The sequence below is a fragment of the Anoplopoma fimbria genome, chromosome 17, assembly GCF_027596085.1.
Source record: "Anoplopoma fimbria isolate UVic2021 breed Golden Eagle Sablefish chromosome 17, Afim_UVic_2022, whole genome shotgun sequence".
Lineage (NCBI taxonomy): Eukaryota > Metazoa > Chordata > Actinopteri > Perciformes > Anoplopomatidae > Anoplopoma > Anoplopoma fimbria.
The window spans coordinates 14,941,499-15,013,587 of record NC_072465.1 but is presented as its reverse complement, the minus strand read 5'-3'; the positions used below and the strand labels follow the sequence as shown (position 1 = coordinate 15,013,587).

At 37.6% G+C, this 72,089-nt stretch overlaps 4 protein-coding genes across 5 annotated transcripts; 2 read left to right on the top strand and 2 right to left on the bottom strand.

Annotated features, from left to right (window-relative positions):
* The first annotated feature begins 3,936 nt into the window (after nucleotides 1-3,936).
* rad18 (RAD18 E3 ubiquitin protein ligase) lies at nucleotides 3,937-26,429 on the top strand. The gene is made up of 13 exons (XM_054616678.1): nucleotides 3,937-4,088; nucleotides 5,030-5,108; nucleotides 5,666-5,727; nucleotides 5,914-5,984; nucleotides 9,190-9,620; nucleotides 10,849-10,948; nucleotides 12,328-12,515; nucleotides 12,940-13,010; nucleotides 13,857-13,917; nucleotides 17,841-17,972; nucleotides 18,603-18,729; nucleotides 21,501-21,545; nucleotides 25,813-26,429. Exons 1-13 carry the CDS (start codon nucleotides 4,038-4,040, stop codon nucleotides 25,910-25,912), a joined length of 1,518 nt encoding a protein of 505 aa, XP_054472653.1. The 5' UTR covers nucleotides 3,937-4,037; the 3' UTR covers nucleotides 25,913-26,429.
* A 24,343-nt stretch (nucleotides 26,430-50,772) lies between these two features.
* Nucleotides 50,773-57,925, top strand: oxtra (oxytocin receptor a). Its single transcript, XM_054616669.1, has 2 exons — nucleotides 50,773-51,700; nucleotides 57,576-57,925. Exons 1-2 carry the CDS (start codon nucleotides 50,773-50,775, stop codon nucleotides 57,827-57,829), a joined length of 1,182 nt encoding a protein of 393 aa, XP_054472644.1. The 3' UTR covers nucleotides 57,830-57,925.
* Nucleotides 57,926-60,487: 2,562 nt separating this feature from the next.
* Nucleotides 60,488-64,846, bottom strand: cav3 (caveolin 3). Of its 2 annotated transcripts, XM_054617676.1 has the most exons (3): nucleotides 64,826-64,846; nucleotides 62,101-62,184; nucleotides 60,488-60,829 (listed from the first exon to the last, which is right to left on the bottom strand). In XM_054617676.1, exons 1-3 carry the CDS (start codon nucleotides 64,844-64,846, stop codon nucleotides 60,488-60,490), a joined length of 447 nt encoding a protein of 148 aa, XP_054473651.1. The 2 variants fall into 2 exon arrangements, with proteins under 2 accessions (XP_054473651.1, XP_054473650.1); XM_054617675.1 differs by lacking the exon at nucleotides 64,826-64,846 and having other exon boundaries at nucleotides 62,101-62,217.
* A 1,085-nt stretch (nucleotides 64,847-65,931) lies between these two features.
* Nucleotides 65,932-67,329, bottom strand: LOC129106355 (caveolin-2-like). Its single transcript, XM_054617744.1, is given in 4 exon segments — nucleotides 65,932-66,091; nucleotides 66,324-66,511; nucleotides 67,136-67,293; nucleotides 67,296-67,329. Coding segments are annotated over 4 exon segments (540 nt in total).
* Nucleotides 67,330-72,089: the final 4,760 nt, after the last annotated feature.

Below are 72,089 nucleotides of genomic sequence, written 5' to 3'. Positions count from 1 at the left end.
CATTGATGTGCAGGGATGCAGTGGGGTGGTGCATACAGAGCATACATACTAAACCAAGTCCAAAAACACATAGGTCGGAAGTCGGTTGTTTTCGTTGTATCTGCACACACTATCACAAATCAAGAATGCATGACATGCTGCACAGAAACACAAAAGATCAATACAGTCCTAATGATACAAGAGACACATGCACATATAATGGACATTGAAGCTCTGAGATCTTATTGTGGCTTATTTATATTCATGATGTTTTTGCTGTGGCATGCCTAATGTGGCTTTGCAGTTGTGATGGAACTTTGAAGTGAAGATTTTGAAGAAGAAAGATGCCAACGCTAAGGCGAAGCTGGTCCTGCATTATCAATCACCCTTTGATAGTATGTGTGTAGTTTTGAAGCAAGCGAATACGATGACCCCAATAATGTGATCAGTTATGGTAAGCTTGCATTTTATAGCTATTTATTGGGTTTCAGATTGTATTTGTTGTTAATGCACTTGTGATTTTAAGGCTTTCTGATTTTCTAGGTTAATGAAAAAACCTGTTAAATTATCTCGAACCAGTTATTCATGAGTTTACTAACCCAATGCAAGTAAATATTAGACAGTTGTTCTTTTGTGTTTTTGCTGGAGGCTATGTGGCTTTTGCATGCATACATTTAACTATAGTGTATAGATATTGAAATTTAGATTCATGTCTCTGATTCTTTCTGTCTCTACTCACTGTATATTTTCACAAAAAACCATAGCCTACACACTTGGATATATTATGAAAATAAAACGTTATCAAATATTGATTATATATGTATTTAACAAATTAAAGTAATGAATTAAAAACATTTATATTTAGTGCATTTTGAAGGACAAATACTATATATACTGTAGAACTATCAGCTCAATAATGGAACAGACCTCTGGGCAGACATTTATGTAAGATGTATGAATCATTATGTAAATATAGAATTTCTGATGAGAATATTTGCGCTTATCAAGCGTTTAATTTAATTCAACTGCAGATTGCTTTTCACATCACATGTAATGAGCAATGTGAGTAAAGTACTTCCGATAATTCCATAGAACAAATTAAAATATCTGGACCATAATGTAATGAACATTAATGAATTCAAAGTAAAATGCTAATATGATCATGGAAGGAAAAGACAAAAAGATTTGATCTCCTCCCAGGGTAGATCCAAAAGGCTGAAGGTGTTATTGCTGCCAATTACCTCGTGCTTAATTAAATTGAAGCAAAATGCTTTAAACAATGTACCAAAGAAGCAAAACACATAAAAATGAAAAAATGTATCAGGAATGAACCACTGAAACAGACCTCTGTCATTGGCATCTTATCTGCTTAAGGCCGTTGTTTAACACTAGAAACAATCTGTCTGCTCTCATTTCCCACAGCTCCAGCCATTGTTATGATCCCAGACAGGTCCGGCCCTGTGCTCTGGGTAACACAGGGCTGGATGAGTCACTTGCTAAGGGCCTCATTAGATAGAGCTATACATGTGAAGCATAGATAACAGTATTGCACTGATAAGGCAAAGCACAACACAGTTGTTTGACACCGTAGAGCAGATGTTTCAGACAAAGTCCCATTATGGATCACACAGTTAATGTATACATGTGAACCACAGATTTACCTCAGCCTGTTGACTGAATGTTAAGCCTTTTACTCTTATATGCCAGGATTTATGCTCACATGCAACTATTTTGCATTAGCAAAAAGCCTTTTAGTGTCAAACATAATGCTGCCTGGATTTCACGTGAATGTCCATATTTCCCATGGCATTAGAAAGTTAATGAATATGCTACAATGATCTTTGGTGTGTTCATTCGGACGTGCTTTAGGCACACATTTAAGTGAAAAAACTTGAAACTGATTTCTGACTGTCTGTAGCAGCATAGTCTGATCTTTTGAACCATATTTCCGCAGGAACAGGCCAGGACAAAGCTCCATATATTCATATAATTAAAACCTCAGATACAGTTTCCTTAATGTATTTCACATATGTGATGCTTGTTTTAATCCACATTAAATAGTCTGACTTGCTCTAATTGACCCCCTTTCAAGAAATGCCATTGAAAATGTTGAACTTAGAAAAAAGTAAAAAGTAAATTTTAATTATTGAGACGTTTTTCGTTATCTCTGTTCACTCACATCGACACGCTTAGGCTCCAGATACATCAGCTCTCTTTGTAAATAATTGTGGAAATTCATCCTTGAATATTTCCTTGATATTATCGGCATCATGATAATGTTTTCTCCATGTGAGAGTTAGAAAGAAGCCATAAGTAATGAAGAAATAAAAAAAAATCCTAGTCTAAAATAATATAATAAAATGTTTAATGTGCTGTTGACAGCAACATTAATACAACTATGCACTGAAAAGAGCACTTAAAAATCCAAAACTGAAATAGACCCTGTGTAAAATATCTGTTAATTGGCTTATTGTGTAATATAAAATCTGACACAGAAAATCTTGCAGGCATTCGGTACATCTTGTAATCTTGCTAAAAAAAAAAGCATATCATTACTATTTTGGCTACTGACTTGACTGACTGAAGAATACTTGACACTGATTAAATATTCTCATTTTCAAAACCCATCAGAATGTCTAAGCAGAGTGCTAGAAGAGGACAACAGTTAGTCAAACTCTAGCTGAAATAATTATACCTGATTCATCTGCGTGTGTGTGTCAGGGAGTATTATTTATATATTCTGCATTAGTATTTATTTTACAGTAGTTCACATTTTGTGGTGTTTTGAAACAGCTCAGTGTCTTTACTTATTCTGTCTACAGAATTCAATGCATGGGCCATGACTTTTGGGATTTCAATGAGTACGAATAAATGAAGAGATAGAATGTCAAACACCCATACACACTCAAAGAACCGAAGGAATTGTTTCAATACAAAGACTTCAGTCAGGAAAAGACAAAGTAGGATGCATATTATTATATTTGGCTAAATGAATTGAATTAATCACAGCTAACACAATGAATTGAAACAGAGAGTCCTCTCTCTCTCTCTGGCCATGACATTTACAGTTTCCTTGACCCCTGAAACGTTTTGACTTCCTTGCATTCTAGTCTAAGGTGTCGAACTGGTCACAAAATAAATAATAAATAGTGATAATGTGATTACGAAGGGGTGACACTTCCTGTGATGAATGCCAACAACTGTACAAATAAAAGTGGTCTTATCCTCTTCCGCAGGGGACCATGTGGAAAGTATTGTTAATGCTTTGGCAACAGTGTGAAATTATTTAACGCTTGAGGAGCTACATCCTCCAAACCACTGAGAAATATTTAATTACTGCACAAAAATGTCCCTGAATATTGATGTGACTGAATAATCACATTCAAGCACGCATCTAACATGTCCAACATAAATACGTTTGCATTATAATGTCTTTTCCTTGGTTTCAGGGTTTTAAATTAATGTACAGTACATCTTACATTTACATCACTGAATATCTGTGATTGGTTGATATACCTGTAATTAATATGTTCCAAATATCACTGATTTTCTAAACAAACAATGCAAATGCTGATATGCTTTAAAGGCCATATCAAAGAAAGTACAGTGTATCACATAGTGTTATTGATACCAAAAGCAAAATTGCAGAATTACTTTTGTTTTGCCATTTCGTAATAGGCTGAATAACTCCAAAGTTATTTGAGCAATTTAAAACAAATCAATTTAGATTACTTAAACTGAAATAGCAAGGATTTATATATATTTTTAAATATATAGGCTATTCTTTAGACATAGAAAATCTACAGATAGACTGAATCTGAACGATTCATCAAACAAGTTGTAAATCACTAGAGTACCAATGCTCTTATTTCTGGTTGTGTATCCAACGAAACGGATCTGGAATTGTTATTTGTTTGTTTATGAATCTGGACCTCAGCGGAAGTCGTCAAATGACGTAGGCGGCGTCGTGTTTCAGCATGAGCGGGACTTTGATTTCTGATCGCTGACACTAAAGTTTTGTGATTATCTCAAATAGCTGTTTTTTTTGTTTACCAGACATGGCTCTACAGATTGAAGCGGATTTACCACCTGACTTTGCATGTCTGAAAGTAAGTTGTGTATTTATTGTAAAACGTTTTGCTGACATGGCGGCTATTAACTCTGAGCTAAAACCCCACAGCTACGTTACTCCCATAGGATGCCCACTGACGGTAACTTCCTTACAATTTTAAAGAAATACAGTTGAATACAAACAACTTATTCATCCTGTTCTTGTATCTACAATTGACTGATGCACTTACTAAACAGATGCTAATGCCACTTGAGCTAACCGTATAGCTAACGTACAATGCAACAAACTCATTTCTGATTCAACGTGACGTAACGTGACGTCATACTAATGAAGTAACCTTAGTAACCACTATACTCTCGATCAGAAGCCCACTGTCAGCACGGAGCCCCGTCCATTCACAATACCTTACGCCAACGTCATTGAACGTTTAACTTACGTTATCGGTAAAACGAAACCACTTGAAACGCATTGGTGCTAACGTTTCCCTGCCAAAACATACGTAGCCAGGGGTCTTATGAGTTCATATAAGTTATCACTAACCTATTTCGCCTGTACAATATGGATTATGGCCATGAACTCAGTGTGAAATGATGTGAAACACTTGAGTAAAGATGTGGGTTGGCTGTTGTTCAACCTAATGGTAAAGATGCTTTTGAAGTGACACTATCCAGTTATGAGAACATTTGACTTATGCAACTTCCTGTAAGTTATGCTCTGGGGTGTGGATGTGTTTGAAACTTGTGTAAATAAAATCTTTGATTTAAAAACATAACTCTATTAGTTTAGTTTCACCAGCAAACTAATTGACAGTCTGTATTTTTTAAATTGTCACTCTTCCAGCCTGCTATGTTTTTCTATAGTTGTGAAATGTATTATTGACAGTTTTGTTTTGTTTTTTCAATCATTTTTCGTTATTGTAAAATAGCTAATAGTTGAGCTGTTTTATTAGTGTTCATTGTGTTTTTTTCTCATCTGCAGAATGTTGAAGCCCTGCTTCGGTGTCCCATTTGCTTCGACTTTCTCAATATTTCAATGATGACTAAATGCTCTCACAACTGTAAGTAACAACTAGAGCCCCTTTTTAAGATAGCTATGGTGCTAGTTATTTTAATTAGAAGCAAATCATTTAGTATAAGAAGGCAAGAGCATGGAGCGACTTGTTAAAACAAATAAAATGCTGCTGAGGTCTTTTTGAAAAATTGGTCCTTTTGAAATCAAATGAGTGGAATATTTTAGCGGTTTTTGTGTGTTAGCTACTTATATATTGTATGTACTCTTTGACAATGTTTTTTATGATGAACAAGAAAATAATTTAGTCATCTTGACTTTCTGTCCCCCTGGATTCTGCTGTTGTCTGTACAGTAATAAAAAGAGTGAGATAAAGAAAGTTTATTTTAGGTGAATCATTCCCTGTCTGCATTTATTTGATTCCAAAGACTTAGCATGCTTTTTTGCTTTAGAATTTTGTTTGCTATGTATTTGAGTGCACCATTTGGCTGGAGGTACTTAAATGAGCAGCCAATAGGGAGCCACACTAAACCATCCTCAAATGTGGATTGAATACCGTTGTGAACTACACAATAACATGCATTTTGTTTGCATTTCATTTTACAGTTTGCTCCTTGTGCATCAGAAAATTCTTTTGCTTTAAGTTGCAGTGTCCAGTTTGCAATACAGTAAGTTTAAACTTGACTTGAATGTACAATCATGCCCCCAAGTCATTTCCATCAGGGTCATGGCCTCAATATAGATGACACAATTACATGTCATCATCTCTCACAATTGCAGGTCATCATCTGTAATTAATTGTATTAATTTGATAAAGGAGACAGGATCCTTCATATCTCACCTCTTTATTTCAGCAAGCAACTGAACAAGATTTAAGAACCAACCGTTTATTGGACGACTTGGTCGTAAACTTTCAAGCTGCAAGGTAATCATACAACTTGTTATAAATGGATACCAGTAAACTGTCTCATGTCTGAAACGTGTCAGAACTTTGAATGTAAATGGACCTTACCTGCATCACCAGTAGTAGTTTTCAGTATTATCAGGGTGAAGGTTATAAAAAAATCTAAAAAAATCCAGGCAACTGCATTGAACAAAACCGGTATTGGTTTTGAGTTCAGGGTGCTGCTATCAGGGCAGGCAGTAATTTAAAAAAAGAATACTGCCCTTACCATATTTGTTTGCATTGACAACTCAGCAAACAGATACAGGATGATGGAGTCAGTGAGTTACTCGTTTGTTGGTCCTTAGTAAGCAATGCCACTTAATTATCATCTAAGTACTGTGAAATCCCAGTATTTTTCTGGCCTTCTGCAAACCAGCTAAGATGGAGAACAAAGATGTAAGCAATTTTTTTTTTTTAATACAGCCATCTACAGCGAACAATAGTTCTTACATTTAGTGGAATTATTTCGCCCACAGAGACAGAATAATTGAACCGCAGATCAGGAAATAAATCTTACTCCATAATCCATGTAAAACCTCTTTACCATGAACACAGGTGCATCGCCTGAGCATTTCTCCAGTTTTTATCAGCATGGTTCTAAGAAATGAAGAGAAAAAACTATTACTGGGGTGATTTAAAGAGATCCCATTGTTATTGACAGGATTACAATATGTCCACAAGGGAACAAATTTCAGTTTATTGCAATTTACCAGCATTAGGGAAACGATTGTAATTGCCTTCTAGTAATCTACTTCTGATTTAAGGATTTTCTGTAAATCAAATGGGGATTTTGTTTTCATCAGCTGAGGTCATAGAAGGTCCTCCTTGTATTGCACTCTTACGTGTGTTGTGTAGCTCTAGGGCTGATCTGTTTTCATTACAGCAGGATGTAGGCATAGGGAGCGGTGTTCAAAGCCGGTCTAAAGGAAATACCTTGGTGCTTTAAGTTTTTCTTCCATTGACACTTATGTCAGTGTAGGAAAACATTTCCTTTAACTTGACCACATGGTTGCAACTAGCCACATGCTTGCACTAAGTGGTTTGTCTCAGGCAGACTGATAAATGTTGATGAATGTGCAATATCAAGGTACAGAAGGTCACCCCTACCCTGGGATAATTTATCCCTGCTGGTCTAGGGACATACTCTCTTTCTCATCCTGTAATCCTCACTCTGTATCTATGATAGTCTTCTTTTTCAGTGAAAAGATCAAACAAAAGGAGAACAGAACAGACATATCCTTAAGGAAGTATCGTCTATGGATGGAGTTTTATGAGTGATCCATGTTTTTTAATGTGCCTCATAGCATCTGTTGAGGTAAATTTGCTGAAAATAAGCCTGCTTGTCTAAACGGCTTATTTTCTGTTCATCAGTGGACATTGTCCCTGGAAAAAAAGAATCAAACTAAAATCAACAGAATTGTTTCTTCAGTCAAATACAGGCTAATTTCTATATAATGTCTGAGTGCTGTTATCAGTCAGTAGATTCTTCCTTTTCATCAATCATCTCAATGTTATCAACTCTGGAAGGTCTGTCTTCGAACTGTAGACCTTCTGATTGTCATCACTTTATGAATGAGTGGCTTACGCAGCTGCTCTTTCCCCTGGGTTTTAATTTCCTGTTGTGTAGCTTTGAGTGTCTGAAAAATGGGATTCTTTGACTTTGTCTTAGAACATTGTTGCTATGTAGCAATATACCTGTCTCAAGCAATTAGGAAGTAGTTTGTTTGCTCTGAAATAAATATACTCACATATTTTGCCTTTGGGCCTGTGCAACATCTTTTGCACAGAATCATACAGGGAAGAATGTGTAGCGTTCTCTTGCATCTGTCAATGTAGTTGCTTTATTTTCTGCTTTAGAAGCGTTTTTGGATAGCTTCTTTCATTGAACCGCTCACATTTCTCATTGTGAAACTTAGTGGAAAACTGCATTGGGTGGCTTTTTTTGCCAATGACACTGATTCAGGGCAATTAAACTAGAGGCCTTTTTCTATAGCCGGCCACAACGATTATTGCAGTGCCACACCTCGTAGTCTCTCCTCACTCATTGAACTAATTTAATGAGGTAGAAGTGAAGATTGTATTTAATCACCAGAAGCACAATGGCCTCACAGTACATGCGGTTTCCTTGAACTTGGCAGATTTCCTTTGTAATGGGCCACTGGGTTCATACTTGTGAACAGGTGTAGTCAATGGCTCTTTTCTTTTGACTGCATTTATTACATTTATTGTCATTGAAATGCAGCATATTTACATTCCATTTTATAGTTATTATTTAATATATGATACTGAATCGCTAAAAATATAGTCTGAATAGCTCTTCTGGCAGGTCTCTATGGCAACAGCCTGTAAACTGCTGAGGTACAGTCGTATTTAGAACCATTTGACATACTAAGGTGATGGGAAAAAACAGTGTGCTCAAATGAGGCAGAAACAGTTAATGGCTATAATGTAAAGTGATGATAGTACATTTGTATTAACCAACTTGTGTTGAGTAACAGGTCAGCTCAGTTAAATAACAGCATTTATCATCAAAAATATATAAAACTGAACCTTTTCGCTTTACATAACTCATGGTGATTTAGGTTCTTTTTCATACACTTTTAGTTTTTCCTGCCTGTCTTCTCTAAATACATTCCCCAAAAAATTGCTACAGTACGAGTGACCAGTAAGAGTTATACCTGGCTGTAAGCAGTGTTACAAATGAATGGAGCCTATTTCTTCCAGATCTTTGCAGGGAGAAAGAGGAGGTGTTCCCATATGACATTTGTGCAAAGCAGCTTTGGCAAGTGTGTGTGCATGTGTGTGTACCTGGTCTAATGGGCACAGCAAGCACAAATTAGTTCTAGATATGGCGAGCGGAACATTACACACCTCATTGGTTCTGCTTTATTGCCAAGTAATGGCCCAGCCAAAATTTGTTTGCTTTCCACATTTCCAAGACTTTAGCCAAAGTGCCTACTTTTTCTCGCTCCGTAGAAAAAGAACGAGAGCAGGTGCAGTTTAATGTCAAAGTGCTCACTCTACAGTATTTATTGACTCTGCTCTCTCTAATCGGCTCAGCATGTTTGTTTTTTCAAGTCCTTTACACTATAAAATGTACTTTATCGAAGTATGCATTTTTCTGTTTTTGAAAATGCAACACACATTTTCATTCACATGCACTTTGCCTTTCTTGTTTTTCCAGACAGCAGTTGTCAAAGGCACATTTTGAATCTCCTCCGATATCGCCAAAGACCCCAGCATCAGCTGTCAAATGCAAAACTCCCAGAGAGAGGGGCCAGAAGTGTAACAGCTCTGTTTTGAGTCACTTTTTCCAAAAGAGGCCTAAAACATCTCCCACAAAGGAATCCCAGCGAGATGGTTCTGTTGCTCAGTGTGCTCAGCAGAGGAAAACACAGACTGCACACACCCACAATGCAAATGACGCTGACCTACATTCAGCAACTGCTCAGCTTCCAGTGGTTGTGAAGGAAGAGCCGATGGATGTGGAGGGGGCATCTATCCAGGGTTTGACGTCAGTCAAACAGGAAGCCGGAGTCTCACACAGTACCAGCACCGGGGTTGAGATGGCGCATTCCTCATCACCATCAAAAGACGTTAAGCCTGTAATCAAAGGTGAAGCATTTCTACCTGTAGGTTAAGAATGCTGAATCACCCAGTATGACTCACGAAATCGAACTAGATCGTGACCTCGCTCACAAACTCGCAAGCTCACTCATTTATGTTCACAAGGCTTCATAATCAGATGCAAATTTCCCCGCTGCGGGACTAATAAAGGATTATCTTATCTTATCTTATCTTAGATCATTGTCAGATCAGAGTTGTATTCTAGCGAGACTGCTCCTCCTCATCGGGTAACAGCAGTTAAGAACTGCCGATGTGGACCTGTTGATGATGCCATCTACAGGCACAGAAAGTAAAAGCTGTAATTTTAATGTGTCCCAACTACAGACAATGGGAGTCATACCAGTAGCGTTTTCCTTGTTAGCATTTAAAGGGGTTTATATTACATTACAATTATGGCAACTGTTACCCAATTACATAGCTGGATCACATTCATCTGTCACATGTTAGCTTTTGTAAATGTTGTACGTGAATCTCTTTCTATACATCTATGAAGAAGCTCAACGTTAAACTTTTTGGGCAGCTCAAAATAAGAGTAATGAGCCTATGTCTCAAAGATTATCAATTCCAAATTCAGAACATTAATATAGAAGCAAACATGAATTTGCTATGTAAAGATATAGCGAAGTAATGGTGTCCTGAGCAGAGAATGAAGTCTCTCTTCCTCTGTGTGTGTTGTAATCCAAGCACGGAATCTGGTTATGACCCTCTCTTGTGTCCTCAAACTTATCAGAAACACTACCCTGAAGAATACATAATGATACTTTAAACTGTTTAAAAATCAACTCGCTGATTCTATCATTTAGCTTTGTATGCGCAATCCATTACACTGAGCAATAATCATTTTTGTGTTGTAAAAATGAGCTGTTGGTACATTCTGATAAAACCAATTTAATGCATGATCTGATGCGAGATGAAACAATCTAAAAATGTACAGTATACTTTTCACTGTAGTCAGTGAACATATTATATTTAAGCAAAGGGTGGTTTTACTTGTTGCTGTTGTTCAGTAAGTGTTGCTGTTTTGAGATTATGAGTATCTTGTTTTGGAACAGCTTTTAATTTGTTTACTTTGTTTAATTTGAACTGTTTACTATTAAGTGCACTGAGGGAAATAGTATGGTTTGTCCCTGGAATGTAATGTGACATGGGACCCGAACTGGTTTAATATTTTCATTAAGCAGCAAATAATATCATGTGCTTGTTTGTTTTTTTGCAGTGGAGTGCCCAGTGTGTTCTGTCAGTGTACCACAGCAGTTTATCAACAAGCATCTGGACACATGTCTTACCAGAGGAGAGAAGAAGGAAAGCTTGAGAAGGTAAAATAACAACTTCACTAATCACTTAAATAAATGCTTTCTGCTGCTGTTTGCTCAACACGTAATGCTCTATATGGAAGCAGGATATAAATTAAAGAGTGTATCGGTTGCTTTGCTTGATTGAATGAGTTTAACTGACAGGGTTTTTCAAATATAATTAAAAAGATAAGACAAGTGCAGGATTCAGGAGCAGTTTTTTGTTAGAACAACATTTTGACTGCATGCAACATCTGAAATGCCTGCTGTCCACATACAGGGTAGCCAGATTAAGATTTTTGGAATAAAATCTATGAAAATGACCCAAAAACTTTTACAATTTGTTAATCTATGGATTATGTGACTGTTTGGACTGTATTGCAAGACAAACAATTTTTTTCATTGTTGATGGAGCTAGGCCAGCACTTTTTCCTTGCTTCTAGTATTTGTGAGAGGCAGGCTAGTATGAGCTGTAAATGTCCTGGACATTCAGTATGTATATTCCTCTGCTATATAGAAATGAAACTTGATATTTTGTACAAATGTGTGTATTCCAAAATGTTAACTGTAGCTTCAAGGAAACATATTATAGATATGTACACATTTTATTTAACTAAAAAGCTTTACAATTTACATTGTAGGCTGCACCATCATTTGACTTTGTATGCAGACCTTTCCTATTCTCTGTTCTCTCCACTGTCTGAGACGATTGTCTCCACACAAAGTGCCTGTGTATTATTTTAACTTTGAAACTTGAAGTCCTGTATACTAAACAGTTCACATTGTGTAAATGCGCTTTTGTTTTGCTTAAAATGGCAGAATGACTGTTAACTATACAATTGCAATTATTACTGTAATCGAAGTATTGGCATCAACCTGGCTACTCTTCTTGTCGAAGAATGTGTCTGTGACATAACTTGAGAGACGGATCCTCTCTTGCAATTATGATCTTGTGTTAAGGATTAGTCATTTTTGTAACAAAATACTTTTTTGAGCAAAATACTCAATCTGAAGTAGACCCTGACGTCATAATGATAAATTGCAGTGGTTTAAATATTCTGGCCTTATGTAGTCGGCCTGCATGGAGGGGATTCGTCTTGCTACCAACCTTAATAATTTACACTTAATGGCTTACATTCAAGACAAAGTATATAATATAATATAACACATTTGACGGCCTTGTATGAATTTAACAGGACTATAGTACATTAGAGAGTGTTCTTTGACAAATGGCAACTCCCATCCGTATATCATTCATCATATCATATATTTTTTCTCTGCTTATGATGTTCCAGACTCGCATGTAGAACAGTTTTAGAAGTTTATTACAGCTGAGCACAGAAATGCCCCCCAAGTTTTATCAGGCGATTACTGAAATAAACCATTGAAAATCTCTGTTGCAGCTCCCTTGGCAACGCTAGGCGTCCAATGACAAAGCTAGTGTACAACCTGCTTTCAATGCAGGAGCTGAAGAGGAGGCTGAAGGAGTGCCATCTCTCAATGCAGGGTTCTCGAGACCAGCTGATCAAAAGACACCAGGACTTTGTCCAAATATACAATGCCCAGTGTGATTCACTAAACCCCAAATCAGGTAAGGGTATTTGATCCATTACACCATAAGGGTGATACTGTAAAGTAAAATCTTAGACTTGTTTCTAAACACATTTTAGGTGTAAAATGTTTGCTGAAACCATATGAAAAGATTGTATAGTACTGAATGTATATGATGGGCTGTCGCATCTTTGGGCTGGTGGACTGTCCCTCCAGCCCTCTCTGCCTGCCCCTCAGGGTCCACATGAGAGTGTGCTGCATCTGTGTCCCAGTTGCGTGTGCGTACGTCATAGCAGCCTATTCTGTGCAACGATTACGGCTGTTAAATGGTGGATGCGTTTTTTTTTTTTTTTACATCAGCGACCCAATGGGTCAAAACCCGTTTTGTTCAGTAGCACAATTATTACAACGAGCCTTATTTGTGATCTCAAGACAAATAACAACTTTTTTCCCTCTGTCAACAGCTGAAGATATTGCCAAAGAGTTGGAGGCCAATGAGAAGATAAGGAATCAACTGCAGGGGAAAGCCAGACCTGTGTGTAACATCTTAATGGGATATATTGTTGGCTTGAATTGTATAGCCCCAAACGCACTGAAAGTGATTAATGTAGCGCCTTATTTCATGCACATAAATTGATGCTCCTGTGGTGCACTACAGGCATCAGATTTGAAATGCCAACTCTAAAGAATCCACTGTATTTTAGGAAAAGGTTGCTGTTTAGGTGCAGTTTTATATAGTACAGATACCCTATAATACATTATACATTGTATAATACATATACATTTTAAATCATTGCTATGATAATAATGAAAGTTTAACTAGAAAATGTGAAATTGGCATCACACGATCGTCTAGGTGGAAGACTTATCACGTTGGAGTTCTTGGGATTACCAAAGTCAACTCTGTTGTACATTAGTGTTACAGAGTGAAGCTTCTCTTACCTCATAAACAATCTTTGGCTGAGTACAGCAGTCCTGCAGAGAGCACACAAACCAGCGATCAGTTCACATCGGAATAAATGTTAAGGGTTAGCTGATGTGACCGACTGGCAGCGTGGTTTGCCATTTGAACCAGCGAAAGCAACAGTAGTAGTAGTAGTTGTATTATTATTAATTTATCTCGTCGTTTATTTTCACTAGTGGAACTGTAGAATATTTTTTTTGATGAGAGTTCCTCCCTTTGTTGACAAGGTGGGAGGTATACATTGCATGCACTGCATGTAGAAAAATGCATTAAATATGTTTATGGTTAGAAGTGTTCAAATGAAAATGTCATAACTTTGAGAACTTAAACAAAGCAATCGGGCAATTCCTTTACAAATATTGTCATGTGTTTTTCCATTGATGGTTTATGCTAATGTATGTTTTTGTCAATTCAAAGGTCATGGTTTTCGCAAAGAATCAGTCTGAGAAGGAGATTGATGAGATACATTCAAATTACAGTAAGTGTTTTTTTTTCACTATGGATCTGTTGACACCTTAGGGGTCTGACTCACCAAGCTGTCAGCTAAATATCTATCCTATATGAATTGTGTAAAAATATGCATTAACTGTCTGGGCCTGCATGTGAGGAATAGGCTTGTCAGAATACTGCATTTGTAGTACATTAGCTTTGCAAAAAGATAAGTAAATTAGCCGCACTTATTAAAAAAACCAATATCACTTCCCCTTTGCGAAGTGTACAAAAGCAAAAAAAAGTGCAAACAAAATTCAATATATCTAGAGTAAAAAAAATTAAATTAAAAAAAAGGCTGTCAGTGAAATTGCAGCATCATGTATAATTTCTCTCTTCTCTATGCATAGCCAGGGTACTCACTAATATCAAATATTACATATTGATTGTCTGAGGAAACATACATTTTAAAGCCAAGGTTCTTTTATAAGAGGAAAACACATTTTATGAGAAACAATTTAACTGATGTTACTCCGTTTTAACTGACAACATAAATTTCACAGCACTTAAAAAAACAAAGCTGGAGGTGTTGGTTGGTAATCTTCTTCAAAAACATTTTTTGTTATATTTGTTGAAATTCTCATTACATCCCGACAGCCCTCAATAAATAGAGTGCTCTGCAAAAAATTAGATCAATTACCGGTATCTGTTGCTGTCGCAGGACTGTAATAATCCTGCATTGAGAATGAATCATCTATTGCACTCCATCTACCTATTACAACTTCTTTGAAACTGCACTATAACTTTTTTACCTTTGCCTACTGGTAGTTGTTTTCCTTTTCTTTGCCTTTTTAGATTTATTTTATGTCCCATGCATTGCTCTGGGAACTGTGTTTTGTTTCAAAGGTGCTATACAAATAAACCTTTCCTTTCCCTCACACTCATGAGACCAGGACAAGAATTCAAGGCAGCACCTTAGATTTTATCAGGGTTTCCCTCAGGAGATTTCTTAACAAAGGTGTTAAGCATTGAAATACTTACTTTGTTCTACTGATCTGAAGGTTTAGGTTTTATTAGACAAAAGTGTATACATTTAGTTTTACCTTAGCAGAGGCGGCCTTTAATTCAGGTTGGGTACCCCACATTTGCTTAGAAATGCTGTCGGTAATCCTGTTTGCTCATTTTAATCTTCGGTAAGAATACCTCATACTATCAAATAGCAATACTGGAGCTGTACTGAGGAGTTCAAAGCTTCGTAGCTTCACTCATAACTTTGACGTTTGAGTTCCAAATCAACATTTAAATGCTGCACAACTTCTTTCTTCTTCTTTTTTTTTGCATGTCTTTTTGTTCTGGTTAAACCCAGCATTTCTTAACAGTTGCAGATAAAGATAAGGCTCCACTAATATCAATAGTATTTCCAACTTGTGGGATCCAAACATTTCCATTAACTCTAGAGGGTGGTAAAGTCCAATAGTCCAAATCTATAAAAAAAAAAGATGGATGTAATAATAAAAAATTAAAAAAAACATGTTTTTATCTAACCAAATGTTCTGCTTCAATTCATATTAGTTGGCATATTTTGGCCCTTGCCGCACTCAAAGGGAGACACACACCTATATTTAACAGGGTGGCCTGGCAGCAATCTAAGAGCACCATCAATTTCATTTATATAACCACAATAACAAAAATCCATTATTTTAGGATGAAAATGTTGTAATGCAACCCTACAATGCAGGACACAAACTTGATCTAGGAAGGTTTTCGAGGTCTCGTCTCAGAAATAGATGTCTCAGAAAAAAATAGCGAAACATCTAAATCTGCACAAAAAAAATGTTCTTCAAATTTTAGTTGTTGCGTAGTTAAGGAGTGGAGAGGTAGAGACGTAATATTACAAGATATTTACAAGATTGCATACTTTTTTGTCTCCAACGAAATCGTTACATTTTGCATATACAATGTGTCGCCCAGCGGTAATATCAAACTTACTTAATTCTGTCTAGAAGCCAGCAAAAACCAGCTTGCTATATAAACCTTTCACTACACATTACCAGCAACAGAAACAAGCAAAGTTACTATGTCTCCAGTGAGTAATTTAGCAGCGAGGAGTTGAATGGAAATATAAAAATCAATGAGATCTTTGCCTGAATGTATATAAGGCTGAATACTTTTTTTTTTATTAGGATATGTAGGGATACTTGGCTATTAAAGTGTCCATCTAAAATTGTGTTATTCCATTCGTTATGAGCTCATACTTTAGATAATCACTCAGTCATACAGACATACAAGTGCACATAATTCAACTGTAGATCAGGTCTGTGATTTAATCTTCAAGGGCAGAGGTCAAGCTAAAGCAGCAGCATTAGAGAACATTATCCAAAGTGGTGTTGTCATGGTTGAACGATATAAAAAGCTTGCTGGAAATAACTCTGCAACGCTACTTTAAATTGGTTGAAAAATGGTTGTGACTCACAGGAGGTAGGTTCTATAAATAGCTGCACTGCTGTGATAACCTCTTGATTTATCAGAGGATGTGGATGACTCACTCTGCCAGCATTGGGAATGGTGAATGAGCAGACAGGAAAATGAAAGGAGCACACACCCATTCCACCGCTGCTTGCAGCCTTCAATGTGACATATTCTTTTTAGCAATAATACACTATCTGGTCATTTAGAAAACATTCTCATAATCCAGAATAGCAGCAAGTCAAATCCTTGAAATCCTCTTTTCTGAGGCCAGCTCCAGAGAAGTTTGTTATTTATGCACTATCCGGCAATGTTAAAAATGCAATATTAAACCCTTGCATTTTGCAATGCCTGATGGAGTCTATTGTACAGCTGTGTGTACTAGTATTGCTGCATCCATTGTGTCAGTGAAATTAACCTGGGGCATGAAAAAATGCACAACTCTGTCTATTAACAAAACAAAATCTACATACGTACCGATGTAAATAGGTACATCGGTACATATGTAGATTTAGTTTGTTTGTTTGTTTCCAGGCTCATAAGGAATAGACAGAGTTGTGCATTTTTTCATGCACCAGGTTAATTTCACTGACACAATGGATGCAGCAATACTAGTACACACAGCTGTACAATAGACTCCATCAGGCATTGCAAAATGCAAGGGTTTAATATTGCATTTTTAACATTGCCGGATATTAACAGCCACACTCACAAGGTAAAGCTTTGCAAATTAATTGGCAAATTGTTTGGTGAGAATAAATGACTCTTTCTCCTGAAGATATCAGTGACAAGTCTGAGGTAGTAGTTGTTCCATGTGTAGATCACACTAGTGTTTATTGCAGTGTTTTGGAATAAAACTTTTTTTTCACTTTCTCAGTTCCGTCTCTGTTCTCCTCTCTTTGTTTATAAGAACATCACAGATTTGCAGTTGTTCTGTAGAAAGTGATTCAATTCTTCTTTTTGCCTGCGTCCGTTCACAGTCGGTTATAATGTCTTTTCAATGAGTTGTTTGACTTGTTCAATGATTGTTTTTCCTACACCAAGGTAGTAAAAGGATTTTGTTGCCACAGACGTCTTGGACCTGGCATCTATGGTGTTATGCAATAACAGAAGCATGTGAATAATAATTTGTATTCCCCAAATCTATTCATCCTTTCAAGGTTGGAACTTGTCAAAGTATGAGTCTTATCGGCCTGATGTGTTAAAGATATTTTTGTCTCACAGAGAAAAAATGAGTGCATTCAAGATACATTTTAAAACATGGTAAATTCCCAAACAATATTTTCTACAGTAGCCTATTTGTTTGTGGTTATTTCTTTATATTATTTTCTTTGCTCCACGACTAGGTGGTCTGTCAACTCAACATTTTTATTTAACTTTGTAACCCAGACCATAAATGATAAGATGTAGTGTTGCATTAAGATCATTGACTGTGGACTGCTGCATAATTAAAAATGATGTCCTTAATTAATAACTATTCCACTATATATCCTATTTTGCCTGCAGGGAAGCAGCACAGCAGTAACTTTTCCCGCCTGATTGCACAGGTCCGGTGTCGCCTAGAAACCACCAGGCAGACTTGTATCAAACAGGAAGTCATTATTGAAGGAGAAGATGTACAGAAAACACACTCTGAAGGTACTGCTGCAGTCATTACCTTTCTCAAGGAACACAATGTACTCTAGCCAAAGGACATGTTTTTCCATTACCCTTTAATATAAGTCACCGGATCCCCATGGTAATGGCATTGCTTAATTCATGGCCAATTTGTTAATTCTTACCAAAAATGCAAAATGAGTAATAGGATGCAGCTTAATGGGGTTTGTGTGCATCCCTACTGGTTATGTTACCAAGGAAGTGCAGAGAAGGAATGTCAGCTGGGATGGGTTATTTCATGTGTTGGTCATTTATAACAGAACTTTATACTCAATTTAAAAGGATATATGGCCACTTGTTTCCACTTTTCCCTACTGGCCAAAAAACAGTTGTTGGAGATTTTAAATGGGTATGTCTTGACCTAACTAAAACTAATTAATTCATGTTTTTAAATGTTGCCAATTCGTATGCTCTATAGAAATTAAAAAAGACACAAAGAATTGCATGACACAGTCCACTGTGTGAGAGACTACAGATATGTGAGAGTACCGACAAGGCCTTAAATCTGCTTTTCATTTCATGCACACCCCTTTTGACAGGTCGTTTCTCTACTGTTTAATTCTCCCTGGCAGTCTGACACAATGATAAACTATATATCTGTGCCTCCTCTAGATCAAGTTACAGAATCAAAAAGCTGCTCAGTGATGAAGGTGGAAGACATAGAATCTGACAAGGAGCCATCTACGAGAAGAATTGAATTGTCATCCAGCCCCACCTACAGTGACGTGTCCGTCAGCAGGTGAGCCCTAGATAACGGACACATCCTGATTCACTTACCGTAGGTGACAGCCTCGAAGCTTCTTGTAACAGTTTGGTCTTCTTCAGGCTACAGATGAGTGAGATCCTTATCTTTGACTACCTTTCTATAGTTTCAATATATCCAAGTCAAATTTCACAGTGAGGTTGATAAAATATTGTTTTTATTGGTTTATAAAAGCACCAAATAAACACCGTTGGGTAACCAACATCACATCTTCACACTGTGATTAGCGATTAACTTTCCTATTGTTAACTTTGCTGGCTATGCTGTTAGCTGGCTAACGTTACTACAGCTATTTGAGCTCGAGCTAGCTACGTTACAGAGCTTGCTTGACACATTTTAGCAACCTGATGTAATGTAATGGACCAAATAAAAAATTATCTGAGATGCTAACAGTTTAATAATCAGGCACAGTGCAACTGTGGCGGTGAAACTGTCTTTATTGTGACAACTGAATGTTACAACAAATGTAAGTTAAAATTAAGTTCCAGCAATCGAATAAGGACTTATTAAAGTTAAGTTTGAGTTTATAGCAGAAGGATGTTCAGAGATAATCTTAGTTTTAATGGCATTTTGAAATGCTCTGATTACTTCATTTGAGTGAATGTTTATTCCTCCTTACCGGCAACGCCCATGGCTGGAGGCTTTATTTTTTCGGCTTGTTCGTCCCTTAGACCATGGTCGTGAATGCAAAGCCTGTGGTGACATTTCGGACAGACATGGATGTTAACTGCAACATTACATTGCGGAGGCATACAGCCAAGATTGAATCTGTCCTTGTTCGTGTGAACTTTTCTGATAGTAAATAACTGGCTGTGTAACATTTACATTACATTACATTACAGTCATTTAGCAGACGCTTTTATCCAAAGCGACTTACAATAAGTGTATTCAACATAGGTATTCAAGAGAACTACTAGTCACCAGAAGTCATAAGTGCATAAACCAGAGCAAAAGTATAGTGCAGAAGCAAATTACTACGAAAACAATAAGTGCAACAAACTAATACAAATACAATAAGTGCAACGAACTGATACGAATACAATAAGTGCAACAAACTAATACGAATGCAAGAAGTGCTACGAGGAAGGCTCAGGGTAGTACTTCTTGAAGAGGTGAGTTTTCAGCCTGCGCTGAAAGATGGGCAGTGACTCTGTTGTTCTGACGTCAGTGGGAAGTTCATTCCACCACTGTGGGGCCAGGACAGAAAAAAGCTGTGACCAGGTCGATCGGCCGCAGGGACCTCTGAGCGACGGGGCAACCAATTGCCCCGAGGCAACATAACATGATAGGTCCTCTCTTCTGTCCAAACATTCTCTGTTCCGCAATTCATGAGAACAAACTCTGGTGGCTCAGGGTCAAACTTCAAATATGTCTTTTGAAACCATGGGGATGTCAACCTGCATGCTCTACATTAAATATCAAATTGAGTTTGATAGATGGTGGATCAAAGGTCATTTTAGATGCTTTTCATCACATATCTTCTTTATTAGTCAAGTCAGCCCATCTTATTTCTGACAAATTATTTGTCGGGCTTGGCACCATCACTGTTACGCATTTTATTTAATTACAAATACCATGCAAGGAAGAAGATGTTGCTATTGTTTTCTATTGTATAAACATATTTTGCAATTTGTATGGCAATCTGCTTTTAACTCTCTACTATTGTTTTGTATGATGCAACACCATGTTTTATTTGCTGGAGTTTAGGTGTTTTTATCTAGTGCAGTCAGTCTATTCCAGTCCCCATAACAATTCATTACTCATTCTTCAGGTGTCAAATTCTTGTCATGTTACCATTTGTAAAGTTGTGTGAGGAAATTGTGGCTTTACACATCATTTAAAAGCAGAATTACTTTCATTTCCTTTCATCATTCACTCAGAAAAGCACAGAAACTGTTATATATGCATTTTATTTGCATTTCTATCCTATGTTGACATGTGTTTTGATATTTAAAAAAATATTATTATTTAAGATATCTTTTTTTTTGTTTGTTTTATTTGCACAATGAGTTAAGTCAACTTAGCACATCTGACCAATTTTTCTTAAATATTTTAAGACATTGGACACTTAGTATTGTAACAGTAATAGTACAAACACTAGGAAGATGGGCTGTTACTTTTGTATGCAAATTCAGTTAAAAAGTTGACAAATCGAAAAAATGTATTTGATTGCAAGGTTGCTAGGCAACATTAGCCCATTAACCTTGGTATACAGAGGTTATTATAACAGAAGTACTCCAGCCAAAAAGTATTTGTTTTTGCCAGTAGAGTTTTAACAATCTGAACGGTCTATATGAGATTGTGTATAGAATAAAACAGCAGCTGCAGATCAACCTTTTCATGTTGAAGTAACAACAGAAGTCATGTTGTTACCTGTAGTGTGGAACACTTTTTATTTGGCGGTCAGAAGATTGACAGAAATGAGACCAGCTTTTCAGTAAATAGGCCAAATCATTTCAGCACAGCATCATGTTGTGTGTATGAGTATATTTGAGGCATAAGGAAAGAACTGGGCAACTCAGTACCTGTCCACCCATAGCAAACAGTTGCGTGTATGTATAAGTGTATCATGAGAAATGTCTGGATAAAATGATCAAACGCCATTGCAGATTTGAAATTGATGCTGTTACTTGGGACCAAACCAATGCAATATGATGTTTATTGAAACCGCAAACCCTATAACAATAAAACTTTGAGAATAATATTTTCCTACTTTTCTTCCATTCTCTCCCTTTTTTCCATTGCAGTTCTATTTCTGACATCTTTGGTCCAGAGCCTGCCAGTCACCCTGAGTAAGTGATTCTGCTGTCATTTTCTACTATCAAGAAAGGTTTTGTGATTTTAGATTTTACTGTGCCACCAATTAATGCAAGAAAATCTACATTAGTTTTACATTCAGAAAATTATGTGTGGAATTGCAAAAAGTATAGCCTTTTAAAAATTGTGAAATCAATGTTTTATTAGAGAGGAGAAGTATCTCCAGCATAGATGGGAAAATGTCTCCCTCTGTGTTCTAGCTGTGTGTTCTGTCTGCATTTATATCAGGTAAAAATAAGAGGTCGGATAATTAAATGAAAGTTAAATGGGTATTTTGTGTATTTTTTCGATGTTCCAAAGTCTGGATCTGGTTGAAATAATGCCTTGACATTCCTCCCTGTCATTACTTTTGACCAAGCCGACTACTAGTATGTTGACAGGCACCTAATTGTGTCCCACAAGCCACAATAAACAAGAAGAGCAGCTAAGCTGCAGTACTGCCTGCTTTCATGAGCTTCTCACTAAGCTTAAGGTTAAACAGGTTGTCCTACTCTCCTCTGTGAACATTTAATATGATGCTTTTGAGTTTGGGAACTTCTCTTGTTATCAGAGGCAGCAAGATAGCACTCTTGTCAACAAATTGTTGGCAAATAGTAGACATTTTTTTAGAAGTTAGTGTCCCTGAGCTACTGGTGATTGTTTTAGACAACTTAACATGTCAGGAAAGATGATTTATCCAAATATACCGTTTTTCAAAGTTATGTCAGCAACAGATCACATTTTCCTGGGTTAGTGGTGGTCATATTTCAAACCAATTATATCTGTGACAAGTAGGCTGAAGATTGAGATTTAGTATTTGGAAGACTGCTTCTGTATTCAGTTTATCCTCTTTCTTTTTCTCGATCATTTACTGCTGTCATCTCTGTCAAATTATTTTGAAAGTGCCATAAGACAACAAAACATATCTCTTCACCCCAGAGGACTGCACTGACCCGGTGCTCATTTACTTGCAAACTGTTCACAAAGACAGTGAATCTTTCCGGTGCCACAAACTAACCCTTGTCATTGGTGGGACAAGTACAAATAACAAACTGATGTAAATGAATCTAAATGCGTTTTAGTATTCCCAACCAGTTGACACTGTGAGTTTTTTACAATGCGGAACAATGCAGAAAAAAATATAAATAGACTTGTGCACGTAAAAGTTTTCATCTTATTACATGACACAATGCAGTCGATGTTCCTTTTTTCATGCGTTAATGAATGCCTAATGAATGCCTAAAATATCACATTGTTCTCTGGCACATTACAGTTTAAATTCAATGTTGTCATTGCAATGTGCCGTGTGATGATAAATTCACACTCGGGGATTAATCATTTTTAAACACATTTTACATATAAAAAGCTTTGCTGGCACACCACTGACAAAACAACAGAAGCACAAACATCTGAGTGAGATCTCACCTCTTGTTTCTTGCGGATAACCAAGACTCTGCTCTCTTCTATTCCTAAATTACCGTGAAGCATAGTCTCAACCTTCCAGTATTCTAAACATTTATAATTTATAATGTCATCCATCTATGCAGCAGTTTTTCTGTTTATACTCATAGCACCCAAGAAGTGTTGGGCCTTGGAATAACTCCTCAACTCAATGCTCAGAAGCCAAATCTGTGCTTGTAACAAGTGTGAATATAATTTTTTTTCAATAAGGTAAGGCTTTATCTACGTCCACCAGCCTTTTCTCAGACTCGGCCAATGATGACAATGTAGCTGTTGATTGTTTCAGTCCTGATCCACACTTTCCACAGATATAAATTGTCTGCTTATAAGTAATCCACTATACTTTGTTATCTCCTCATCCTCCCCACATGTGGACTTCTGACCCAAATTCCAGTGCTGGAATTTTGTTTTTCCAGTCAAGATAAAGAGGCAGAGGACCTTGTCACTGGCTGGAGGGTGATATACATCTGTAGAATAATCAGCTGAAGAGAGCCCTTCATGTGAAGTTTTAAGTGATTCCATATGGAAGATACTGTGGGTTTATGTTATCTGAACACTCCTTATGGAGGAGATCTCAGTGTCCACCAACACTACATGCTGAGCTGTGGAGCCCACCGAAACTCACACAGTAGCAAGAAATATTGATTTGGCAGTAGGTAATCCATAATGGGAAAATATCTTATCTACGGGCATAAAGCACTCAGTCCAGATGTGTTCCTCTGTGTTCCTTCCTCTTTTTTAATAAAAAACTGAGAATTGTTATAGTGTATTTTCTGAATGAAAAGCACAGATAAGATGGTCTCAGAAAAATGAATAAAATACTTTATGGGCCATCTTTCACCTGTAGTTTTAATGTAAAAGAAAACTTTGTTTACTTAAAGATGCTAAACGTGAAAATAGCTGTTTGTGGAGCTGTAGTAGTGCATATACTAAAGCGTGTATGTACTACCACTACTACTATTATATTGTTTGTTTCAAGGGCAGAATAAATAAATGTTTTCCCAAAAGCCCACCATACTGTACTATCTCTCATACTAAACCTACATGAGACTTTAATCCAAACAAACCCCAAAGACTTACTTATACCTGGGCAGTAATTTAAATTGAGGCACAAGCATAAACTGAAATGAGCTTGTTTAAATATTGTGGCAGTACATTTGTACTTTACATGTTGTGTCTTAGTGACCTTTGAAGGAAGAAACAAAGTGGTCTTGTTTGGCTGGAACACAGCAAAGCAGGAGCCGGTCCTATAAAGGCTGAAGTCTGTCACTGACTAACTGAGCTAGTTATGTAACTTCCCCATCAGTTAGCACGCTTTCTAAATGATTATGTATTAAAGTGTTTCTACCTGGAAAACTGGCAAGGTTACAATTTGAATCCTATTCCGATATGTTATTATAGTTTTGTATCACCAATTGTGTGGCCATCTTGTTCTATGACTACAACACCAGTGTGCGTCCATTTACACTGGTAAAATGTAAGCACATATAGTAGTAATAGTAGTAAATATTTTTTAATAGGCTTTAAACCCTACACCACTCACCTTTTTAAAAAAATAATAAAATTTAAAAAAAGTTTTCCCACAATTAAGTACATTTACCATGCATGGTCCAGGACAGTGGATATGTATGTGTGTGCATATGATCAACTCCAAGTAACAATACCAAGATAATCTAGTTTTTAGTCCATGTTCTATTTAACATAATTTATATATATAACTTATATTCTGTTTTTAGTGTGACTTTGTAACATCTGTCTAGGAACTACAGATGAAAAATAGCCTCTTGGCTAACTCTGGCGCATTTACAGAAATGTTTTATTAATGTGCATTGTCCCTACCAAATAAACCAATAACAAAAAAAAAATTCTGCCTCATATTGAGCATGGATAAACTCTGTCTGCCCATCTTAAGTTTATCTAATTAGACCTAACAATTGACTTTACACTCTACAAAGGAGAATAAGTACCCAAATGAAAAAGGGTTTGTCACTGTTCTGGGTGGACTGGTCCTAAGAGCTTTGTGTTGAGTTTTCGTTTTTAATTAGACACACAATGTTTTATCTAAGTGATTTTTACTGGTGTGAGCTACCACTTAGTCAATTGTAATGCATTTGCTGGAGGGTTGTCAGGCATGAATCAGGCATGAATGCATCCAGGCTATGTACCTGCCTCCATTCCAGTCACTTGATTGCAGTCTGAAGAATTTTTTTGTATCTCAAAGTAAAAGGGGCTTGTGGTGTTAATTGACTGTATAAACTGCAAATTAATTAGACGAATGGCTGGAGAACAGGTATTCATTTTATCTTCTCATTTACCACATACTTGATGACTATTTTGGAAGCCTTGGGAGACTTGATCCAGCAAAATGGTAATGGTTTTAGTAACCATGTAGGCAGATGTCTGACCAGAAAATAACTAAATCCTAGATGTGATTAAATTGTAAGCTTTTCCCCACCGTCTCAAATGTCTTTCTCAAGATATACAGCCAGGTCTGTTTAATGATGGCAGGAGGGAAGAAAGCAATTTTGAGAAGGCTATTGTAGATTAAAAAAAACAAGTGTGGTCTTTGTGGCTCTGGGGCCCACAGCCTGATGCATATTCCATAAATGAACATAGTGGTCGGAAAGTCATTTCTTGCTGGAATCTTTTTTGGTTTGATTGATTTTGTGTAGATACCAAGCAGCTAGTGTATAGCAAACGTATAGCAGCAGTTAACAGCATCTTAACATTATATTTGCACATTTCTATTATCCTGCATTCACAAAAGACTAAAAGGTTATCTGTGAAAATGTTCTTTCATAGAGATACAGAGAGGACCTTAGTCCAAAAGCGGACATCAAGAATGAGAGGAGACGAAGCAGCTTCATCACTCGTCAGTGGGAAGCGACGGCGCAAGACGTAAGGATTGATGGAGGAAAGGGAGGGAGAAAGGAAAAACATCTCTCACCTAGCAGATAAATAACAATAAACTGATTGCTCAATTTCAAGCATAACAAGAAGTGATCTTTATGCACATTCCTGTCAAGCATTTCATTTTTTTGATTTTCTGAAGTTGGACTCTTCAGCATGTCATCGTACAAATACATTTAGTATTTTTACATACTTTTTGTTCTTGTCATCCATGATGAGCTATGGCCCCCAAAATGTCATCAGGATACATGATGAGTATGAAGGCTATAAAATCAATACTTGAATCTATTCAAACACTATTAAGTTTCGTAAAAATGTAGTTTCTAGGTTTAAAATGTATGCATTTTTACTTTGTGTTTATAGACATAAGCAGACATTTACAGTATTTTTACTTGTAACCAGTGTTCCAGTCAATATATAGTATTCTATTGTAATGTTTATCCACATTATATAGTATTTTATTATTTTCTTAATCTAAATTTTTTTCTTCTTTATAACATGTTATGTGGTCAAATGTAATATTCTGTTTAAACTGAAATAAACCTGTAACGACATTGGGTAGATTTGCATTTGAACACTTTTTTGGCTTACATAATTGACTTATCTTCAAATATTAGCTTCTGATGTCATCAAAAAATAGATTTTGGCACTTTGTGCAAAGCTAAACATTTGGTCTATGTGTTTGTGGTGGAACATCTATTGAATTATTAGCAGTATACATGATCCCCAAAAATTCCCTTTTTTTTTTCACAACTGGATGTCTGTCCGATTGCTAACCTATGACCTGCATCTTCAAATTTCCCCACAGATATTTTGTCCAACTCAGATTAGGAACTCAGTCACATGTCTTTCCTCTGTCATTTGCAATTTCTAAGCATGCAGCAAATATGTAGCATTCAAACTGATTTGTTTTCTTTGAAAGAAAAGTAACCGAGGTCAGTTCAATTACGGAAATCCAATGCTTGTGAAACCCAAGGTCAAAACTGCCAGAGTATAAACACTTAAGGAGAAGAGGCGGTTGTTTATGTATATGTGTATGGGAGAGTGAGCAGGAGCACATTTGGAAGCTGACCTTGATAGAAAACAGAGCTCGCCTGGAGCCTTCAGTCCAAAACGTGGTGCTTCTGACTCAGTCGTCTCTCCCCTCGGACAAAGCAGGGACAAACTGACAGACATTGATGGACTTGAACAAATCGACATGCTTATTAATACCCCTGATTGCATCCTTACTTTTTCCCTATACAATGCTGCTGTTTGTCTCTGGTTTAATTAGCAGCGACTTCTGCCTGAAACCACAGGAGAGGTTTGAGTGGCTCCTGGTCGCTGCCTTGATTTGGGATGCAGTGAAGCAGGCAATGATATCACTGATTCCATACACACACACACACACACACACACCCACCAAACCACAGGGACTGCACCCTTAAAATAGGAATCACAGTAACCTTATTTGTCTGGTGCCTGGGTGGTAATGTTGAAGGGGATATTTATCCTCTGTCTAACTCAAGGTGAAACAGAATTTAAATCAAATAATACATGATGTCCCTCCACCATGGTCCTAACTTACATTTGCTCATATTCCAAATGCCCTGTACAGCCGTGACAGCCTTTTGATCCTGTCCAGATCTCCTAAGAAAGGATATCCAATGTGAATGTCATGGTGAGAGATCAGAAGTCAGAGTTGCAGACCTACAGGGGCACATTCACCCTCAGGACTGCGTGTCCTGCATGAACTCCACCTCCCCCGACTACAGCTCGCATTAAGCCTCGAGGACGAAGTAGCAGCAGTGTTAACAGCCCTCATGTGGTTAATATATTTTTGTTCCTCTTATACAGTTGCCAATGGAGTGACTAATATCATTTGATCCAGGAATTTAGCCAGAGGCAAGCTTGAAGGGAATAAGGAAAATAGAATAAGGAAAATAGGGTTGGATGTATTTCTGGTGGAAGAGAAATACATTTGAATAAACTTTTTTAAATGTGTTTCAGGAAAAACGGCAGCACACTTACCTGGAAAGAGGCTAATTATTGTAGTCTGCTTAATTTTTATATTTTGATTCATTTTGTTGCACAAAACAATGAGACGGTTAACACAGATGAATGAAACCCTTGGGGACTTGTAAATTATCCCCCAAAAAAGGCAATCCATTGATGGTATCTACTTTTTATAATTAAAAACAATGACAACAAAGCAAACCCATAACACACATCTATGACTAAGTTTTCTGTAGTTTGGAGTCTAATTTGTCTTTTCCTTACGAAGTAGCACTTCTATAAACACAGCTTGTTTGGCATCAGTGTTTCCCCCTCTTGTACGTCTGTCAAATTTTCACATCTGCATTCCACAGCTGCTCAAAAACATCTCAGGGTGCTGCAAAAGTATAATTCTTCACTGCTAACACGGTCTGTTGTCGCTTTCTTTTTAATAGAGAATGATATTGAATAACTGTAAGTTATTGAAGCAATGCACGAGTGAGTTGCCATGGAGATGGTTTAGTCAAATGAAAAACTATGTCCACTAAATAGTTACGAGATGTGGCTCAAAGATTCAGAGACCCAAAGTAAGTGCCCCTTGTGTGAGTGGGAATTTTCCATTTAGAGATTCATTTTCAGGTTGCTGATTATATTAGTGTTGCTTTAGTATTACTTTTAAACTTGTATCACATCCAAGCCATCACTTTGTAGAAAGATCTAATCTGGTCAATATGAGGGCCTGTGTCTCTTTTTTTTTTAACTTATTGAACTTTGGTTGCACAATAATTATTTAGTTTAGTATGAAATATGATTTCATTTGTGTGGTTAAATTAGAGCAGTAGTTCCCAACTTCAAAGCTGTGAAGCTGTAATTGTTTTCTTCCTTGCAATCAAAAAGGAAATGATTAGGACCCATGCCAAATGAATTCAATTAGCTACATGGTCTGATGAATCATCAGCAGCACAGCAGCGATCACAATAAACACAAAAGGAGGCAAATAAAAGAGTTCACAGAGATGAGTCTAACTCTAACTAAATGTCCTCAGACAGTATGGTTCCATAATAAACACTAGCAGGCTTGTTATTTGGGAGAGTGAATTGATCTGTTTACATTCTTGTTGCCTCATGTTTTTTATTTTTTGACATCTTATTATTTTGGACGGGCCCACGGTACCTTTAGTGTGCTGACTTTGGCTATTATTGAGCGTCTTGGCTCCACGCAGCATCCTTGAGGACTTCCCAAAAATGTTGAAGATTGTTTTTACCACTAGACTACATTAATATTCAGGACACTTTCACGCATAACTTGAGTGTACTGCTTTAGTTTTTGCCATCTGTAAGTTTAATGAATGTCGATGAAAGGATGGAAAGCAATGAAAGACCTTAAGAACACTCCTGAGAGTGCTTTTGCTTTGGTTATAAGTGTGTGAGCAGTTTGATAGAGAGATGCAAGTTCAATCCCTCATTTTCTTGTCTGGAACAACAACAGCAGGTTTAAGTTGATAACACATCTCTGTTGAAAGGATAAAAAGACTGACAGACTAAATTGCAGTAATTTACAGTATAAAATAGTTTCTGTCAGACAAACATATTCTTCAATATAATAAACTAAACATTCAGCGCAGAGTTATTTGCAATGGCAATTATCATTTATCACAAAAGCTGCAAAGGATCAGTAGCTTGTTTTTTGTAGCTTTTGTGCGGTATACATAAATAAATGTATACCTTTATTGTCATTTTGCCAAAGCTCAATAAGTTACTCTGTCCAGAGTGTGATTATTTATTTAATTCCACTTTATGGTATGTTAATCTTTGGAAGACATCTAAACGGTGATTTGCATTAAGATACAGGTTACAGAATTTTAGTCACAGTGTGTCCACACAGCCTTGTAATCTCAGCCTAAACTGTTTAGACATGGTCACCTATTAACGGATCTTTGAAAATCCTTTTATCTGTTTAATTTTATCTTTACAGTTTTATATAAAACAGTCATTGCATCACACAACTTGAATCTGTGCATGCCATTACCTCACCAGATGGGTGCATTGCAATTTAGTTAATTATACACTAGGTTAAAAGAGAATGCCATCAGTGGTGCAATTGCAATGCAGGCATGTTTAATGATTCAATGTGTATGGACAGATGCCGGGTTCAAATAAAATGCTGAGCAAATACATAAAATGTCCATAATGAGAAATTTGTCGTTGCAGTTGCATTAGTAAGGCACTTACATGCCTTTCAACAGTGTTCGTTAGCATAAAACATCATGATGCCATTATCTCAACTATACACGGATAAAATATTAATATGATAAACAGAGTGTAGACACCTGGCTTACATGGAACAAACATTAAGATCTCACAAGATTTGGCTTCATTGTGTGGATTTGTACAGTTGATACAATACTTTTTCCTGTATCAAAAGCCAATGTCATGTTAAGATATTTGTAGGGGTTTTGGATCAAAATGTTTATTGTAACACACAACAAGAATTGAGCCTCTGAAACAGAAGAGGATCCTTCATACTAAGGTGTGATTATGCAGTGTTACTCTAAGACAAAACAAAGTCCTCCATAAATGTTCAGTGAGATCCTGTTGATAAACTTAAATGATCTTTGGCATTTCTGCTTATCCTAAACAGGGATTCATTTAGCATTAGCCCTGGGTAGATTTTGAATAAGGCTTCTTTACTGAATGCCAAAACTGTGCTCACAGTGACATGCCGTCACCCAATTAATATTAATTTAGTGAAATAGAAATATGACAAACAGAAGTTTGTTGTTCGCAATTAACACTTATAGTTTCTCCAACCCTGCTGGTTTATTTTTGGAGGCAATGTACTGTATCTGCTGAATTGTGCTGTGATTCTTTTATAATTTTCCCTCAGGGAGAAAGCAAAGTTTGCTGACTTGAATTACAAAGCCAAATTTTCTTTTTTTATGGTTTCTTTGACTTTGGGAGACGTGAATGGGTCGCCCAGCAGCAGGCTGGATAATGACTTGAGAGACCTCTTTTTTTGGCTCGAAAAGTGAACACAAGCATCTTGCAGCACTCAAGTGTCATGAACGACCCTGTGGAGAAAAGCACGCAAAAAGAAATGATTTCAGAGTTCAATAGACTATCAACACAAATCACCTCCCTTTGACATTTATGCCTGGAGATTTGAAGCAGTATGGCATGACCCCACAGTTAAACCCACAGCGTTGTGTGTTTTTTTCTACCCGAAGCGTATATATATATATACTGTGTGTATAGTGTAGTGAGGCAGATGAGAGATTAATTGGAGGTGACAAAGAATTTCATCAAGATCAAATTTGATCAGTGAAATTTGATCAGTTTTTACCCCTTATAATCATAAATAATTTTGAAATGAGCTCCCCTTATGAATTGAATCTTACAGGACATGAAACCCTATCTGCGTTCAGATTAGTCGTGTAAAGTCTATTAAATTCTCATTAAGCGCTATCAAAGCTCTTAATTAAGACGTTGCTGTCCTGTGAGAATTTTCTCTTTTCATTAGTTAGGTTTTTAGAGGGTTTATTTATCTTAACGGGAAACTTCACTGATATCACAGTCTTTATTCAGGTCTTGGGAAATACCACTGCTTATGTGAGAGAAGTCCCATAAAGCCTTTTGTGGCTCCAGAGGGATCCGCAATGAATCCAATAAGTTATCTCAAGAGATAAGCGTCGGTTGCGGTTGAAGACTAAAAGTTTGAAAATGGAAAACATCTGGGGGTGTGGAGTTAGAAAGAGGTGAGCTTACACAACCTCTGCATCCCGCACCTCAGGTTAGCTTGAGGCTAATGGCTCGAGCACTATCAGATGCTACTTGCATTACACATTCAAATCTCAGGGGAAACTGTTTGTGGTTGAGTTGCATTGTGGGTCATTTAGGCAGCTGGAAGAAGAATGCGTGAAATAAAAAAGATGATATCTCTTCTTCTCTTGCATCGATATTGATCTTCTTTGTTTTAAGCTGTCCATTAAGAGTCTGACAATGTTATAAGGGCAATGCTAAAGTACTGGAGTACTCTCTTAAGAAGTCAGAGAACATTCTCAACCCATAAAGGAAGACTTTATCCTTCAGTTCATCCCAACACCAGCAAATCAGCATTGGAAATTTAATGAAACAGACAAGCTTAACAATGTACACTGGAGAAAATTTCCAGATGATTACTACCAACCCCAATCCATCTTTTCTCAAATCAGTCCATGCAGCTCAACATGACAGACTGTAATTGGTCACACTGTTGGTGTTCTCCGGTATCCTCCTCACATGTTTTCTTCTGTGTCGACTTGCCGACAGTTTTCCCTTTATCATTTTTATGTCTAATGTGAGCTATGACAGCACTCTAAATCTAGTTGTCAATCGGAATAGTGCTCCAATAAAGGACCAAAGAACCATATGTACCTTCTACATCCATGTCCAGACAGACTTATAAAGTACATCATGTGCATTACAGTATAGTGTGGTGTCACAAAACCGCAATAATACATAGGTTGTTCTGAATTTGCAGTGTTGATATAAAAATAACTGTCATAGTTGCCTTCCAGTGCTTCTCTGCTACTTCTGCACTATTCTAGTTTAGTAAGGATTAATATTATACTCCCGTGTACCACCACTTTGAAATATGCATATGCACCTGGATTAACATTGTGCTTCAAATGTGTTGGCAGCAATTCATCAACCTCAATTTTCTATTTTCATATCTGGAGTGAAATTCAACTATATTTTTATTCTCTGAGGTCAAAGCACATCCTGGGCATTGGAGCCGGTTATTTAAGTTACTTTGATAGAGACTTGGAACACAGTGTACAGAGATCCATAAAAGGCAGCGAAGTGAGTCTGCAGCATCCCCTGTGTTGGATTATTTTATTCATACCAAGAGTGAAAACATCTACAAAGGAGGTTAACCAGAGAACTGTCCTGCAGTGTAAGAAAAACAACACCCCAATTATGTTGGTAATTCAAGTTCTTCATCCATCAGATCTATTTAAGCTCTGTGAAATAAAATGTCAACCAAAAATGGAGAAATCAGTTCTGGACTTTGGGCCTGATGGTACTGCAAATGCATTAATTGATTGTTTATATATAAATAAAACGTATATTTGTGTTTTACAACAAACAACCAGGTTTAGCAGTAAGGATGCAGTTAAGTGGCTTAATGTTTATCAGGTTTTTCATTAATGTTCCTTATGCTCCCTATAGAACATATCATATCATTAAAAATCACCTCTGACTGCAAATGTCACTAAGCAACGTCTGGTTCCAGTGACTGGAATGAGTTTCAAAAAGACTGAGGAATTAGACAATTTAATTTACATCTCTGTTTTGCAGGTCTCTATTTTAAAGACATCTCATGGCATACATTAGCTATTGTACAGTTTTTCATATATTTAAGTTTATCTGTTCCTTTTTCTCTCCTGCTCTCGCATGAACATGTTTTGACTCTTTAGTTTGCTTTCAGGGCATGTTGTGCAAATGTTAAGTAGAAATAGAGGTTAAATAAAAGTAAAGATTGGGAAAACACAGCAGTAAATTGAAAAACACCAGTGCAACCATGCATGCCCTCCAGTGCTGAACACGATATCTTGGTGAATTTCATTTTTGTCCCTCAGTCCACTTACTGACTAGACCATGTCCATTTTGTCTTATGAAGTTACCTCAGTGGAGGGTTACACAGTTACAAACACAAAAATGAGATTTCATGAGCACAAAAAAGCATCCGCTAGTCTGAAGGATTAGCTATCAATTGATATTTATCAATGTATTCATTTCCATATCCATTTTTACTATTGCCAATACCTTTCTGCTGATAACCAGTGACACTGCTATTTTTGTTTTCCACCTCTCAAAGATCACTCCACAGTCCACACAGTGTGAGGAGTCTTTGTTCTCAGATTTTTTTTCTTGATGACTTTATCTCTGACATTTGTCAGCCATGGCGGAAACTGCTGCTCAAAATAACAATTCATTTATTATTTCAGTTATTTTTATTGATTCTGAACTAACTGTTGTTGCAGCTGTGCGTAGACATAATGCCTGTGTTTGATTTGTTCTGCTAAAAAATTGTTTGAAGCAGTGTGTTTCAAACCATACAAAATCGCTGTGTGTCACTTCATCGACCATCTAATGAGAGCAATGTAACAACGGCATTTAAGAATGGCATTGATTATTCCTCTTCTTCCATGAGTTACACTGGAAATCAAGGTTTGGAACCTGAATGTGGGAGATTTAACATTTTGTCTTTTAAGTATTACAAATGTAGAGATTTGGTTAATTAGTGTCCGAACTGAATGTCTACCCATGTTGTTATTGTTACAGCTAAAGAACCACCATGCTACGTTTAACTGAAGCCATTAAATGCTTCAGTGGTGACTCATCTTTAATCTAAGCTTTGAATTTTAAAACCGAACAAACTTAAATTCAAATGTAAAATCATGACATATGTTTGAAGGCAACAGATTTTTTACACTGTGTTGTTAAAGGTCAGAGAAACCATTTCTTGTGGAGGAGAGATAGTTCCCCTCTGGATGTTTTTTATGAGGTTCTTTCTTAATACTTGCCCTCCCAATACTTTTGTCTGTTTTTATTACATACTCCCGCATCGTAATCCCTGTCGATCACATTATTGTAGGGATAAATACCTGAGGTGAGGCTATGTCTACCGAGGTGCCCTTGCATTTCAAAGACACCACAAAAGCAGCTTTGCAGTAGCAAGACACAGAGCTGTCCTTCCAGAGGGTAACATTTTGTTTGCTTTCGTCTCATCTGTCGATATCCCACAAAACAATTGTATTTCTTACTGATGCCATTCGGTGGTAGCTCAGCAGGGTGCAGGAGTGATCTATCTCTTTGCGGCTGTGAATAAAACTCCACAAAATGTTGATTTTCAGAAATTAAGTGTGAATGCTGAGAGGGCTTTTCCAACAGGTGAAAGACAGATGGGAGACTGAGTTAGAGGGAATCCATAAGCTGCTCATTGTTTTCCTAGACTTCATTAGACATTTTGACTGAGTTGATTTTATTTACTCGTGCACTGACATTTCAATGAATCTTCGCTTGTTTCACCCTGACGTGCCCCTGAATGATCTCTGTCAGAGCGTGAAATAGAGAAAGAATAAAATGGGTTTTGATAGAGCCGGATCATAGCACTTTCTGTTGTCAGGGGGTTTGTAAATAGCATAATATGATGGGGGAGCAGTCTGTTCTAATACATTCAGAACATTGTGCATGTAATCTTTTCGACGGCTTGTAAATTAAATGCTTCCTTAGAGACAGCACACTGTTCATGTTGTCAAATCTATTATCTGAAAGAGGCTTGTCACTGGGGGGCATGCAGTAATCCTATGAGCTATGATATTGCAACTATCCACATTGTGTTATTGACTGCACTCTCTGTGCTATCTATCGTGCCTTACATGCTGTAGGACCAAGGACGACACTTTTAAACATTTAATATTCTCTACTGCCTGAAGTGACAGATGCTTCAGGTCGACATGTCATTTATTTCCACAAAAATTCTAATTCTACCCCTAGTTGCTACTTTAAACTGACTACGACATTCTTCATATGGTGCTGAGTGTACATTTAGTATGTCTGATAATTTATTCCCTATCCATCATCATTTTTGTGCTAAATCCACCTCAACTCAACTTTTGCAGTGCATTCATACTGCATGGTTGTGAGATATAGTCAACTGTTTAATTGACTTCCGCTGCTTATCAGGCATTTGCTTTCAAACTTCTTAAAAACGTATGAAGGACATCCTCATTTATCTGAAGGCTAAATGCAAATCTGGAACTAAGGTGCTGTTGTTATTCCTTCACTCTCCTTAAACTGATATCCTGCATTAAGCTCATGAGAAAGCAAGATAGTTGTATTGATTTTTTGTTGAGAATACCGTATGACCATGTCGATCAAAAGAAACTAACTGCATGAGAAACAGGCTATAGAAAATGTGAAATGGCAGAATGACATTTACATTCTCATTTAGTTTCCCTTAGCATTGAATCCTTTTTTCAATCAACTCAAATAGCTTTAAATGCTGTAATTACCACAAACTAAGGCTAAAGCAGCTGCCTTTGAGTTGGTTGGCTGTAACATTTCAGTTAAGCTGCAGTGGAATGGCATGTTGTGGGATTTCTGGATGGACAATTTATTGTCTTCTTCTGCTCTGTAATATGAGGCCGTCCCTCTCTGTTCCAAGGGGCCTCTGAACTGAGAGACTCATGTGGATAGAAAAAGGTCAGCAGGTACACAGTTTTCCATACAAATCAGGACCTAATTATAAGAGGATAGTTGTTTGTGTAAAATTTAAGTTATTAACACTCATCTTACCAACATATTTAATATACAACGATGAGTAAACAAAATTAGACATGAGGAAATACATTTCTGCCACATGCGTGTCAATTCTATCTATCTATTCTATTTAATCCATTTAAACGGCATAGGCTGCAATTGGGTGATTTTCAGTGGGTTCATCACATACAACCAGGCAGCAGTGATTGTAGTTTATCCACAGTGTCAATTTCTCCTTTTGTGTAAGTTTAAACTTTGCTAAAGAACAGAGCTTGGATGGCTGTTTTACAGATGATGACAGTTGCCTTCAACTTGTTTGGCTAATGTAATATTTTGAAAATGGAGTTCTGAAAATTGAATATTTTTTAAGCAGTTTTGGAAGAGTTTCATGAATGTAGAATGTAAAAAAAAATAATTCCACTCCATTCGAAGTAGCAACAATAATGATTTTGAATCCTGCTGTCTGCTCTCCACACTAGATCGTATCTTAACTCCAGTGGAACTAATTAGGACCACATTATCCTTGCCTGGAAGTATTTCCATTCCCTGGTAGCAATTCCTAACCAAGTCAGCATGTCAACACATATATACAAAACAGCCAAGACAGTCAGATAATCTGACGGCCAACTGGCCACCATGCCACCATATGCGGTGCATCTTTTGGTGGCCCAGATGGCTTGATATCTGTCTCTGAGACTATCACAAGATAATTCCCTTTTACCCATGTCACTCAGGTTATTTTATCAAACTGAGAAGATGCACTCCACCTTTGTGGGATTCATGTCTGAGTTCTTTGTTTACTGCGTCTCAGTGGTGCTGTAATGGAATATCTTAGAAATGAGCCTTCCTCATCCATCACAGCCGGCTCGGGTAGACCATCGTGACCTTACTATCTTCAGCAAACCGAATGAGCGGTTATGGCTTGAACGTCCTTTTCATCCACATGAGGAAGCAATATATCAGTTGTTGTCTTTTATATTGTCATACATATATATATATATATATATATATATATATATATATATATATATATATATATATATATATATATACACTGGACATATATACTGGACAACCCACAGAAACTTCCAATGTCACTTTGGCTTGTATTGTTTTTTTCCTGTTCCGCTTGGTTTTCTACATTTTGGTGAGAATGAGTTGATAAGGAATTCCCAAAACTCAGATTTCATAACATAGAATTTAAATTGCAAGTCAAAACACATCACAGCATGCTGACGTTTTCCATTTATATCCCTGATGATGTGTATCATTTGTATGTTCTGCCTTATCATGATCATTCATTTTTCAACATATCTGAAGGTGTTGGCTAACTATAGACCTATATCTGGATGAAAAGCAGTAGCAAATCAGCTCACTTTATGCAATCAGTCTAATAGCTTCAACAAAGGACTTGTCTCTGTACTTGTATTGCTGGTTAGTGCTGTTGCATTTCAGAGACATTTTCCTGGAATTAATTATCACACAATTTAATAATGTGTAATCTTATTTGAGCCATATTTCCATTGTGTTTACAGTGACTTGATTTAAGTAACAAGCCGCAAATCAGATAAAAGATCAAGATGTTTTATGAAATCATTAGGAAGAAATCTACTTTGTGGTTCCCCCCGGGCATCTCCTCTAATATAGTTAGTTGAAGAATATGGAGACCTTCTGATGATAGCGGCTGAGAGCACACCTCTGCATGAAACCAGGCCCAAAATGCTTAAAGGTTAAGATGGGAAAACACTGGTCCAATCGTCAGTTGGTCAGGCTGTTAGAAATGACATTAATTGAGATCTCTGTTGTGGCAAATTCTCTCACTGCCATCTCTGATTTCCTCCAGTCAACTTGTGTTGTTTTTAAATTAGTTACACTTATATTATTTGTGATAATTACAGTCAGTCCAGTGATGTATGTTCATTGCGGTTGCGGCTGAGATCAGACATCGTTTGTAATGATACTTAGCGTGGATAAGACAGGAAATGATCTAACAAATACAATCAAATCCAGTTACTGCTCTGTGTTCCAGAAGCAGGAGACATCCATCAGTCAGCATGAAAAAACCAACCGAGCTGCTTTGGAGGTTGACTAACTTGCCAGACCCCCAAAAGTTGTTTGTCGTGCCAATTTGGAAGAACCATGTCCCTAGTGTTGGAAACGCATGAAAGCGTTTCAGCAATGGTAGCTTTCTATGTGCTTTCTATGTATCTCTCCATCATTGCAATTTTTCCATAATTTTTTCATTCCATTTTACACATTAAGCCGGTATAAAAGAGGATAACCTACACAGAATATATATATATTATATACTATAAGTAGTTATTAGTTATTGTAATACTGTAAATAGTAATTGATTTCGGGAAAATCAGCAAAAGAAAATGCAACTTAAGTTGGTGCAACTATTCTAGTCGTAAAACCATTACACCACTTCAGATAAAGTGGGTTTAACAAGATGATGTACTTAAGAGAGCTCAAACAATGAAGAAAACTGGATGTGTTTTTTTCGTCGGCTTCATGTCTGCCATATTTTGTTCTCTAATTTGTTTCCATTGCACATTGTCATATTTTGCTTTTATCGATAGTCAGTTCTGAACGCACTCATATTTTAGGCTAACATTAGCTTCTCTGTCCTGCTCCATTGGGTTTAGGGTTACACTCCAGAAACCTCAGCCAAACTCGATGTCCATATAATGTGATTGGCAAGTCCTTTTCTCTTCTTAAAACATACTGTTACTAGTCAGCTGCAGAAAGTATTTTCAACCATCTCATGAAGCTTAAGTTAGAGAGTGCAAAATGGCCCCAAATTATTGAAGAATGTACATTTTAGCACGCAAGATCAAGCTGAGAGGTGGATTCAGCTCTGAAGTAGTTCTGTTAGCCTGAAGCAGATGAGCCTGCTACAGTAATTATCCTCACTCAAGTAATGATGTAATTGACATCTGTCTATTAAACAAATGGTAAAGATCCAGGTTAACTTTTTCTCTCTTGCAGTTCATACGTTGTATTATCTCATCTGCAGTAGAAGATAATGGTAGGGATGGAATGATGTGAAATTCATCACAGGCACAATGGACCCTTGGTTATTTGGAATAAAAGAAACCTGACACTAATGCAAAGTGAGCATAATCTTCAGTCTTCCTCTTAATGGGGTGATGGAGGACTGACTAATGAGCTAAATTTCACTTGTTAAGAGGCTTATTTTTGTACCAACTAAATGGGATTATTTACCACTGCTCTTTGGTCTTAGGCGGGATCATGAGCAGAAGTTCACTTTCATCACTCTCAAATGCTGTCTTACAATAACTTCATTATTCTCAGGCTAACCTGTTGAAGCATGAAGTTGGAAACCTGGATGACCAGTATGTGCAGTACTACAAACTCTTTGTGAGACAGTATTTTTTCCTGCAAAATCTCAAGTCAAAAATCTTTGTATTTGAGGAGTTTTGCAAGATCATTTGTGAAAAATGTTACATTTTATTGCGACCCCTTAGAACAGTTCATTAACATGTTGAGGACTATAAACCTTCTCGTCCCTTATCTGGCATATCGGTGATTGTTCCTGTTCTCTACAAAGAGACCGCTTACAGATATCCATTGAAAGAATACTGTTTGAGAAAGGATCGGACCCACTATGTCTTTATACCTATGTAAACAAAATTTATAGTCAAAGCTTCGCCAATCAAATTTTTTTATATCAACAATGGATAATCATGTGCTAAGTGAAAGGGGTTGCTCATAGTGACGAAACCATTGAGAGTGATTACCCGACTGCAGTTTCTCTCTACTTTGTTAGCATCTTTTAGCTCATTGTTTTGGTTTATGATCCAAATTGCAGACAAAGCAACAGCTGAACATACTGGAGCATTTAGCAGCTAAACAGGCAGATATTTTTCTTAGAAATTGATGGAGACCAATCTAGAGCTAAAAAGAGAGACAATGCTGAACAGGTGGTGTAAATGTGTAAATGAGTACATATTACTTGACCAAGTGGTCAAAATCAATTAATACCGTTTAATAGTTGTTACAGTATTTACATCCGAAACTCATTTAACAAATGATTCTTCTTTAAAGTCAGATGGCTATAAGTAGCTGTGGAAAATATTATTTTGTTGGTAATTGTTTTTTACATTCATAAATATATATATATATTTATTTTTTTTGGATTATTTTCATTTTAAATTCATTATATGAATTTTGTATGGTTTATAATAATATAAACACCACATGAGTCAACAACAATGTGCAACAAAGCCCACACCACATCATAGATTTTTCTGTCATGAAAAGCTACATCCCTCAGCAGTGTTGCAAACCGCACAGGAAAATGTTTTAGGATGATGTTTATTTGTTTCTGAGCCTGTAGGCAGTGAAAGATATGTCTTTTATATAAGAGTTTTAGAGTCATTTTTGCAAAACAATAGTGCTTTTTCTCTGTGGGTGTGTGAGCTCATTTCAGGAAATTACTCTCGAAATGACCAACTGTTTATAAATCCTCCTCTTGGCAGATATGTGTGCATGGTACATATTAGCTTCACAAGCATGACTCTAATTTAGAGATGGCCATGGGGTTAAATCACCTTTCACCGTTTCATATTTGACCAGTCAGTTTCAATTAATAATATTTTTGTAACTGTATTTAATCCTATTACTCTCAGAGCAAAATTTTCATAACATACAGGTGCATCTCAATAAATTAGAATATCATGGAAAAGTTCGTTTATTTCGATAATTCAATTCAAAAAGTGAAACTCATATATTATATAGATTCATTACACACAGAGTGAAATATTCCAAGCGTTTATTTATTTTAATTTTGATGATTATGGCTTACAGCTAATGAAAACCCAAAATTCAGTAGCTCAGAAAATTAGAATATTGTGAAAAACCTCAATATTGTAGACTCACGATGTCCCACTCTAATCAGCTAATTAACTCAAAACACCTGCAAAGGTTTCCTGAACCTTTAAATGGTCTCTAAGGCTGGTTCAGTAGGCTACACAATCATGGGGAAGACTGCTGACTTGACAGTTGTCCAGAAGACAGTCATTGACACCCTCCACAAGGAGGGTAAGCCACAAAAGGTCATTGCTAAAGACGCTGGCTGTTCACAGAGTGCTGTATCCAAGCATATTCATAGAAAGTTGAGTGGAAGGAAAAAGTGTGGTAGAAAAAGGTGCACAAGCAACAGGGATAACTACAGCCTTGAGAGGATTGTGAAGCAATGGCCATTCAAGAATTTGGGGGAGATTCACAAGGAGTGGACTGAGGCTGGAGTCAGTGCATCAAGAGCCACCATGCACAGACGTATCCAGCACATGGGCTACAACTGTTGCATTCCTCGTGTCAAGCCACTCCTGAACCAGAGACAACGTCAGAAGTGTCTTACCTGGGCTAAGGAGAAAAAGGACTGGACTGTTGCTCAGTGGTCCAAAGTGGTCCTCTTTTCCGATGAAAGTAAATTTTGCATTTCATTTGGAAATCAAGGTCCCAGAGTCTGGAGGAAGAGTGGAGAGGCACATAATCCAAGATGCTTGAAGTCCAGTGTGAAGTTTCCACAGTCAGTGATGATTTGGGGAGCCATGTCATCTGCTGGTGTTGGTCCACTGTATTTTATCAAGTCCAAAGTCAACGCAGCCATCTACCAGGAAATTTTAGAGCACTTTATGCTACCTTCCGCTGACAAGCTTTATGGAGATGCTGATTTCATTTTCCAGCAGGACTTGGCACCTGCCCACACTGCCAAAAGTACCAATACCTGGTTTAATGACCATGGTATCACTGTGCTTGATTGGCCAGCAAACTCGCTTGACCTGAACCCCATAGAGAATCTATTGGGTATTGTCAAGAGGAAGATGAGAGACACCAGACCCAACAATGCAGACGAGCTGAAGGCCACTATCAAAGCAACCTGGGCTTCCATAACACATCAGCAGTGCCACAGGCTTATCGCCGCCATGCCATGCCGCATTGATGCAGTAATTCATGCAAAAGGAGCCCCGACCAAGTATTGAGTGCATATATATATGAACATACTTTTCAGTAGGCTGACATTTCTGTTTTAAAAATCCTTTGTATTATTGGTCTTATGTAATATTCTAATTTTCTGAGATACTGAATTTTGGGTTTTCATTAGCTGTAAGCCATAATCATCAAAATTAAAAGAAATAAACGCTTGAAATATTTCACTCTGTGTGTAATGAATCTATATAATATATGAGTTTCACTTTTTGAATTGAATTATCGAAATAAACAAACCTTTCCATGATATTCTAATTTATTGAGATGCACCTGTAAGCCTGTAAAAATCACACAACAATTCACAATGCATCTCAATGTATCGCATCCTCAGTTTTATATTTTTCATCAATTAATAGAAGCAGTCAGATAAATCAAATTTACATACCTGTAGTGACAAGAGAACAACATGTAAAGTTGGGGAATAATATTCTGTGAATTTAAAGACAGTTCATACTGTATTCAATATTTAACTTCCTGGTACCTATTCTGCTATTCTAATATTTTTTATAACACAACAGTGACACAGTAAATCGGGGAAGTATTGCGCTGTACGCTGCGAGGCATAATCTAAAGCATTACAGAATATTATTAGAAAGATTGCAATGAAGTTACACATTTGAAAATTAATTTTAAGATCTGTGCCACATTATGTAATCGTTTTTAAAAGTTAAACTAATCAGGCTAACACAGACCACAGCTAAAAAAATAGTACCTCAATGTTAAGGTTGTGATGTGGATGTGTGGGTGGAAGATTTCCCTCCGGGCAATGTGGTTTTATGGTATGTAACTTACTATTTGCATGTATTTCATCAGGTCATTGATTTGGTGGCTGTGCTATACATTTATAACTTTATTTATTTGTTGTTCAAACTGTAATAGAAATGTTCTTTCTGTAAGAAGAAATGCATGTAAATTGTTATTCAAGATATGCATGAGCTTGGACATTTCAGAATTACCATTGGTGAAGGAAGTAGCACGGATCAAACGCTTCACTTAGAAATGCACAAGCACATTCTTGAGAATTGAGCATATCGGGTTTACTGATGACAGCTTTCTAAGTGGTTTTTGAAATCACTGTGACTTAGTGGCTGGTGGCAGAATTATTCTGAAATTAAATAAATTTGAAATGAGAGCCAAAGGGGTGCTGCTGGACAGATATAAGAGTCAGGGAAGCAGGTTTTCAGGTGCATGTAATAGTACCATAGACTCAAAACCCCAAGAGCTCTTGCCCATAGCAACACACACACACCGGTGCACACATAACAAACAGTCCAATGACCAGCAGCTAACAGGTGTATTTGGAGTTAATGGTCCGAGAGGAATCTGCTACCGGATTTCAAAGAGCTCAGATTGTCCTCCCTCACGTACAGCTCTGTGCCCAGTCTGCCTATCTTGATAAAATTGAAAGTCCAATAATTGAGTTACCCTTTCTGTGTCTGAGGTAGAATGATAACTTTAAAAGCAACACTTGGTACATTTCTAAGGCCTTTTAATGTAGCAAACACAGTTGATATCACACTAGTTTTTCAAGTCCTTCACACAAAAATTCAAGTAGCTAGTGTTTCAATCATATATTCACATAAGATTTGTTTATCATTAAACCATAGCTATTACTTTTTTCTGCCGTTATAGATCCAAAGCAAGTGAATTCTTTACTGTCAAATCACTGTCTTGATTGCACAAATATGTTGCAATGGCCAGATTTTTTTTTAACAGAACTTCAGCATAAATAAAACATGTGATACAACCGTAGAGCAAATAAGTATTCTGCAGAGCCACAGTGAGGAAAACCATTGATTGTATATCTATTGGGAAAACAGTTTGGCCACTTTTTTGTTTGGGCCAGAGACACCGTTTTTCTGTGCCTTTTTATTTTTGGAATCAAATTCATGTTTATATGCCTACTGTCGCAAAAATCTCCTCAAAGGCTAAAAACATGCTTCGAGTCACGGTTACGCCTGTGAGACAGAACTGAGTGTAGACATCTTCATTGATTAAAATAAGAGCGTATCTGTTGTGTGAAACATGCAAGAGACAAACACGTCTGATACACTTGCAGTCTAGACGGGGGGGTTATCCAATTGTGGGTTGTGTTAATTCAATCAAACATTACAGAACTGGTTGTTGCATACAAACCTGGTAGAGACTGCACATGTATAGTTTACACCTCTTTTCAGAGATGAGTAAGAAGTAACTTATTTTTTCCATCTTTTCTTAAATCACAAACACAGGAGAGAAGTTAATTTAGACCAAAATTGTAAAATGATTCACCAGATTTTTTTTTTCCACTTGCCTCTCAAGGATATCATGTGATGTGCTTTCTTCTAATTAAATATTTTTCAGCTCAATCTTAAGCCCAAAGATGTATTAGAAGCAGTTTCACATCTCCGTCCAGTACTAGATTTGTTTGCTAAGTGCATGCTAGCTGCTTCAGCACACAGTAAACATGCAGTAAAAGCTGCAAGCGCTGCGGTGCACGATTTGTGAGGCAAGCATGTTTACTGATGGAGTGGCAAGTGCATTTGTGAGGTCAGAATGCTTTAGAGGCGTTAGTCTGACTCTGCTCCTGGCTCCAAACACCAATAAGAAAGCTAAATGTCGCATTGAGGCTCTGTTTTATTGTCAATGTGTTCACTGCTTTTACAATGATGTCCCTGGCTGCAGTGCATCTCAACTATTCAACAAACTGCTTCCTCTTAGCCAATATCACGTTTTTGGATTACCATTTGTTTCAAGGTCACAGTGATGGTTATGTCATGTTAATGTTTTTGTCTTTAATGATCCTTACTTGCTGCACTGGATTGACATTGCACCAAATGCTTTCCTATTACTGAGGAGGAAAAGTAAAAAATGTACCATAATAATATGTAAATGTGAGGTTAGATTATCACGTGATCTGACATCTAATGCTGTAGCAAATCGTTGCAGAATGATAAAACAACAGCTGTAACCTGACATCCAGAGCAAATCTATAATTGTTCTATCAACAGTATCTTCCTTTAATATAAATTCATATAATCTGGACTAGAATTGTTTTATCTCTCTTCTTGCAATGAGCAAAAATGTATGTACACATAAATACAAATGTGACCAAACAAGACTAGAAGTCTACAGCCATGCAGCTGCACTTAGGCACAGCTGTGCTTTGAGCTAAATGTTAACAAATCCTAATTTAGCATGTTAGCATGTCAACATTTGCTAATTAGCGCTAAAGACAGCTCAGGCTTTTTGTCTGTAGTTTTGCAGGTATTTAGTCAAAACCAGGGTATTTGACAAAATAAAATGTTGACCTGTATATGGCACTAGATAAAAAGTAATAGGATCACTAAATTCAGTAGGATACATGGTCTGGGAGCCACAAATGTTTAAACCAAATTGAATCCAGTAATTTTTGAAATATTTCACTATGGACCATGGTGGACCAAACAGAGCTACACTTCAATCCTTACAGAGCAACACTGCTTGCATTGCCTAAAATAAGTAACTTAAGGTTTAAACAATGCATCTCTGCAGTTGGGGTAAAAAGAAAACATACTCATATCGATACAATTTGTTGATTTATCAAGTCACCACTGTGCATCAAAGACATCGCATCAAAGACATCACACGAAAGCAACAGAATTCAGAACAGCATGTTGTGTTCATATAATGGAAAGAGAGTATGATGGAGAAGTGCGATTCATAAGGCGGAGCTGATTTATCACATAAATAAAAGCAACAGGAACAAAAAAAAAATGTTTACCGGTCATAATGAATGATTAAACTGATGTCCATTCTTTTATAAACTAAAGGCATTGTGAATGCGTGTAACCCAGTTACGTTTATGTGACATCACCGCAGCTTTTAATGAAAAGCGAATCACAATTATTAAAACATCTAATCACTATGTTCTATCAAGTTTTCAATCTTCGCCCCTTTGTGGTATGAGTCATCTGCAGCTATCTGTTTATTATCAGTTTCTTTTTTTTATTTTTAGAGCAAACAAGCCAAATATGATTGGGTTGGCACACTGGCTCAAACAATGTGTGTTCTGTCCCTCAAACATGAAACGGGCATTAGGTAAGGGGTATTGTTGAGTTGTTTGCTTTATATCCATTCAAGATCCACTGCTACTTCCTGTAAATTACATTCAGAGTGGGAAAACCCGCATATAAACAACTTTTCCAGACGCACCACAGGAAGCCTTATCCTGTTATTGTTTTGGAAGCACATGTCTCAGATCCTGACTTAAAAAAAAGCCAAACCAGAAACTCAGGAAGCTCCTGTAATGAAGCAGAGCATTCTCTCAGAAGTGAGACCCACCTGAACAACACCGCATGCAATGTCGTTTAACAAGTTTGAAAGTTACAGCTCCATGCTTGAGTGAGATATGTCTCGAGTTGGTGTGATGTATGACTTAATTTTGCTTGTTTACACGCACTTCAATCTTACAAGCCTCTGAAACATGTGGCTATAATATCAGAAATCTCCAACACCCTTTCATCTAGAGAGGCCAATGGCTCAAGGTAGTGCTTTAAGTGACATTAGCATGCAGAATATATCATGCACCCACTGAGCCAGGAGTGAAAGCATCCCTCTGCACCCTGCTGTGCTGGTCTACTTTTCACATGCGCCTCAAGACACAAGATCACCCAGAGGAAAATGGTTGGCTGAGAACCTTGTGTACTGAGTGATTACATAAGCAGCAGGAGCCGAAAGTATTAGCGTGCAGATCCTTTGTATCTTACTTCATCAGGGGCTTGGGCCTGAACCTTGCCTCTAATTAGATCTGTCAACTCAAAGCCCAATATCTGTGGGAATGGCACAGAGAACGGCTGAGCAACTGGAACCTCTCTCTCTCTCTCTCTCTCTCTCTCTCTCTCTCTCTCTCTCTCTCTCTCTCTCTCTCTCTCTCTCTCTCTCTCTCTCTCTCTCTCTATATATATATCTATATATATATATATATATATATATAGCACAATAACAGCAAAATATTTTTTCCATATTCTGCCTCATCACTCTGGCCTGGCCCTGACATTATACAAATCCCTTTCAATATTTCTGAAGGTTTTCTCAGGCAATGCCATTAATATAAGGACATTTTTCCATCTGTAATCTTTCTTACTTTCCGTCTATTTCCATGACAGTTAACACTCACCACAAGAAACCTGGACCTTTCTCAGCCTTGTCATCTTAATTTGTTCTCATCATGGCAAAAAGAAACTCTCTACCATACTCTTCTCTACTTTAGCATTCAAGTATATGCTTCTACTATTGCAGCCTTCTATCCTTCTAATCCGTCATTGGAAACTTGTTCAGGTGTTTCTCATCAACTACTAAAATCACGCACTTTTAGGTTTATCACCAGGAATTTGCCCTCAAAACGAGACAGATTTTTAATTATGGAAATAAGCAAATTGTGTACCAGATTTATAAAAAATACCGATATATTTACATCAGTGAGGGCCCAGAATAACAACATATCCAGGCTGTCAAAATAGCAAATACCCTGCATCCATTGTTCACATCTTGCCGTAGGTTTTCCATGATGTTTGTATGTACATTTTTACCAGTGACTTATCACCTGAGCTTGATTACCTGGTAAACATGAGGTGGTCACCTAATAATTCTGGACTTTACGAGTTGATGGAGAACATCATATGTTCCATTAATCAATGTAGCAGCATGTCGTGGATTGTGGGATACTTAGGGCTGCAGAGTAAACATTGCACAGGTTGTGCACTCCAAAGTCAGACTGTACAGTATTTCTCAGCTCCATTAAGGAATCTTTGAAATGGGACAGACCTTGCCAACTTGTTATGACATTTAGTCTAGAACTGCAGACCTTGTGGGATCCAGCACCTGAAGTGGGACACAGCTTATTTCTAACAATACAATCTTGCACATTGTGTACATCTTCTATCATATACTCACCAACGCTAACTTATAAAGTCCAAACTCCGGACACCAAGATGACTTGACTTCAGTCTTACCATGTAATGAAATGGTCCCATTGAACCTTCTCTAACAAAAACCCCTTAAAGCTTTGCAGCACTGACTGTTGCTTTTCTTGTTTTGGTCATAAAACCATGGAAAAACGCATCACTTTCTTCCACATCTACGACTTCCACAAAATGGACTCATCAATCCATCAACCATTTTCTGCTGAGCGGTAGCGATATTCTAGCTTCATCAAACTTTCCAATTTTCAGTGCTGGCTTTGTTTCCTTGATGTGATTGTTATTTTGTTGTTATTGTTGTTTTCATACTATATCCAGTTTCATTCCTCACGTGCTGGCTCATTTCACGCGGATCACCAAATGTTGTGTAAGTGAGGTCATTAAATGTTTACAATCCAAATTCACAAGTCACATCATTAAATTTAATGCACCATTCTTCTTCTTTTTTCCTTATCCCTTTCATTTCCAGCCAGCGCTAAATCATCTTCAGTCTCCAGTAGATCTGCAATTTTTCCGAAACCCAAAGCCACAAAAAGTGGGAACAGCTCTGCCGTTGGTATAAAGTAGGACCAGAGAGCCTTTTCCTGCAGGTTTTGCAGCTGCTGGAAATTTAAAGAGCTGCACAGTAGTAGACAAATCTGCACTTTTCAGTACTTCTGACTGTTTGTATTGGTGTCACTGTGTTTAATAAATCATATAATCCAGCATTTTCTTAAATTTTCAACAAGATTTGTTAAAAAGTCAGCGTTTTACCTAGTAACTTATTAATGGCCATGAAGTGTTCGATTTCACATATATACTGCAGTTTGCTGTATATTATTTCTGTGACACAAGACACTAAAACAACATTTAGGCAGAAGAATGTCAGACATTTTGTATTTTAAATGGAAATAAATACAAATCCTACTTCTGTAGTTTTTGTTAAACTTTTACTTACTGTAACATATCCTCTCATCTCACAAGATGAATTCATTTAATTCATTTACTAAGACATTTCTGCGTAATGCTTTCTACATTTATGTATCTTGGTTTTCATGTTGTAAATCACCATAATCCATTAAGTAATAGTAAAAATGATAAATAATAATCACCTTCATTTTAGTCATCAAAATCTAATGCAGCATTGCATTTGGTAACACATATGGGAAGGAGGAAGAAATATTTGTTCAGAGGAATCGCTGGAATGTAGCACATGGACATTAACATGGGCGTTGTGGTACATTGCCAGTAGAATTTAACAGCGTATGTTTGTTTTTTCCTCATGTCCATGAAGGTAACACGTAGTCATTGTCACTTGTTTTTTAACAACAACCCGATGACCATAAATCCAATATAATGACTAGCAAAAATTACACTCACAGGGGTTCTCTGTGGTGTCATTTAAGCAAAAACAAATTCTAAAATAAACTGTTATTCTTGTCATTTTGGACTGAATCTTCGGTACATCATCAAGGTTTTCCCAAAGCATAAAGTAACCGAGTCCTGTAGTCTGGGATGCCTTCTGATACGGACAATAAAAAACACATGTGCCTAGCACCTAGTGTGAGAACATAGAACATGTGTGCAGAGCTTTGTCCTGTCTTAGTGCCTCTCCTGGAAAAAGCTAATGGCCCATATATTTTAACTGACAACAAACTCATCCTCCCATTTATAATAGATCAAGATGGTGTCGGCTTGATGACGTCACACTATTGAGTCCATTTCATTGAAAATCATGGTTTAGTATAAAGGTTAACGAATTTTCTTAGTCCTTTTTGTTATTTTGGGGGGTTCTAAAATGTACCATGCAATGAACGAGAAACTATTTTTTTCATTTCCTTCAAAACTTATTTTTAATATTGATATTTGCCTGTGACCCTTAAATATTTTTGGCTTTTTCCTATTACCTCTCAATGGGAGGTTATGCATGAGCATTTGTTTATTAGCACATGTGGGGGTTCGTGCTCTGAAGAGGGCTGTGGCTCCGAGCTGCAGAGCGTGACTGGGTGTGTACTAATGGATGGCTCACATCGCTCCCTGCTGGCGGTGACAGGTGAGACTGTTTGCTGTTCTCACTGAACCGGGCACAGATATAACTGGGGCTTGAGTGCTGAAGTGCTGGCCATTCCCGTCCTTACCAGTGATGACGTTGGAACTTTTCATTTCTGCTGCATTTTTCTCGTAATATTTAGAGTTTCATTTTGATTTTAAAAGTAAATATATATCTATATATGTTTTCTCGACCATAACCCTGCTAATTCCTCGGATTTTGGTTTTGGAGAATTCCCAATGACCAGTGAGTTGTACTACTCATGTATTTTAGACGCTAGTTTAGCTGTTTTGAAGGCACAGATTGTGGATTTCTGCACCTTTACTTTACTTTTTTTTTGGCGCCCACATTTTGTCACATATTTCATATTATAGGTGGAAATATTTTCAAGCACCTTCATTTTTTATAAGTCATGGGAGACTGATGTGCAACCCATCCTTGTTTATCACTTAAGTGACAGGTTCTGAGACTCATCATACCTCCGCCCTTCGTCTTGACACCTGTGAGGACACAAGGAAGACTTTTTCCACTTAAGACCCTGTGACTGCACAGCCCTGACGCATCTGCAGAGGACACGACTGCGGCAATGGAGAGTATTTCAAATGAGAGTGACTTTTTGCAATTTAACGAATCCTGGCGGAACTCAAGTGTCGTTAACGGGACCGGTTGGTTGAATCAGTCAAATCCTCTTAAGCGGAATGAAGAAGTGGCGAAGGTGGAGGTGGCTGTTCTCGCACTGGTGCTGTTTCTGGCGCTGACTGGGAACCTGTGCGTCCTGCTGGCCATCCACACCACCAAGCACAGCCAGTCTCGTATGTATTACTTCATGAAGCACCTGAGCATCGCCGATCTAGTTGTGGCGATTTTTCAAGTTCTCCCTCAACTTATCTGGGATATTACATTCCGGTTCTATGGGCCAGACATCTTGTGCAGGTTGGTGAAATACCTACAGGTCGTCGGAATGTTCGCCTCCACTTACATGTTAGTTTTGATGTCTGTAGACAGGTGTTTGGCAATTTGTCAGCCTCTTCGTTCGCTGCACAGGAGAAAAGACCGTTTCTATGTCATATGTTCCTGGGTCCTGAGTCTGCTCTTCAGCATCCCGCAGATGTTCATTTTCTCCCTGATCGAGGTTGGCTCGGCCGGATCAGGAGTGTATGACTGCTGGGGCGACTTCGTCAAGCCTTGGGGAGCCAAAGCTTACATCACATGGATCAGCCTCACCATATATATCATTCCAGTGGCGATACTGAGCATTTGCTATGGGTTGATAAGCTTCAAAATATGGCAAAACTTTAAACTGAAAACTAGGCGCGAGCAGTGTATAAGCCTGACGCCCAAAACCTCCAAATGCAACACACTGGCCCGCGTGAGCAGCGTTAAGCTCATCTCCAAGGCGAAGATAACAACAGTGAAAATGACTTTTGTGATCGTCGTGGCTTATATCGTCTGTTGGACCCCGTTTTTCTCTGTTCAGATGTGGTCTGCGTGGGATCCAGCAGCGCCCCGTGAGGGTAGGTTGAAGTTGAATACTATACCGTGTGCGCGCAAATGCTGTTCAAATACATTTTTGAAACACTAACACACACACTACCCATTATTTTTGCACATATGTCTGACGATATTGCCCAGTGGAAATGAATGGAGATCTTATTGGTAACTGCAGCATCCCTCCTGCTCTGCGCATCGGTGCTCTTTACGCACGAGCGAGCATGCCATTGGCTTGGTTATCAAGTTGGAGCAAACTGAGAAAACAAAAATACCAGTTTAAGATGGATTTATTCTGTTTTTTCTCTTTGAGGTAGGTCTTATAACAGGGGTTATATGGCTGACTCATGGAGAGCCGGGTTCTGTTGTAACGCAGCCAGGGTGCAGTGCTGATGACAGCGTTTAGTGACTGGAATGAAGCTCTCACCGAACAGTGACTATTTCAAAAGTCTGTTAAAATCACAAGTGTTTGGACTTGCTTACAGGCCTGTGTATGCATTTTGCATTTTTTATGGAAAAATAGGCATTAAAATAATAATCGGTCCTACAACGAGTAACTTGTTAATCTAATATTTTCTGATGAAGTTTGTTTACATCATGAATGTAGAGCAAAGAAAACATATTTAGTTTTTTCTGATATTTCAAATACTTAGATGATATATAATGGTACGTTTGTTGTGTGGTAAGAATAACAGTAATAAGGCCTTTAAAGTGCAAAATCTGTACACTGAATTTTCCTCAGACCTCACGCTGCAGAGACCTACCGACGGCTAATCAGTAATCAAATTAGTGTGAGCCAACACGCGCCAAGCAGCTTTTATTTGTCTAAGTACGTCGTTGACATTTAATCACAATAGGCCACTAAGCATACTGTATGTGGTCCCTATATCCATCGATCTGCTGGGAAATGGTCACAGCCATATATGACAACAGAAAATGTAATATGCCAACTCGACTTCACTTTTGTACTGTGCCTCTGTGTTCCTTCGATCATTTTAATTACATAAAATAGAATAAGTGAAAAGCACTATTTAAGTAATAGCATTGTGGAAAGTAAAGAAGTGTTTTATATGAAAGGGGCTTTAATTAGTCTGTATGATGTTAGGGCATTTATGAACTGAGAAAGTGATGAGACAAAAAGTAAAAAGCGAAACCATTGCTGCAAAAACAGACTAAAATTCAATAAACTGTACACACGGTAAAGTAAGACACTACGTTCTTGATGAGTAGGGAGCAAACAGATGTTGGTGTTTCAGGCCTTTGGTCTTTTCTTTTGTTTTCCCAGCTGACTGATTAAGTGTTGCTGTCATTCTCCTCAAGCTGCATTGTTCACACCAGTTATCTACACTCTGGAGTTAAACAGTTGCACAATGCACTTAGCTGTCATCCCGTTCTTCAACACTGAGGAGGTCTATTTGGCTCTGATGCCGCACCTCACAATTTTATTCAAAGCCACAGTTGCCAGAAAAAGAGCATCAAAAGTGCTCCAGCCTGTGAATGAAAAAGAAAATGATTAATTCATTTCTGTTGCAGAGCATGGCTCAGTGCACGGAGGAGGCTGATGTCTGATGGCCGCCCTCCACGTGAACAGGGCTCAGAAAGGCCAGAATTGGCAGTGACACGTGCCAGTGTTTGTGCACAAGAGATAGAGTGTCACCTGCGTGTGTGCAGATAAAGTGTCTATTAGAGTGAGCAAAGTGAACCCAGACCACACAGCAGAAAGCCCTTACTATGGGAATAACCTATACATTGCAAACATGTGTTTCAAACACTCATGATCTAATCAAACCAGTTTCAGAAAACACCACATTATTACGTACGATTTTGTAGTTATAGTTAATTGTAGTTATTGTTGTCAATTTGGAAGAGATACCAGTTTGAAATAATGTGTTTTGGATTTTCAGTTGTGTTGCGACTGAATCAGGGTATTTCCCATTTTAAACAGTTTGTGTTGTAGTGAAAGATTAGCAGCCAATAAGGAACATACTGAACAAACTCAATTTTCATTATTGAAGTGTAAACATTGCTTATGAGGTAACCTGCGGATTTATAGCAAATATTTAGATAGCAGCTAATCTCAAACAAAGATTATGATATTACATGGGTCATTCCATATAACCCCCTTTTTTTATTCTACTATAGAATATATCCATAATATGAATAAATAAATCATTAGAGAGGACTAAAGTCATGATTATTTTTTCATGGTGCAGAGAAAAAGTTTATTGTTTCAGTATATTTTTGAGTTATTGGTGCCATTATGGAAAATAATTTATCCATTAAAGACATCTTTTTCAATTTTCAACTTCAAACAAGTTGACATTTCCACATGAGTGGGATTACTGGTCACTGTCTGATTTTGAAGGGCCACTCTCAGCAGAAAAGGGAATAACAAGTAGTATGCAGACTCCCACTCTTTCTCCAACCTGGTCCCCCATTACCAAATAAATAATGTCTTCTGCAGTAAATGATTCAGTAATTCCATGAGATAATCAACAACACAATGCATAGTTTTTCCAAGTTCATAGCTTGACATTTTGGAAAATATGCTAATTGACTTTTCAGTCAAGAGTAAGATGAGAAGGTATATACAACTGCATATACAGTTGTGCTTACACAGAAATCAAGAAATACCATCTAGGAGGAAGGAATACAAAGCTAGACAGGTAAAGAACAGAAAAAAGACTGTTATGTACATAAGTAGTGTAAAAAAATAGGTATTAATATAAATATCATGTAAATAAAAAGCACAAATGACCAACAATATAATATGACATAACACTCATGTATAAGTCAAGCATTCTGTAAATTGAAAAAATGAATACTGAATGAATTTACACTGAACATAAACTAACTACTTAGTATGTAAATAAAAACATTATATTTGTTTATATAATGCTGAGGTTACCGATTCCTTGCTATAGCATCATATTAACCGTATAGATGTGAGAATAGTATCAATCTTCTTAACTAATTCTCATCAAAAAAGCAATATGCATATTTTCCCAAAATATTAAACTATTCCTTCAGCCAAAATTGGACCAGTGGTGTAGCTCACCCACTGTATACAATTTTGACACTTCGATACATTGTCCGCATTGAGCCAATTAGTGTATTTTTAGATGCATGAACAGAGAGCCAAATTGCTGCATCCCTTGTAGTCCCTCCAAAACTTCTGATTTACTGTGAAGGACCCTGTACCTTTCACTGATAGGAAGTTTACCCTTTTAGCACGCCATTAGGCTTAACAATAAGATTTTTGGAAACGTCAATGTCGCTTTCTTTTTAGATTTGTGACATCACTGGCATCATATTGAAGAGCCAGACATATTTCATTATATAAAGGACAGAAACATCTTAAGGGCAAACCATGACTCAGGTTCTAACACAAGCTCCCTCTGTGAACACAAACAACTCCTCCTGCAGAGTCTGTTGACCTCGGATGCTGACTAACACTCTGTGTGTTATCGATGATCATTAATTACTTGATCGACACAAAGCCCAGTGTTCAATCTCCGATTCTTACCTTTCAGGGTCTATATAATGTCTTTACAATGTAATGTCTTTATTGTCTTTACTTTAACCTATGCTGCTGTAATCCTGCAAATTTCCCCGCTGCGGGACTAATAAAGGATTATCTTATTTTATCTTATCTTATCTTATCTTATCTTATCTTATCTTATCTTATCTTATCTTATCTTATGCTCCCCGGGCGCTTCATTGCAGCCCAATGCTCCTCCGGGATGGGTTAAATGCAGAGAAATAATTTCCCCGTTGTGGGACTAATAAAGGCTTTAATAATAATAATAATAATAATAATAATAATTATCTTATCTTATCTTATCTTACAAGGAGTGAGTAAAGCAAGGCATTGTCATACGTACAGAAAGCCCTCACAAAGCAATTTTATTCATAAATATCACTTGATGTAAACTGAAATTGAAATTTCTGCAATCATTGTTTACCTTCAGGGAACAAGACTTAGCACTAAGTGTTCTCGTTAATGACTTGCTGAAGAGTCTTTAGGGGCTCTGACAGTCAGACAGATGTACCACCCATGGGGACAATCATTCAGATTCTGCCTTTGTATTTGCTGTGTGATTCTTCCTTCTCTTGTGGTGGCCACTGTGAGCTAATTCAGTTAAGACTTTTGCATGATAGTTCCCCTTATTATTCAAATTAGATCCAGGCTCCGCTCTCATCACCACCAGTTGGTCTTTTGCACCGTCTCCAAAGAAGCATATTCCTCCATCCATTTCAGCAGCATTATAGTCTACATGATAGCAGGTTGATGCATGGCTCACTCTGTTTGTTGTACAATTTTGTAATATCAGCCAGTAAATTAACATGTTTCGTGGTTGCAGAGTTTGTAGAATGTTTTAATAATTGTAATTTTCTTATTTGGTTAAAAATATTGTTTTCTGCCATTTTCATTTTTATACATCTGAAAGATTACAACATTGCACTTTTCCAAAGATAGATTATAAAACCTATGACACGATAGAAGAAGGCAAATTGAATGATCTGCAGTCAAGTTTTAGTCTCAAAAATCAAACCGTCAATAGCTTATAATCTTTCTTGGTAGTCATGCGTGTGACTTTCTTGCCCTGGCAGAGATCATTTACACGGAGCAATTTTGTTCGAGCTCAGAGACTGTCATTAGACACAACATGAGAATAGCAGGAGCACAGACTGATTAACAATCAGTAAGATGAGGTTAAATATGGGATACAAGACAATTATATGAATCGGAACCTCATTTGCCAAATGTCAGTGGGCTAGTGGAGTTGACAAGCGTAAACGTAATAAACCCTGCCTCGGTAGGTGGCCTATACCAGCCAGACAGTAATGTGTGAGGAACATTTTTGCCTCTCCCATATTAACCTTGAATATTATTTTGCAGGAATTTGCTTTGTTTTTAGAATAGCAGTGCTTTCTTGCTTGTTTTAACTGGTTGCCATTTCAATTTTTATGTTTATTTCTATCTCTAGCGCTACAAATATTATGAAACTCTTTCCTCCCTCATCTCTGATTTCAAAGACTGAAAATCCCTCCAACTATAATCAGTGTATTTATCTATAACTTAGAATTTAACTGATTCTACATTGGAAGAAATGACAGCATGCTAATATTTAGCAGGTAATGTTACATGTTAACCATCGTACTTTCAACAGTGAGAGTCCAGAATGAAGTGGGCACACTGACCGACAGTTCCCTGTCATAGTGGGTAGTGGGTTTCATCACTGCCCCGCCCATTTAGGAAGTCAATGGCAGCTCCTGAGTCCTAGTCCTAGTCGATTATGACCGATTCTTTCATTGGGGAGCTTGTATTGCATACTTTTTGTTATAGACCATCTTTGCTTCAGAGTATGCTAACAAATTTGCTTATTAGATCTAAACAAAAAAGTTTAGTATTATGGTAAAATTCGCTCATTATTAATTTTGAACATTACTGGATTATAAATACTGGACAATTTTAAATTATGATCTGATATTAAAAGTAGGGAATTACCAAGATTGTTAGAAATTCTTAAAGTAGGGCATGCATTTCACGTTCATTCATTAGGGACCAAAAATATATCTTCCAAAATGTATGGCAATCCATTTAATAGTTTGAGGTATTGCAGTCTCGACTATAGTGGTAGACCGACTGATCATTCAACATCGCCATCACTACAGCCACGTCTCTATCATGAATAAACGTTGCAAATCATCACAAGTAAAACAAAATGTGTGTTTACAACTGGTGAATTATGATAAGAACAGCAGTAGATAAACTCACATAAAGTCAGCCAGCCACTCACGCTGTTACATATTTAATTCGAAACTTTCTCAAAAAGCTGCAGGTTAATTTTTGTTGTCGCGGCACAGTAACTTTCCTCTCTCTCTCATCCCCTGCAGCTATGCCCTTCATCATCTCCATGCTGCTGGCCAGCCTCAACAGCTGCTGTAACCCCTGGATCTACATGTGCTTCGCTGGGCATCTGTTCCAGGATCTTAGGCAGAACTTTCTGTGCTGTTCCGCTCGCTACCTCAAGTCATCCCATTGCAACTGTGAGCGTGACTTTGACTCCAGTCACAAGAGCAACTCCTCAACCTTTGCCATTAAAAGCACTAGCAGTCAGAGGAGCATCACACAGACTTCCACCACATAAGCACTCCTACTCCCCTGCTTTCTCTTTCTCTAGCTGCCCACTCTGCCTTTCAACAATGACGTCCCCAATAAAATATCCAGCAGTTCAACTCCTTCAGTTACCTCTCGCCCTGGGGCTTGCTGTTCAAGCTCAGAAGGAGGAAAAAAACAACAAAACTCTTATTTCTTTTTGTTTTACAGTACCTTACAGTGTAACGTGGATATGGAATTGTGAACTAGAAAGATGTACAGAATATTAATAAGGGTGCAATATTTTATTCTGGAAGGTGTTTAAGATGATATTTGACCAAGCTAAGCAATCACCTGAATCTTTCTGTTTTTTTGTTTTTACATTATTCTTGTTTGAGATGTACAGTATATATTAACATATTTGCAGTGCAGAGAAAGCAAATATCTTTTAAGCACTTTCCACCTTGGGCAACTTCATTACTGATTCAGTTGTTGTCACCAGCAAAGCTTGTGGATCCTGTTTGTCTGTGTTATGATGAAATTGCTCACTCGTTATAAATATTGTGTACAATATTGTTCAATTTCTTACATTTGCAATGAATTGCATAAATGTAAACTGTTACTTGAGAAATTGTTAGATGTAAAATGTCATGGCTTTCACTGGTAAAGTAAAAAAAATAAAATAAAGAGCAAAAGCAGCACAAATGCACTGACGACTCTATTATTTACACCTAGCTGATGCTCATTAGAGCTCCTATTGCCTACTGAAATCCTTGGCAAGTTGCTGGGAAAGTTCCAGAGGGATGTTTGTCCACGAGAAAATCAATAACGTCACTGAGTTCCTGCAAAATGCTGGCAGCACATTGAAACTTCCTTTTCAGCCTCAGCCCAAAAATGCATTATTGGGTTGAGATGTGGAGACCACTGGAGTGAACTAAAGTAACTCATGTTTCTGGAGATATCTCGGGGCAACAGCTGTTGCATGACATGGTGCAATATCCCACAGGAAGTGACAATAAAGGTAAGCTGTGGCCATTAATTCCCTATGGCTTTCTTTGTTGCAAAGCCAATTAATTCTGAGGCTTTAGGAGAAATTATGTAAAATATAGAATATATAGAATATAGAATATGTTTAATATAAATATTTAAAATGGGACAATTGGCCTTAAAGACTTAACAGAGGGCCTTTGCCACAATTTGTTTAATCAAAGATTATTAGTAATTTTTCAATTTCTACAGATGCCGATAAGTGTGAAGGGAAATTTGTGAAATACAGGATGTCTGTAATTACACAAGATTAATCAATAATTTACTAAAGTCAAAAATTTGATACATTTGCTGAGTATTGGTTGTATTTTTATTTACCTTTGTAGATTTTTGGAAATCAATCACTGTTGCTCCTTAATTGCACTGCTAGAAACAGTTCATTGATCAGCTCAATGCTTTCTGCTCATTTATATTTTAACTGGGCATTTTCTATCATAATAAAGGACAAATGAGTCGGCCAGACAGAAACACACTGCAGTAATGAACAAAGAAGGGTGTGGTGCCTCTGAATCATCACTAATGATTCTCAGACACGAAAGAAAAGCAAATGAAAGACACAACAGCAGCCTCTAGTGGGTCACAGCTCCCAGGTCAACTCAAGTAGACCAAAATATCACTGAAACACACTTTAGATGTTTGGTGAGTCTTAACAATGTATTTGAAATAACACACATAATATTCTTTCAAGCATGCACTGAACCAGTGGTGCACTATACTTATTATAGGGACAGCTTCATCCATTGTACAAAGTCTTTACAGTAGTTTCAGCACATGTGTAATTATCCTTTCTTTACTGCAGGTGCACAATAGCAGCATAGGTTTTATAATTGTGTACATAACTAGGAAACACTGTGGAATATAACAATGGGTCTCATGGAGAAGTTTCTACTTTACTTCAGGAGTCGTTAGGTCCAGACATGTTTACACATACTTGACAGAAATGTGCAGGCATTGACTGATTACGCTTTGATCAAAGGAAGTAAATTATCTGCGTGGTTGGTTCCAAACAAAACACCTTTATTGGAGAGGCATCACAAACTGTCTTGACAAATAAAAAAAATAAAATAATAATTATGTAGAGAAAACATTTCCAATTCCTATCTTTTTGTTAGAGATTTCAAATAAGGTTATGTTTATGAATGTACAATCCAATTCAATCTATATAAAGTTTAATACCAGACACAGTAACTTACAGCATCGATAAAACTTTTAAGAATAGCCAAATGTATGTTATGCATATGCAAATGTTATGCATACAGGCAGCATTGTCCACAGGTGCAGCAGTGTTAGGGAGTTCATTTCATTTGTTGTGAATGAGTAGCTATTGTCTTTGGCTTTTGTGATACAAATAAATGAAAGCAGACAAATCCTCGTCATGGCAGGCGGTCCTCTTCTCCCTCAATGAGGAGCACTGAGCCCTCCAGGAGTGCCAGAGCTGTCACAGAACCACACTGCCTGCTGCAGCTGTCACAGAGCTTCTGGTGGCAAAAGACACACCAGGCATGCCAGGACAGAGCTTGAGGATGGGTGGGTGGGGAACAGCATGTTATAAATGAGGAGGAGGAGTACCAGGGAGTAAGCAAGATACCAGGGCTGAGCTTCTGGTGTATAAAAAGATACCGCACTTCATCCGATCGTACTATAAACACTACTGTGTGAGTTCTTAGACTTCTTTGCGCAGTGCAATGCGCACACTGCCGAAGATCTTTCCCAGGGCTTCAAAGAAGGGATCACAGAAGGTCTGGATGCAGAGAGAGTAGATGCGGCTGATGCACTGTGACTCAATCAGACAGCTTTTGATGCAGGGAACCACAGCCCAGATGTGGCAGAAGGAGATGCATGCAAACAGGAAGCCCCAGAGCAGAGCAACAGGGATACCAAAGACAGCGGACAGGATGCGGTAGCACCAGTACTTGGACACAGTGAAGGTGGTGTAGCTGAGCTTCCAAACCCCATCCAGGCTGTGTGTACCATCAGGCTCTGCAATGACATCCTCAAAGTCCACCTAATAGGACATTTAAAAGAAACGTTGATTATTACACATACCTGAGTGCACAATGCTTTTATCTATCTCCCTCCACCAGACCTCTGTGGGCTCTGAGTATTATGCATATGCAAATCAAAAGTATAAAGATTAGGCTTGTGAAAGCTGCAGTGTCCAAAATTATGCAGAGGAACCAATTATGTGTTGCATGTTACAAAAAAAAACAGTTATGGAGTGGCTTTTAATGCTGGAAATCCAAATCATTCTAAAAACTCTATTTCAACACATTTCTGAGTAACAAAAGTTCACCTCATTTCAAATACAACAACAGAGCAGCTGTATAATGGTCCAGTCTGTTTCCAGCTATCAATATGTCACCTGGTTCTTTGGAAAAAATAATGTTTGAATTGTAAGCTGAGAATCAGCTATAAAATGCTAATTAACTTGACATGACGTCATGACAGATAGCTGCACTGCACATCTGAAAGCCTTTCTTTTCTTCCAGACCCCTGGATGCGATCAGTATGGGAAGTAACGAGTTGCTGTCCTTTTCCCATAGAGATAGCCGCCTGAGATCATCCCTTGAATGAATGGCTGGACATGCACTGTTTTATATTTTCTCTGCAAGATCCGGCCTCTTTCAGCTCTAGATGGATTGCTGTAGTCAAATTCAGCAAAATAATCAGTGTCCTTTAGAAACAATATATGATCATCAAAAGCTGGTAAATCTGATAAGATTCCTTGACTAATTATGGAGACTGTTTTAATTAATAATTATTTATTTTACTTGTAAGGCAAAAAAAGATAAGCTATGTTTGAAGAAAATGACTGAATTAAAATTTAAAATGCTAAACTACCATTCACTTTAACTCCTGGACCAGACCATTAAACCTCACGTGAGCAGACATGTAGACACTATACATATGTTATACTCATAATTTGAGTAAAATATAATCTACATGTATACTCAGTCCTGTCCTTAGAGAAACATTTCGTAACCACAACATGGCAGCAATCACAGGCTAAACAGTTGTCAAACCTAAATAAATCACAGCGGCACAGTGTATCAGTTTCAAACTCATCTACCCCATTCCCAAAAATAAACTTTGGGTTCTGCACAGGCAACAGGAATAGCTCTTGGTCTATTTAAGGATTTTCCAACAGTATGATAACCTGTTCTCCTGTCTTTTTTCCTACTAACCACTTCATTTATTCCCTCCCTATGTTTCAAAGACAGGGGTTATGTTGTAAATCTACTCTGTGAGATGGTGGTGTCTCCATGCTGCACAAACCTTCACCACGTCCTCATTGATCTGCTTGGGATCTCTGTTAATTAGATCAATCTCCTTGGTGTGGCTGTCCTTCACAATCTTTTCCTCGTTGGCGTTGTACTGGTACTGATCCGCCATGGTGGGGCTGCAGGTCTTGGACGGGCTGAAGATGGTGAGAGAAAACCTTCCTGGATCAAACTGCGCAGAGCCGCTTCGGTTCACTTCTGAACCCCTGTATCACCACTGTGACGCTCCCTCTGGCATGCCAGTGGACAGCTGCTGCAACCGTCCTGGTAAAAATGGAGGCCTGACCCCCACCCAACACACACATAGGCAACAACCCACACACACACAGACAGTGGGCACACACACACAATGTAATACACACAGACAGAAAAGGCATGCCTTAAAGGAGAACCCAGGGTTGTGTCACATTTCACACAGGGTTGTGGGGCTAACTGGGCAGGGTTTACACATTGGCACGAACTTCCACCACTGAGTGAGGCAGTAAGCACAAACTCACCCTCCTGCTCTGGTTGTTGTTGGGACACTGTTTTGCGTTTCTAATAGTGAACTTATTTTAAAAAGAAAAAAACATTTTTGGTTGAAGCTAAACTGCACAACAGAAGAGAAAGTTGCCAGTATTACAGTACTCTGTAATGTTAATGTATATTCACAGGATTAATGTAATTAATCAGGCATAAGGAGGAATGTGATTCACATTAAAATACACTTTACAGAAGTAGATTCATCAGCTCATCACCTTCACACTCTAAGTCAGGTGGTAAAGTCATTAGAAGATGTCACCTCATTTGTTGAAATAGTGCCAGTTTGAAAAACTCTACTGTATCTCTTCTGTCACTGTAACCCTTCAGCCTTCAGTTGACACTCTGTAGAGTAGAATTACTGTGATGCACTGAGAAATTTTCTGATGGTTTGGTTTTATTGCTTAACATATCTTTTTTTTAATTGACCCTGTGTTTTGTTTGATTTGGAGAACTTTTTTTATATTACATGGTAAATATATTTGCAAATGCCAATGTTTTTTTGCAGATGCAATGCCCAATAATATGCAAAAGAGCTGAGTGGACATTTAAGTCTGTCATTGGTTCTTGAAGGAGGAACATAAAATATATAATTCGCTGTTATATTTGAATGAACCTGTTTGCTTTCATAACCACATGCATAACAATAAATTGATTAAATGTCTCACAGTCTCAATGGTGTGCAATAGAGCTCACCCAAGGAAGGCCTGAGCCTCCTATTCAAGATATTTCTGATTTTAGCGAGGCCAAATACATAAATTCCAAACGTCCCCAAAAATAAACTCTGATTCAGTCTTCCTTAAGCTGGGCAGTTGTTGCTATCAGTCATAGTTTCTATATCAGCAGGTCACATAAACATACAGCGCGTTGCTGCCAAACAGAGGGGAGAAAGGAGGAGGCGCCTTTGGAAACCGGTGCAAGGTCTCACAGCATCCCGAGCACTCTGTTGCTATTTATCTCAGTCAGTGGTGTTTAAGAACAGAACAGGAAGCGGGACTTCGATGCATGGATTTCTTGCCCGGGTTCTCTTGTGGAAAAGATAGGGACGGAGGGAGGGAGGGGTGAAATGGAATCTGAGTGCATGTGATATAGATACAACCCAATTAGAGGAGTATGGAGAGAGTTGAGGCCAGTTATGCATACAGGGAAAAGGGACAGAAATAGCTCAGCAGTCATGGTGGGCATACCTCCGCCTCTATGGGAGTCAATGCAACCAGCTGAGACTGCACTGGCCCCTGTCTTTCATTCAACGTAGACAGACGCACCAGGCTCTCAGACCTATATTTAGAGTCATATAAAATGTAATCGTAAGAGTGGGTATGGCCTTGAGTTGGTTTATTGAACAGTGCAGTTTTACTTTACACGTAAGCCTACAATACTTTTATTATTTATCATACATTTCAAAGTATAATTCTTACATTCCTTAATTCCTGAGAGTCATTTTTCTTTAAAAAAAAATCAATGGTGTCCATTTTGGGGAAAACTCTTTTTAACTTTCTTGGCGAGAGTAAATGAAAAATTCATACCACTTGCTATATGATGCTATACCGCCAGTTAGCTTAGCTTAGCATTAAGACTGGATCGGGGGGGCGGGGGTGAGTCCAAAGGTAATAAAATCTTTCTATTGACACCTCTCTAATTATCACAATATATCTTATTTGTTTAATGCATAAAAAAGCAACCTTTCGTGACACATCAGGAAGTAGCTGCAACCGGCCAATAAATATTAATGCACGTACTGTAACCGCTTATAAAACCTGCATAAAGACTGTTTTAGCTTAAACCTGTCTTTATGCTAAGTTAAGCCAAGCTAAGCTATGCTATGCTAACTGGTTGCTGACTAATAGGGTCATTCAAACTGTACAGATCATGAGATGGATCTTTTCATCTAACACCAGCAACAAAGCGTTGACAAAATGTCAAAATATTACGTTCCACACCCGTGCATGATCAGAGTGAACGAATATTATCGATAGCCAATATACTCGACTTGCAGTTCTTGAATCTTTCTGAAATCAAAGAAATTGGAATACCTTGCTAAGAAATAAAACATTGTTTTCTTGCCTTTTAACATTTGTATTGTAACCAGCTGATTTACTTTAATTTTACCTTAGCAAATAGTCTTGAAAAGGGCTACATTATGTAAATAAAGATATTGTCTGATCTTACTGGTAGACCTGTAACTAGTTACAGTAGTTCACATTTATGTTATTTAAACTCATATTAATGAACTGTGACACAGAAGGGAATATTTTATTTCGAATAATGATATCTGTTTGCTGGTGCGGCTGTTAGCTAGTGTTTCCTGCAGGCGCCAGACAGAAAGCTACTATTCCCCTTACTGATATGTGAACTTGATGTTATAGTTACTGCTGTGATTATAGAAGTGTGAAAGCAGCACATTTCTGCATTGATAGCTAGATTGGCAGCTTAATGATTTATCTTAACTTCTTTACATTTGCAGCGTGGTTGCCAGTTTTGCACTGCCAGCGCATGATTAGGAAGACTACTGCTTATGTGCACAAACTATAACCTTTGATATAATCATTTTAAATATGTGCGATGTATGATGTTGTGCTTTTATTGAGTTCATGATTTAAAAAGAAAAACCTCAGTTGCATAGTTAAGATATTTAATAATCGCAATTCATTGTTAAAAAGCAAAGAAAAATACATGATTGGTTAAAACGGGATAAAATATTCCATATCAGAGATGCTGTACAGTTTTAAAAGTTAATTTATTTTATCACAATTGTGGTACAGCAGGATGGAAAAGTAAGTGCATTACAATCAATGGATGTAGAATCATTTAATGAATTTCTTCTAATGGGATTTCATTTACCTTATTAAATCATTTCATCAATATCATCATTGCAATAATGTAGCCTTTTTAAAATATGCATGCTTCCAGTACGCATTTGTCTCAACTCCCATCGGCATTGCTGAATGCTTCTTGGTCTCTTTCGTTTTACAGGCCAGAATCTCTGGGTTTATTCGATTTCTTTTTAATTTAATTTCAATGGTTTATCATCATTTTTTTGCTGTTTTCTCCTGTAATTGTACATCAATTAGTTTTAGCATCATTTACCCCACATGTTCTATCAACACATGCTTGTAGAGTCATTCATCAACATCATCACAAAAAGGACAAAATGACATATTTGTCGACATGCCAAGTTAGCAATTATAAAAAGTAATTACAGAAAATTATGATGTGGGTTATCATTTACCTGTATGGAATTAGAATACAATCTGCTGCAACCTGCTTTTTCTCAGTTTTAACCAAACAATTACACACAGTGTGTTTTCTATTTGTCTTCATCTTTTGCCAGATGGATGGTGATTCGACCACAGCTCTTTCCAATGCTAATAAACAAGGGGCTGATGAGAATGTTCAGTATGCTGCCCCACACAGTCCGAACCCAGTGCATGTTGATGAGAAGGAGCTGTACACAGGGCATGATCAACCTGGAGAGATACAGGGAGGTTTAAAAAAACATGAGCTCATCCACTTGATAAAACATAGACATTCTTCTATACTCCTAAATTATGTTCTCATTGGGGTACAATGTGTAGTAGGGGAAAGGGTTGAGTAACTATATCTCATTAGAATATCTACTTAATGATCCCTATCCACCAGAAAAAACGATTAACAATTCATCCATATTAAAATTTCATCTCAGTGTTACAGCAGTCCTACCAGATGTGAAGGCAGCTCAGCACCGCAAAGAGGATCCCTGCTGCCAGTGAGACTGGCACTGCCAGAAGAAGGGAGATGAAGCGGTAGATCCACAGTCTGGACACCTCAAACAGGGCGTGACTCCACAACCACACGTTATCAAAGCTCCGCACCGAGGGAGGCTCTGCAATCACGTCCTCAAATGTGACCTCAAGACACAAACGGGGACACTGTAAGTGATTTCTAGGGACAGTTTTCTCAAGTGTGGAAAATATAATGCTAAGAACAGGGGGATTGGATATGTAGGCATTGTGGCACAAAATCTTGACATGCAGACTGAGAATGATGGGTCATGCATGCAAATGAACGGCACAGAGCCATTTTTAATTACTTGTACTTTTCAGTTAAGGATCTTATGGACAGGGGCAGAAATAAAACTGCGTGTGTAATCGTGTCCACTTGAGGTCAGTATTATGCAGCTTATTGATATTTACCACATTTAGTTGATAGTCTTATATTACCTGAGAACAACATTGAAAGCCATTGTCCTAGATAAACATTTGTACTAACAGTAATCTTTATTTCTAAAATCCATTTATCCTCATCATTGTGAATTTCTATATCAGTTCAGCTTTGCAGTGTCGGTGTTGTTTCAGGGACTGGTATGCAGAGCACGTGCACAGGGGTTTGTTTATTTTACTGACTTGTCAAGTTCTCTGATTCTCCGAACAAAAAGGACGTACATCAGCTTGTATCCTGTGCTGTGTGTTGTCTGAAGGTTTATGTATATTTTGTACGTGGATTAAACCCCAGTGACAGTGCACATTCGTTACCTTAAGACTCTTGTTGACTCTTTTGGGATCCCTGTCGTCAATCAGAGGCTTTGCGTCACTGTGGGTGGAATTCAGATCTTCAGATTGTACATCCACTTTGACTTCCATCAGTTCCATTGCTCTTGGTTCGTTTAATCCTTGGTCCTCCATTTCCACTTGAGCTTTGTCCTGGCTCTGTTGACAGCTGTGGTCATTGGAAATATGGAGGATGAGCAGGGTGTAGCAGGAGGATGGCTTACTACTCTAACCTCTGCAGGCTTGTCACTGACACCCAGATGTAACATAGTGGACTGCTGACTGCTTTGCTTCTTGTTGAGGAATGCCTTTATTAGCTTTTAAAGGCTTGTCTTCAGTGACATTTTCCATGTGACACACACACTGGAAAGTCTCATTTAGACCTGCATGAGAAATGGCCATCGCTAATCAACCTTCACTTCTTCCTTAATTATCAAGTGACTGAATATCATCAGGGGAGTATTTTGGCCCTGTCATGGTTATATAGTCGTCTCATCATCTTGGCTGCATTGATCCATTAGGAACACAGTTCTTGGCACTTCAGTAGCTTCATTCATTAAGGTTATTAAAGTAAAGGTATTTAGCAATATGAACAGGGTTGTAAAGAACCGCTCGCTGCCTGTTGACTCGGGTGACAAAGACTTTGGTTGTAACGTTAGTATATCCAGCAGCTAAAGTGAACTGCAGTCAATGAGCCAAGGGCTTGTAAAGGCCCACTACGGTCTATGTGCTCGACTCAGTCCTCAGAGCCCTGAGGCCACGCCCCCGCTGCTGCACTGTGGGTGTTTGCGTGTTAATTCAGAGTTTTTTTATATTGAATGTGTCGCATTACAAAATTCCAAATCCGACACTGCTCATCCTTTGGTCTCCAGCAATACAATTCAATTCAATTCAGTTTATTTTGTATAGCCCAGAATCACAAATTACAAATTTGTCTCAGAGGGCTTTACAATCTGTGCACATGCGACATCCTCTGTCCTTCCCTCACATCGGCACAGGAAAAACTCCCCTAAAAAACCCCTTTAACAGGGAGAAAAAAGGAAGAAACTTATGGGAGAACGACAGAGGATGGATCCTTCTCCCAGGATGGACAGAATGCAATAGATGTCATGTGTACAGAATGAGCAGCATAACAGATATACAACACATTCAATGTATATGACATAAATGATTCATATAATAAGACTACTTATAATAACAGCAGCAATTATTACAGTAGAATTATAGCCATGAATACACCCGTAAAGTGTGAAGTAGATCAGGTGAGCGGTTTCTGAGATATGCGAGGACATACACACGGACATACAGACAGACAGACAGACAGACAGACAGACGGACAGACATTGTTATGGCAAACTATACTGAGACAGTTTTTTTGGCATACTATACTGTGACTTTTTAATTACATTTTTATTGTAATGATAATTATAATTATGCTTTTAGTCTGAAGGATGTCTGTGACATTGGCAGGGGAAAGATTTGGAAGTGCCTAAATGTTAATATTTTGATTTTAAAGTAAAACTGACACAGGCAGCCAATGAAGTTGAATTTTGAAGATGAATGGAAAATTGGAAATAGGCCACTACTCGATTTGGTTATTAGTGTCTTAACCTTTTTTTTTTCAAAGTTGGTCTAATTATGGCAACTTTCATTGACTATGGAACTGTACCAGTGGACAGAAGGAAGTTAATAATGAAGGTTATCAGGTAAATGATAGAGGGCATACTATACGATGACTTTTTTTATTGCATGTTTTTTAATGACATACTATTAACAGTCATAGTTTTTATGACATACTATGCTATTACTTTTATGATATTTTTTTTTATAAATGCTGTACTATTATTTTTTTTATGACATGCTATGACTTTTACATACCATACTATGAGTTATTTCTAACATACTATACTATACTCTTACTTTTTATGACATGCTATACTATGACTCTACTTGCGGTGAGCAACCTGAGGCATAGATTGCTTAGTAGGGCATTCTGCAAGCGGAAAAGTAATAAGTTAGTATGGCAATCTTAGGCAATTTGAATTGCAATGGCAGAGATGCACTCTACCTACAGGCTAGTTGCTTGTGCTTGTTGACTCCAGTCAAGTGAAAAAGAGTTCAGTTGGTACATCCAGCATCCATTTAACATTACTTAATCCAGCATTAAGCAGCTAAGTAAACTGCTATAAATGAGCCCCAACGTGTAAAAGCCTGCTGCGGACGACATACACGATTTATCACACAGAGTTCTGAGTTCCTGCCCGTGCTTCTGCACTGAGTGCATTTTGCTTTTTTATTCAAAGTTTATTAAGTTAATGTCCAAGTTGCACCAACTTGGGCATTGCATGTCTTTGGGTTTCCAGTAATACACCCGCTAAGTGTGAAGTAGATCAGATGAACGCTTTTCAAGATAAGCACTAAGCAGCCACACAATCAGAAGGCAAATGGTCTCTTATAACATCTGCCCCACCATGTTACCAAGTACTGACCCTTTACTTCACACCAAGAAAATCGCAACAGACCATACACACTGCACATAAAATACATCTTGAGTTTATGGATTCAGTAAGAATCAGGTTTATTCTAATGTGGGTTTCTAAGAAATTTGCCTTGGTATTTGGTGCATAACATTAAACATATTACAGGATGAGAAAATAAAAGAAACCAAGTACTGCCAAAGTCTACAACCATAAATATAAAATAGAGAAAGGTGCGTAGAAGAATACCTTAGGTAGACAATATAGATAGGTTAAAATAACCTGATGAAGGTCTACGTACCGAAACGTTGTTACTAAAATATATTTATACGATAGTGAAGAAGACAGTGTGCTGGAGTTTTTTGTTCTATATTGTCTTTTTATATATAAAAAAAAACCTACAGTGTTTTTCACAAAGGTGACAAAATGTGCAAAATATTGCCTGTGGAGTGTGCAAAGGTTCACATTACAAATATGAGATAATAATAATCCAAAGGCAGCAGCGAGCTGATTCCAATAATGTATGTTCCTTCAGACCTCCTTCACATTTTGAAAAGACAATGACCAGACACTAAACAGACAACACATAGCTCTATATATTACTGTTTGTTTAAATTTTCTAGAACTCATCTTATCAGAAATGTCCAAACAAAGGGGAAGATGGAGAATTCCCTAGTATATAGCGCACTCTGTTGGCCATGGTTTGTCATTTTACTAAAACAAAAATCAGCATTGTTTTTCACTGATGGTCAAATGAGCTGCATTTTCCACTCACATAGCTCAGTTTCTCTCAGTGCTCACTGCTTCCTATAATACCAAAGTGCTAGTGTTCCCATTCGTGGCAGTACTGCAGCAGTAGTAGAGTCTAATTAGCTGATGATTAATGCTGTGTGGAAATCATGGTAATGAAGAGCCCTCCATATTGTGTTGTGATTGCGTCGGAGTTCTGTAGATCCTCTTCTCCACAGATGCTAGTTTAGTTTACATTTGGCACATCTGTTGGTTTGTAAAATAACAATTTAATCAAAAATGGTGTCTTGGATTGAATGAAAGTGAAATATCAAAGTAAAAACAATATATGCTTTTTGAACCAGCAGAGGACAAATGTAAGCAATGGTTTTAATTGGTTGTACTGGAGTGGGAGATAAGGCGACACTACTGCTTTTTATAAATTGCACTGTGCTCCATACAAAATCCTTCCTCTCACAAATAGTCAAAAAATTGGATTTGGGATGACTTGGTTTTTCATTTTCTCACCAACTGCAAGAAACATAAAAAGCTGTATGCTGCCTCGTACAAGTCTTGTATTTTGTCTTTCAGTATTATATCCAAGATAAGGCTTGTGATGCAACTATGATGTGAATGCTCTTTCTTTTGCAGTTATTCAGCCTGGTTAGATTATGATTCTTGTCTAGCAGCCCTCTGGAGAAGAATCTGGCTCAGTGTTGTTTTCTTCTGTGACTCGTACCATGTTTAAACCACACTCCTTTAAACACGTCCTACACATCTGGAATTAAATATCCACTGAAACAGTGTAAAGGATGCACACATTATGAATGCCTAAAAAGATGCAGGCAAATCATTTCTTGAAATTGACAAATGATAACAAAAAAAACCTTACCCATCTGCAACTTTATTAAGATTTGCAAAGAGAAATCAAAGTGTTGAGCACCACCTGTCCTTGCAGATGTTTCTGGAACAACATGCTCACATCTTTCTAATCTGTTTTAGTCAACAAATAGTGTCTGAACTCAGAATACAGATCTCTGTATGTTGTGAATAGCAATGTTATGGATTATGATTGAAAAGTCCTTCAGACAGGTCACAACAAGTGATATGATGGTTGTCCAGACTATGTTCTAACTTGTGTTCATTGATGTTTGATTTTACAAATGCTTTATCTAGATTTATTTGCTGTTTTGTCCCGACCCTGTTTCTTTCATTTTATGGATAAGAGGGTTGGTAAAATGTATATATCAGCGTGCACATTGTAGATTTGATTTCCATCATGTTGTCAGCAGCTGTCCTGAATTCTGGATTAATTCCTTAAATTTGCCTCCTAGTCTCATTGTTTAATGGCTAAACATTCATAAGGAGAAAATAAAATGAGAAGAGACAAAGAGAAACAAACATATGTATTGATAAATAAGTATCACAGTATGTTTATGTGCTGTGTGTCGGTGTTATGTACACATATCCTGGTGAGAGAGTGCAGTATTCAACGCAAAGTACTAAGTACACAACCGCAGTTATGTAAGAGCGGTGTGTACTCCAGTTAGATACAGCCATACAGCAAAATGGTGTTTGCAGTTATTTGCTTTGACCACACTTTTCTTTATTTGCCATGACCGCTCTTTGTGAAAGACTAATACAAACAGTAAAGGCCATAAAACAGCACTTTGTTACCACTCTCTGAGCATTATCAATGCCTAGTAGTGATTTCCATTGTAAATTCACTATCT

Bases quoted from the DNA above. Each gene is read 5' to 3' on its own strand.
- rad18 (XM_054616678.1), top strand. From the start codon at position 4,038: ATGGCTCTACAGATTGAAGCGGATTTACCACCTGACTTTGCATGTCTG. The intron at 10,949-12,327 runs GTAAAATAACAA...TCTCTGTTGCAG, and splicing joins AAGAAGGAAAGCTTGAGAAG to CTCCCTTGGCAACGCTAGGC. The intron at 12,516-12,939 runs GTAAGGGTATTT...CTCTGTCAACAG, and splicing joins TTCACTAAACCCCAAATCAG to CTGAAGATATTGCCAAAGAG.
- oxtra (XM_054616669.1), top strand. From the start codon at position 50,773: ATGGAGAGTATTTCAAATGAGAGTGACTTTTTGCAATTTAACGAATCC. The intron at 51,701-57,575 runs GTAGGTTGAAGT...CATCCCCTGCAG, and splicing joins TCCAGCAGCGCCCCGTGAGG to CTATGCCCTTCATCATCTCC.
- cav3 (XM_054617675.1), bottom strand. From the start codon at position 62,217: ATGGCGGATCAGTACCAGTACAACGCCAACGAGGAAAAGATTGTGAAG. The intron at 60,830-62,100 runs GTTTGTGCAGCA...ATGTCCTATTAG, and splicing joins TCAATGAGGACGTGGTGAAG to GTGGACTTTGAGGATGTCAT.